The sequence below is a fragment of the Myotis yumanensis genome, unplaced genomic scaffold (assembly GCF_028538775.1).
Source record: "Myotis yumanensis isolate MYYU_CA2020_CCGP unplaced genomic scaffold, mMyoYum1.0.hap1 SCAF_3, whole genome shotgun sequence".
NCBI classification, from domain to species: Eukaryota; Metazoa; Chordata; class Mammalia; order Chiroptera; family Vespertilionidae; genus Myotis; species Myotis yumanensis.
Window position 1 is genome coordinate 57,743,783 of NW_027223754.1, and position 72,089 is coordinate 57,815,871.

At 39.1% G+C, this 72,089-nt stretch overlaps 1 protein-coding gene across 1 annotated transcript; it reads left to right on the forward strand.

Moving 5' to 3' along the window:
• The first annotated feature begins 2,196 nt into the window (after positions 1 to 2,196).
• EDNRB (endothelin receptor type B) lies at positions 2,197 to 28,191 on the forward strand. Its single transcript, XM_070408891.1, has 7 exons — positions 2,197 to 2,924; positions 19,427 to 19,539; positions 19,673 to 19,877; positions 21,459 to 21,608; positions 21,992 to 22,125; positions 22,673 to 22,781; positions 25,687 to 28,191. Exons 1-7 carry the CDS (start codon positions 2,439 to 2,441, stop codon positions 25,819 to 25,821), a joined length of 1,332 nt encoding a protein of 443 aa, XP_070264992.1. The 5' UTR covers positions 2,197 to 2,438; the 3' UTR covers positions 25,822 to 28,191.
• The last annotated feature ends 43,898 nt before the right edge of the window (positions 28,192 to 72,089 follow it).

Below are 72,089 nucleotides of genomic sequence, written 5' to 3' on the forward strand. Positions count from 1 at the left end.
CATATTTATCATTGCTCACGCCTTACTTTTTAATCATGTTCTTTAGACCATTTTCACACTTAAAGTTTACATAGAAATTGATCTTCTACTTCTTTCCCTGAAAGCATTGTATAGAAGTCAAAAATTCAAGATTCTTGCCCCCCCTATGCCATGAATTAGCTGTGAAGCCAAGAACCAGCCACCTAGTCTCTAGGTGAGTTGCTACATGAAATGCTTCCTTCTGGGTCTGAAGTTTCACAGATGGAGCCAGTGGACTGGAGCACAGCAAGGTAATGTCCAATGTGTGTCACACAGCCTAAATTTCTGACTCCTGTTTATACAATCTTTGGGCAAAACTGTCAGTCTCTATTATTTCTTGCTGGGGCTGACCAGCAGCCCCTGAATGAGGGATGAACAGATTATTCCCACGCAGTGTTACTGTGGGGGAGAGTGCCTGGCTCAAGGATCCAAGCAGTCTCGATTGCCTGCCTCCTTAGGCTTTTATTGGAATTTTTAGCTTTGGATGCAATCAGTAGGGTGAGTAATCTTGGGAGGACACACATGTGTTTACATTGTCCTCTAGGCAAGGGCATCCAGGGATTAAGCATAAGGATTCCAGTAAACACGCCGGGGTCTGCATATGCACAGACTTGCTTGGAAAGGTCAAGGAATGATTAGGGGCACCACCTTCGACACTCCCCTAAGTCTCCCCTAAGTCGGAATTCGGATGAAGAGGGCAGATGGCCTTCCACACACTTCCCTTTTCTCAGAATGCCCTCCAAACAAACTTTCCAACCAAGTTTAGTGTGCTCCCCAACAATTTCTATCCCATATAAAATCGAGTTCAGGGAGGGATAGGGGAGTTTATTTTATGGCTCTGCCTGATAAATACCCTGAATTTGAATGGCAGTTTGCTGATTTTCATGCTCCCTGTAAGTATCAGGTCCCTGAGACGGCCAGACAATAACATTTCGGGAGACAGCAGGAAGAGATAGTAGTCGCTGCCAGAGACACTAAGAACACAACAAAAACAGCAAAGAGCAGCGCCGCCAAGCCAACCAGGTCTTAGCTATCACTCGGGGTATTTAATGGAAAGAAAAGTCACAGTAGGCATCACAATCCAGGCTAACACGTTAGTCCAGAGCCCTGCTCTAGTGTGGAGCCCAAGCGCGTCACGGAGTGCGTAGAAACGCGCCCTTGGTTTAGGCTCCAGGTTTGGAAAACTGAAGGGTGACAAATAAACTGCCTCTCGGGGACCGTCTGGGCAGAGACTTGACTTCCCTCTGCAGCGGGCAGCTCCCGCTGATGCTGTCCAGGCTTTGCCCAAGGGGAAAGGTTGCGGCGCGGTCGGAAGGCGGGACTGGGGCGGGGGGGGAGGGGGGAGCCCGGCGGTGATTGATGATGAGGGGATGAATCAAAGTACTTGTCGAGGGACAGCAAAGACCCCGAGTCAACTGGGAAGGCAACACGGTCTGGCATTCCCTCGGCCAGAGTTTCCGCTTGCAGCTGCAGGGCGGCGCGCTCTGCTCCCGGGGCAGGGGACCGAGCTGCAAACCCGGGGAGGAGGTCCCGGCTGGTCTCTCTGAGCTTGGTGCGCCCCATCGCAAGGTAAACAATCTGGCTTGGTGTTGAATTAAAATCAGTGATTAAATCTTGTCCCGGGCTGCAGCTGGGATTGCTAGTTTGAGGATATATATATTTTAAAAACACCCGTATAGACACACGAATTGAGGTTGGAGTAAAGGAGGGAGCGTGTTTGAAACTACTCGGAGGGGACAGAAGCTTTCGAGTTAATGTTGCTGATAGTCCTCCCAAGCCCGACGGAGCTGAGAAGCCTCCGAGAGTTCCGCGCCGGCCCGCGCACTCCTGCGGGAGCCCGGGAGCCTGAGCGCAGGCAGCCCAGGGGAGAGCGGCTTTCACCCACCAGGAGGAGAGTACCGGGGTTCCCTGCGGAGCAAGATGCCAAGCTTGGCACATCCCCTTGGTCTCTAGGTGCCTTGATTCCCCAGTCGCCACGCATCCTTAGCCAGACGTCTGGGCTTCCTCCCGGCCCACCGTGGAACTCAGCGATTTGCCTGGGACATCCTCCCCCCTCCCACCCCCACCCCCACCCCCACCCCCTCCCCCAGGCACACCCCTTCCAGAACGCCCCGCCCCACTGCGAGTCATTCACCCTGAGGGGTGGGGAGTGGGTGACGCAGGGGAGAAAAACCACCGGGGAAAGCTGGTTCTGGAAGGACAGTGGACGGATGCAGGCGGGTCACGCCGGCCAGCTTTCCACCGCCGCGCAAACTTGAGTTACTTTTGCGCGCGGAGGGGCACGGCTCGGGAGCGATCCGAGCTAGCGGTTGGCAGGGGCGTGGTGGAGGTAGCTGACCCGTGTCCCGTCTTCCTGACTGACCTCCAGACCCCGAACGCTGCGGAGCGGCCACCCAACGCCCACAGGAGCCGGCAGCAGCATGCAGCCGCTGCCCAGCCTGTGCGGACACGCCCTGGTGGCCCTGATCCTGGCCAGCGGCGTGGCGGGAGTCCAGGGACAAGAGAAGGGATTCCCAGCGACCGGGGCCACTCCGCCACCTCTGGGGGCCCGAGAGATAATGACGCCCCCTACAAAGACCTCCAGGACAGCAGGGTCCAACGCCAGCTGGCCGTGGTCGTCCACACCTCCGCAGACGCCTAAAGCAGGGAAGCCGGCCGGAGCTCCGCCTCACGCACGCCCCCCGCCCCCGTGCGAAGGATTCATTGAAATCAAAGAGACTTTCAAGTACATCAACACGGTGGTGTCCTGCCTAGTGTTCGTGCTGGGCATCATCGGAAACTCCACGCTGCTGAGAATCATTTACAAGAACAAGTGCATGCGAAATGGCCCTAATATCTTGATAGCCAGCCTGGCTCTGGGAGATCTGCTGCACATCATCATTGACATCCCCATCAGTGTCTACAAGGTAAAAGGCGCCAACTACTATCTTGAGGGGAGGGTGACTGGTTAGAGAGCGGGAAATGGGAAAGTCTTTGGCAGGAGCTTACTCAGGATGATTCATCCCCCTCCTGAAACTCAGTGATCACTGGGCCAAACTTCCTTCTGGTCTTCAGTACACCCTGCTAAGCATAGAACCATTGTAGTCCCAGAGGGGCAGCATCGACATTACTTGGGAACCTGTTAGAAACGACTTTGTATGACCCCACCTCAGACCTGCTCTGGGTGGGACACAATATGTTTTATTTTATTTCAAAAGCCGTCCATGTAATTCTGATGAACTGTGAAGACTGAGAAGCACTGTTCCTGAAAAATCTTGTCCCTAAGTCCAGCTCACAGGACACATTCTCCCTGCTCAAAATGTGGTCCAAAAGCAGGACTGATATCACCTAAGTGTCTGTTAGAACTTCAGATCCACCCCAAACTTATTAAATCAAACCTGCGTCTTAAGATTCTTAAGTGACTCATGAACACTATTAACCTTGGGAAGCATTTTCTTGGGGGACCCTGGTTTTAGGAAACAAATGGCCTAGAAGAAAGAAACCTAGACTGGTGAGTAGGAGAATACAGTTCCCCTGCTGTGAATGACTATACTGTTCCTACTTCATATATATAGATATATAGATCTATAGATCTATATATAGAGATATGTAGATATATATAGATATATATAGATATAGGTATAGATATAGATATATATAGAGAGAGGAGGGGGATAGAAGGGGAGGGGGAATAGAGAGATAGAAACATCAATGAGAGAGAAACATCATCAATTGGCTGCTTCCTGCACACCCCCCTACTGGGGATAGAGCCTGCAACCCAGGCATGTGCCCTGACCAGGAATCAAACCAGTGACCTCTTGGTTCATGGGTCAACCCTCAACCACTGAGCCACACCAGCCCAGTTATTGTTCCTACTTTTTATTGGATGCCTACAGTGGGCCAAGCACTGGAATAAGTGTGTCACTTTCCTTTAATCCTTCTGACAGTTCACAAGTGAATATTATTCCGTTTTACAGATGATTAATAGTATGTTCACATGCTCACAATGAGTTAGAGTTGGAGGCAGAAATCAGGCTAATCTATCAGGTTCCAAAGTGATAGCTGTACCCTACAGATTAGTTCATGGATCAGACCAGGGGCACTCAACTTAAAGTCTGCAAAGAATGGTTTCAGTAGCTAACATTGTTAAGTGATCACCATGGGCATCAGAGGAATCAGGCATGGAGAGTAAGGTCAGGACATAAACTCCCACATGGCCTAATTCTAGGTGGCTTTGGAACTCGACACATCCCAATATCTCTAGGTCTCAGTTTCCTCAATTCTACAATAAGGTTCTTGGTGCCCACTTCTTGGGGGGTTTTGGTGTTAAGAAAAATAGCCTCAGTGAAAGAGCTGGAAATTTTCAAAGGACAGTGTCAACATGTAAAACTGTTTTCCCATCATGATCAGCAACAGAAAGTCACACAGAAAAACAGAACCAAAGTGTAAAGAATGGGAATCTGTTTTGCAGATTTGCCTAAAGCTAGTCCTGGATTCAGTACAGGAGAAAAGAAAAAAAAAAAAAGATGTAGTGTTGGGAAAGATTTGTAAGGGATGCTTTGATCTTGTGGCAGGAGAAATTATCACAAGGCATGCCTTTAAATTGCCTTTCATGAGTCTCTGAAAATCCAAATAGCCATATTATAAGGGCATTCTAGAAACTTCTGAGGTATAGAGATAAAAATCAGATTACAATCCAAGCCCTAGAAGGAAATACTTGCAGAAATAAGTAGGGATAATAGAAGAAATTCTAAAATTCTGCATGGCAACTAGTGCTTATGAACTCTGAGAGTTTTCTGGGAGAAGCACAGGCTGAAATGGGCCCCTTAAATTCGGTCACAGCTCCATTTGGGCCAGAAGTGACCCGTTTGTTTCTTAAGGAGTCCCACTGACCAAATCTTACCATTCCAACTTGGCAGAGGAATTTGAATTCAACTCATCAAAATGACTTGAGAAACTGTAGAGTACAAGGTTTTGTGAGAAATTTTTAAATATGTGAAATAGAATCCCTCTAAAAGGGAGATTATATCTAGTTTTGCTAGGCTTGCACAGAATTTTGTAAAAAGCCAGCTTAGAGAGGTCCCAGTAAACCCCACATGTTAGACACCTTCCTAAGTCAGCCAGCAGCTGAAGAACTTACGGAAGCCTGGGCTGAGAGCATTTTCCTTCCGTGTGCTGCTTTCAGACAAGATGTAAGTCAGCTCTGCCAGGATCAGACTACTTTCTCCATCTGGTCATATGATTGCATTCAATAAGCCAGAGAATATTCAACCCCCAGGGTGGCACACAGGTTTTACTTTCATTTCACATTTCTTTATGATTTGCCTAGGGAATACCATTTAGTCTGCTAAAGCTGTCACTGTACTTCTGAAATAAACTAATGAGTCATTACAAATCTGGTCTTCTATAGTGGTCCTAAACAAATCCATCCCAAAGAATTCGGTCCCATCACTATGCTTGCCATCATTGAATTCTACATAGTAGTCTTTGGTTCATTTTTATAGTATGCATAAATAGGTGTCATTTGAGGTGTCATATAACAATAATGGCTACCATGCACTAGGCTACCATGTACCTTATTATGCACTAGGTACTTGGTTTACTTCATTAAATCACTACAACAAAACATGTGGTCACCACCACCCCCCACCCCCCCACCCCCCCCATTTTATGGAGAAATCACCTGTTGGAGAGGTGAAGTCACTTGCCCGGTCACACCAATAGAAAATGATAAAGGTAGGCTTGAACCCGGGCCATCTAGCCCAGGACCCGGTGGTCCTCCTCGTTCCCCTGCAGTGAGTGAGCTCAGACACGTACACCTTTCTCCAACCTGGTGTGTTGTTATGGCTGCACTGGAGAGCACTGGTGGAATTGTGAGACACTCCCACACAGTAGGATACTCGACAAGCATTTTCTGTTTTAATTTGAGTCATGCGAGAATTTCTATCTACTGAAATCCCCTTCTAATGGAGTGTATAATACTGATAATAGCTATTTACCAAAGGCTTTATTTACCAAAACACTGAATCCAGGAGTAACTAAAAGCCATTTAATGTGCTGATTGTGACACCATATAAGTAAGTTTTTTTAAATGCATTGAGAATTTCAGAGTAGCCAGGTATTCTACTTCACAGAAAGTAATTTAAGTGAATTATGCATGCCATTTAAATGTATCCTTAAATGGAGACTTGAGTCTCTAAACCAGTGATTTCTGATTTTCTGGGGTTTTTTTTTGTAGGATGTTACAATTGTCTTCAAGACAATTTATATTACATATAAATAATATGTTATATAAAATTTATATATACATTATAATTAATATATAATACACATATATATGCACACACAATTTCTGGGGGTTCATAGAATCCCCAAACCCATTTGTTGGCACACCAAATGGAATGAATCTATTCCATTAATCTGGAGTTCAGCAAAGTAGACAAACCACAAAATGTCATAGATCTTGCTGAAGCCCTAGTCCTTGAGACCGCTATGGATGGGACAGGACATCACAGGGAGGTGCTGCTGTGAGGGGCTGGCAAACCTTAGGAAATAGGTCTGCTCTGCCTTGACTTCCTCGAGGAACTAGGACTCTGGAAACTTGTAGGGACAGCCAGTCTTCTTACCAGGTCTCCTGTGTCAGGGAGGAAATCCTGTGTTAAAGGCCAGAGAGGTTCTGTAGGACAACCAGTAAACTGAAGCTGTCCAAGTGCTTCCAATATGCATGTAAACATGCTGACAATAAAAGCCTTGTTTACCTTCTCAGCAACACACAGCAGGGCTGTTACCCACTATATTGCATAAGACCATACAGATGAAAAATGCAAAATGCAGTCATTCAAAGAGAATATCATATATATATATATATATATATATATATATATATATATGCCTGGCACATAGTAAGCAAATAAATTGGTGTGTGTGTGCATGAATAAGACTGGAGATTTGTTTAGAATTTTCTTTCAGCTTTTGTCATTATAAACATGCCTATAAATAACATCTTTGTACATATGGCTTTACAAACATGTATGACTCTATCTGAAAGGTAAATTTCTAGAATTAGAATTACTGCATCAAAGGGTTGTACATTTGTAGTTCTGACAGATATTACAATATTGCTTCCAAAGTTGTTATAATCTTAGTTTGAATCAAGATTTTATATAACATCTCCATAGAGATATACAAGTATTGATGTCTATCTCTAATATTTATATAGATTGTCCAAAAAATGTATACACACTTTACAGCTGATAGCTCAATTGATGTTTCTTTTTTTTCAGATTTTCAGATTTAACCCATTGGAATTAATAATTATTCAGAGTGTGTATACATGTAATATTTACATGTATCTGACCCAAAATCCAGGGTGTAAGTCTTTGATGTGAGGATGCATCTCTCTTTATTCACAAGCTACTTATTTGTGTCCTTCCTGTACAGACTAAAATGAATGGGATAATCTAGATGTTTGTTTCCTGTGAGAGTCTATCTGACTACTAGGTTAACACTAATGTCAAAGCTGTGTGGGAAGCAAAAGAGCTGAGTGCTCTTGTGGATGCTGTGAAGGTTTTTATATTGGTTGGTTGGTTGGTTGGTTGGTTTGTCTTAGTTTGGTTTAACAGTGATATTCAACAAGCCTTGGTAGCATCTTAAAGTTAAAATTTCTTTAACTTTTTTTAAACTTCTCAAGAAGTTAAAATTTGTTGAGCAAATGATGAGGTTTTTTTAATTATTTATGGATTTTATTTAACAATGTCACTCTGTGCTCTATTTACATGCATAACTGAGTTAATGTAGTTAATTCTCAAATATAGCTTCCTTTGCCTGCAAATTGCTTTTGAAAACAAATCTGCTTGTAAACTGATAAGGTAAATATTCATATGGACATTAGTTTGATAAGGATCTGAGTTAATCAGTTGTTCAGTGGAGTTGGAGAGTTTTTTTAAAAGCAGACTGGTGACCTGCTGGAGTGCATTTAGATGGCTGTGCTGTTAACATTGTAGGTTACTATTAGAAGCAAGAGACTGCCTTCATAGCTCTGAGAGGCAAAACTGCCGATGTTTAACGTTTAACTAGTTTAGGAAGGGATACGCCTAACATTAAAATGCTGGCATGTCAAAATGTGGAATTGCTTCACTGAACCCACAAATGAGTTTTGAATCAAGTGACCTTGTCAGGTAATCAGATATTTTCCTCTTGGGACACGATCCAAACTATCTTTCTGAGCAAAGTCACCTTTCTCACTATCTGATCTTAGACTACTTGTAGTACTTAACAAGTTTGTGTGTATTGACTAGTTTCATATCTTAGAAGTAAAAGTTAATGGAACTACATAAAATTTAATTTTTGAAGTTATAATTTTCTGGTCAGTAAGCAGAAGTAATGGTATCATTGGTTAGGGGAGTCTAATTTCTTCCAGGATAATAACAGTTTCTATTTCCAGTTAAGTAAGTGAGATCTTTAACTAATATTTGAATATTCTGAAATGCTTTAGTAGAATTTTGAACCCAAAATGGAACCTAGATATGAGGAGTAAACTGGTCTTGCAAGGCGTGTCACTGCCCGGGGTTGGAGGGGGAGGGGAGGGAGGGCGTTATCAAACACCTGGGGGCCTTCCAGTAAGCCCACAAAAGGGGGCAGAACCATATCTGCAAGACAAAGAACCCAGAAAATTATAAAAAGCGAAGCCTCAGCATGTTACTTCCCTCTGATTTGGAAATTATTCCCAGAGTCCACTAGTGTTAATAAGTGGGTTCCTCCCTTTCTCTAGGAAGCGTGCTTGGTATTTCTTTGCTCTTCTGCAACAGATACTTTTGAGATTCATTTATTTAAAGCAAAAGAAATTTTAAGGAGAACCAATTAAGCACATTTAATGCATTAGCTTTTAAAAAGTATTAATAAAGAGGAAGAGTATTACTTTGAATGACCTCAATTCAATTGTCAAATAAAACTAACATTCCTACCCACCTAGCACAGTGCCTGCACTCGTCAATACAAGTCAAGGACTGGTTGACAAAAGATATTATACATTAGACATAATGACAGTGGGATTTCTCTAACTTATATTTTTATAACTGTTCAGATGAAAAAGAAGGGGGAAGCTTGCTCCCCTTTCTGTATGAGGATATTGGTCATAAGTGATTAACAGGTCTATAATAGAATTCAAATAATTCAGAAACTCAAAACTTCATCTTCCCAATTTACTGCTTCACACATGGATTCCCATGACAAATCGGTTGGCAAACACTTGGCCTTGGGCAATGAGAGGTTCTTTAGGTTAACTCCATAGTGCTTCTTGTGTTTGCCTTTGATCTACAGCTTGGTCACTTCATAAATCCAAGCCTTTTAAAATGTTAAGGAAATGTTTCTTTCAACGTGGTAAGGCTTCATATCAAAGGCTTTACACTTTTTTTGTAAACGTCATTCAAGATTGAAGATATTTCCACTGCTGTACAAGAGGAAGACATAGCCAAGACTCTGTTGTTTCAGGGCCAAGACACCATGTTCTTCATTTCACAAAGAAAACCATATAAGGTTATCTCCGTGTGGCTAATATGCTATAGTTGACTGTTTTTAAAGAAACATGCCAAATGCTAATAAGTGATTAAGTGCTTTAAAGGGTGTTGACAGATAAAGCCTGAGCTGAAATAAGATTCAAGATGTAATTTATGATGTGAAACATTCTCTTTCAGTCCTTGACAAAGTTAAAAAGAGGTTGGTTATGTTTGGAAGATAGCTGAGTATGGTGTATGGGTATATAGTTGCCAACAACTTCTCTAATTTTAGACTTCTTTTCTTTCCAGTGCTTTTATTTTAGAGATTTTTTTCTTTCTCTTTCTCTATAGATCCACTGGTAAAAATGTAAACAAATAAGAAAATGGCCAAAATGTGGTGGTAAAAGAAAGAAAGAGGATCATTCTTGAGTCAGAAGTTTATTAGCAAAGTTGACTTTACTCAAGCAAATTCTCTGTCCCTGAAACTCACAGCCATAGTCCTGTGTTCTGTCCGGTGTCCCTTCTCTACTTCTCTCTTCTTTAGCCCGTCGTAGTTTCCAGAAGGGAGGAAAACCTACTCTGGATGTTTAGATTGCACAGTGTCTTCTTTCTTCTCACTCAATGCTTTCAAGTCATTTTAAAGGGATTTTTGGATGCTCTAGCAATCAAATGTTTTATCTTAGTAACTTACCAGTGACCCATAAAGAAATCTCTGAATAGAATAAAGTTTAAGATGTACAATTCCTTAATAAGTTTTGTTGAATTCATTAAGTTTGAGTCTCTTTTTGAACTATGAGGCCATCAGATTATAATTCTTCAGTTTCTTCAACTGTCACAGTGATCTTCTCAGAAGAACTGGCACAAATAAGTGACTCTAATAATAAGCTAGATTTGTAAACAGCATTTCTTAATACTCTTTTGATATACTTAATGTGTCAATGAAAGTTTTTAAGCACAAACTGTAGATGTATATTTTAATTCAGATGATAAGAGAGTAGAAATCCATCTATTTAGTTACCTGTTACAGACATGAGAATAAATTTTATTATAACACTGGTGGGGAAATGTATTTAAAGTGAATTTGAATTTCTCCTATGACAAATTTAATTTTTATCTTTTTTCTATCTGTTTGCTACTTTTAGAGATTTTGTTTTAAGTGCCGGGGTATTTCCCAACATCTAGAAGGGTTCAGGAATTTGGAGAAGATGCTGAAGCATAAATTAATAAAGAGACTAGAAATATAATATCAATTTGTAATCCATGGGGGAACCAGAGGAAGCTTAGCTATAGGAACCAAGTTCTCCTGAATCTTCATACCCCTTGCTCTTTATTAACACAAATTGTCCTAAGACAAGGCAAATATACATATCAAAGGTTAAGGTTTGGTATAAGGTAGGCATTGTTACTTTTGGGGGAACTGCCTTCAGCTGTTCAGGTGTTTGGCCAGTAGGAGGCAATAACATGTAGATTCAAATGCCCTCAGCTGTCTGGCAACAGGCAATAATATTTGCAAATCTTTAGGTGTGGGGAAATGCCCTTAGCTATTCCAGCAGCAGGTAATATGTATTCAGCCCTGCTGAATCCCCAAGTTCCATCCACCTTTTGATGAAACTTGTATCTATGACATGCTGGAATTAGCTTCTGGCATTAAGGACCTTAGTTCATATACATGGAGTCATCACTTAATTTCAGCAAGCCGTAGATTCTTTTCAGAGTTGTGGAAAGCCCGGTTTTGTGGGCGTACATGCAAGAGATTCCTAGGGAGAGAGCCTCTGTTTTGCACAACTCCGGGAGGCACTGCTCATATTCTGGTCTATTAAGTGGCACTCCTGGGGGACAAGCTGACATTATCTCTGACCCACATATTTCTAACCCACATGGCCCAATCTGTAAGAGATTAAATGCATTTTAATGGATGCAGGGCGGAACTTATAATTGATATTTGTCCTCTAGGGTACTGGTAAAATGTATGTCAAGAAACTATTTTCTATGCACTTGACCGGCAGCTTCCCTTAATTCTCTCTGTAGGTATGAATACAAAAAGAAAAGGAGCTCTGACAAGGAAATCCTTGAATGAGAGTGCCCTACATTATTAAAATGCTAATTCACATGCAGAAAAACTCTTATCTGCTTCAGGAAGCAGAGATTTAAACACAGAAGAATACACCCTATTCCAAAGTTGTGGAACACAACTACTCCATTATTTCTCTCTTTTGACTCTTACTGTAAAAACATAATACAGTCATTTGAAACAATTGTTCACAGTTCATCATGAGATGGAACGAATAGCAATCTGGCAAAGTAATCCTGGTTTGTCTTCGTTAATACACCGCTCACCCGCCCTCTTAAATGATCATCTCTTGTAGGGTCCCTATACTTTCTGCATCCATCTCCACCAAATGTGCAACTAAAGCTTCTCATAGAATCCCATTAGATAGTGAGAAACACTGGGTTCTGTTTTGCATCACTCATTTCCTTGACAGGTTTGAGTAGGAGAGAGAGGGTAGAAGAGGAATTTTTACTTTTGACCTTTTCCAGCCTGCTTGGAAGGCAGAACTCCAACAATAGAACAGCCAACCTTCACACCTCCAGGCCCTGGCTGTCTGTGTCAAGAAAATCTGATCATCTCAAAGAGGGGAAGACATGGATTAGACAAGACAAAAAAATGCAAAGTTATCTCAATTCTCTAAAGAACTTGTTTCAAATATGAGAACTGAAAAGCTCATGATACGAGTTTCATAAGATTTGCTTTCAAATGAAATTCATTCATTCATCCATTCACTCAATCGTTCACCTACTATTCAACAAGCATTTAAATGAGTAACCACTGTATGCCAGACACTGTGCTAGGCATTAAAAATGTAGTAGAATATTCTGAAACAAGCAGTTAAAACTCAGTGTTAGCTCTTAATTAAAAAAAAAGAAAAGAAAAAAAATGGTATATATGGTTAATGAGGCAAATGAACATTTGTTAGTGTAAGATGGTTAACTTTGGAATTTCCAAACTTTATGGGGCTTGATTCCTTTGGGCATTAAGAGTGGTGTGTATTACAGGATTTTCTCCACTTAATTTCTCAAGAATGTAATTTTTAATTAAAAAGAGAATTGAAAAATGTAAATCCCTACTTGGAAAGATTTGTAGGACTCACTTAATACCCTTAAAGAAAGGATATTTATTTCCTGGTCATGTTATTTATTCTTTTATAAATAAAAGTAAACAATTTTATTACCTAAAAATAATTTTATAATGTAATATAAAAATAATTTATTTGGATTCTGGGTTTTTTGTTTGTTTATTTTTTCCTTTCTTAAGCAGCTATTCCAACCTAAAGTTATTAAACTATAGCCATCCTTGAATAGAAACCTTATAATCATTACGGTCATGTCTTTTTTCAATCTAGTGATTATTTATGTAATTGTGTTTATTCATACAAAAGAAATGTGCTAGAGAAGCAGTATTAGCCTAGGGCCGTGGTCGGCAAACTCATTAGTCAACAGAGCCAAATATCAACAGTACAACGATTGAAATTTCTTTTGAGAGCCACATTTTTTAAACTTAAACTATATAGGTAGGTACATTGTTATTAACTTAATTAGGGTACTCCTAAGGCTTAGGAAGAGCCACACTCAAGGGGCTAAAGAGCCGCATGCGGTTCGAGAGCCGCAGTTTGCCGACCACTGGCCTAGGGAAAGGAGTTAGCACAAGCATAGGCTATCATTTGTCAGATGGACCTCTTACTGCTTATAGGACCCAAAGTAACCAAAGCTCTCCCTTGGATGAGCCATCACAATGTGAAAACCAGCATCAATTATGGGAGTATATTCTAACCGGTTCACCTATGCTAAATGATAGGTAATAGATATTCAAACTTAATTTTAAACAAGACCTAAAATTTAATTCCTGTAGCAGGGACCTAGAAAAACTTGTTTGATTACATGTTTGATTTGTTTTCAGAATTCAAACCTTGCCCTAAGATAGCTAATTTAATGGGGTGAAGTCCAAAGAAAAAAAGAAGTATAAAGAATAAAAATGCCGTTGTTGGATTTATAGTTACAGTTGATCCCTCTTGCAATAAAGACAATCAATCTCTTCCCCTAAGAGGAAAGCTACTAGTATATTGTTGGACTTCAACTTGTTAAGTGTTGGATGTCATTATTTTTGTCACTAAATAGTGAAATAATTAATTTCCAGGAATTATAAAAATCCATAAGAACATTTTTAAACCAAATTTTAAAGAGGGCATCTTGATTGAGAGTGATATTTTTTAAACTTCACAACTTTTCTTTCACCCAGTGCTTTGCTTATCATTAAACAAGAAGTTGTTGTCTTTGCATTTTAAATAAGCTCCAAGCACTAAATGGCTCAAAGACTTTCTTGATGGAGGCCACTAAGAAAGATATGAGAATCAGTAATGGGAACGGTTTCTGCTATAAGCTATCTGGCTCTTCTCGGTGGATCCACAAAGCTTTTTGATCAGAGAGAGGCGGAGACTGTCAAAGTCATCCTCCTTCTCACTACAAAATAATAGAAGTGACAGTGAGAGCTCATCTTTTGTGGCCCCTAAGGACCAGCAGCATTCAGGCCTGAGAGGCAGAAATCCTGAAAGCTGATAAAGGCTACTGTTCCCTATTTTGTAGTTCCTTTTCTTTTGTAAGCGCAGATTAGAAAATTGTAATCTCTCCGTTATGATTAGCTTTCTGACTATCTCTGTGTTGAACTTGAAGAGAATTGTTATAATTTTCAGTTTGTGTTTCCCTATCCTCTGTGATAACTTGGGTCAGAGGTTGAGCCGCAGGCCTCCCAGTGGTATGAAGGGCAATAATCCAGTTTCAAGGCTGAGCCAAAAACAATAGTAACCACAAAGCGGGGCCCGGACTCAGTGCAAAGCTCATTTTCATTGGCCAGACTTCTTTCCCTTCAGTGGCCTGGGAGCTCATTCATCTTAAACCATCTGATGGCTGTACTTCTGTGATTCTAATATTTGCATACTTGGAAATAGTTTGAGACAATAAAATACTTGAAACTATCAAAAATATTGGACACTATGTGAATAAAATAGGTTCTTAGAAGAAAGTTTTACTCTGTATCTAGATATTTACCATTGTTTGACACATAGCCCTGGGTTTAAAAATACTAATAGTGATGTTAATTCTAAACATTCTTTTTTTCTAAGATCAGCTTCTTCAAAACACTAAGACTCTAGAATAAGACCACATGGGTTCAAATGTGGATTTATTACTTAAGTGAGTGACCAAGGATAACTGTATTAGCTGTGGAATGATGAATAGCAAATTACCCAAAAACTTAATGGCTTGAACAATAAGCATTTATAACTCACTCCAAGTCTGTGGTTCAGGAATTCAGGAGCCACTGACTCAGGTTTCTCATGGGGTGCAATCAACATATTGGCAGGGGTTGAAGTCATCTGAAGGATTGCCTAGGGCTGGAGGATCTTTTCTTTAAAAAAAAATTTTTTTTTATTGACTTGAGAGAGAAAGGAAGAGGGAGAGATAGAAACATCAATGACAAGAGCGAATCATTGTTCAGCTGCCTCCTGCATGCCCCCCACTGGGGACAGAGGCCACAACCGGGCATGTGCCCTAACATGAACCTTGACCTCCTGGTTCATAGGTCGATGCTAACCACTGAGCAACACTGGCTGGGCTGAAGGATCTTTTTCATTCGCACACCAGGCAAACTAGCACTAGCTGTTTTCAGGAGGTCGCAGTTCCTTATCATGTTGGCCTCTCCGTAGAAGTGAGTGTTCCCTGGATGGCAGCTGGCCTCCCCCAGAAAGAGCAATCCAAGAGAGAGCAAGGAGGAAGCCTAATGCCTTTCTTTTATGAACTCAGATGTCACACATCATCACTTTCACCACATTCTGTTCATTAAAAGCAAATCATTAAATTCAACCCACATTCAAGGGGAGGGAAATGGTACTTCATATTTTGAAGGGAGGAGTTTTGTTTTCTTCTTATTGTTATTTTTTCCTGATACATCTAAGGACAATCAGTATAATGAGACAGAATAGTGTCTGGATAATTTATACCAAGCTGGGTCTGACAGAGCCCTTGTAACCGGCTGGAACCTATTTTTTCTTATGTTTCCAAGGGCAATTGGCAGTTCTTTCAAAGCATCTTGAGTTCATTGCTGGTTCAGACCTGTGATACTTTGAGTCCGCCCCATTTTAAGAAAGGGCTCCACTTTTCGCATGATAAACCTCTTTGAGTTTGCTGACTCCTCACATCTGACATCCAACCCATCAGCAAGTCCTGGTGGCTCTACCTTCAAAATATATGCAGTCTCTAACTCATTCTCCTCAGCCCCAGAGCACCACACAGTCCAGCTCACCACGACCTCTCACCAGCGCTTCCTTTCTTGACCCCTTTCAATACTACATTGAGCACCCACAGTGATCTTTTTAAAAACATAAATAAAACCATTCTATTTTCCTTTTTTAAAACCTTGCAATGAATTTCCTCAAAACAAACAAACAAAAACAAAACAAAACACATCAAGCAATTTACTCTACAACTTCATCTTCTGGATCACTCCTCAATAGTTTCTGCCCCTTCCAGCTCACCCAAATTATTTTGACCTCAGGATCTTTCCACTAGCTCTTTCCTCTGCCTCAAATGCTCTTTGCATGGCTTACTCTTTTATTTTAGTCAGGTCCTATTCAAATGTTGCCCCTTCGGATAGACCTTGCTGAGAGGCCTACCAGAGAGTGTGGGGAAGCATGGGTCTTGGTTGGAAAGTCTGTAAGAAGGAATCTCTGAAAGGTCAGTGGCCTCTGCCTTGACTTTTCCAAACAAGTATGAATCCCTGGGTGTTTTACTGGAATCTCTATGTTTAGACTTCAAAACATCCTTACTTAAAGAATACTTTTTCTAAGGATACTTACCCTGCTGATAGTATCTAGAGGTGAATTTTATTTCAAGCTGTGCTATAATAAAAGCCTAAGGAGGCAGGTAAACAGGGCTGTTTGGTTCCTATAGCCAAGCAGCCCTTTACCCCTCTCTTTCACAGAAACATGTGTCAGAGTAATCATTCATCCATCACTCAGGGCAGTGATAGTGAACCTATGATACGTGTGTCAGAGGTGAAATGCGAACTCATTTTTTTGGTTGATTTTCCTTTGTTAAATGGCATTTAAATATATAAAATAAATATCAAAAATATTAAGTCTTTGTTTTACTATGGTTGAAAATATCAAAAAATTTCTATATGTGACATGGCAATAGAGTTAAGTTAGTGTTTTTCAAAATGCTGACATGCCGAGCTCAAAAGGTTCACCATCACTGACTCAGGGTCTGCTGGTCAGCCCCAGTAAGAAAGCATCCCAAATCCTACCATACTTCCTTAATATGATGACACCCCCTGTGTTATCATCTTCAATATTTATGTGTTTTTTGTCTGCCTCCCTTACTAGACTGTAAGCTCCATAAAAACAGGGAGTTTTCCTTGTTCATTGATATGATATGCACCCTGACTTCAGAATGCTGCCTGGCACACAGTTATGAGTCAATTGATTAATCCAGAAATCACTAGTCGGACCTACAGATATATTTTGTTAATACAATGTTACCTGACAGTGTTTTTTAAAAATATTGTTTAGTTGACAACTTTTATAAACTATGGGATTTCATATAAAAACTAGAGGCCCGGTGCACAAATTTGTGCACCAGTGGGATCCCTCAGCCTAGCCTGGGGGATTGGGCCGAAACCACCTCTCCAACATCCCTTGAGGGGTCCTGGATTGCAAGAGGGTGAAGACCAGCCGAGGTACCCCACTGGTGCATGATTGGGGCAAAGGAGGGATGTGAGAGGTTGGCCAGCCAGGGAGGGACCATGGGAGGATTCTAGGGCATGTCCAGCCTGTCTCACTCAGTCCTGATAAGCTGGACCCCAGCAGCAAGCTAACCTACAGGTCAGAGTGTCTGCCCCCTGGTGGTCAGTGCACATCATAGTGAGCGATTGAGCGGCCTTAGCATATCATTAGCATATTACACTTTGATTGGTTGAACAGATGACCAGACACTTAGCATTTTAGGCTTTTATTATATAGGATTCCCTGTTGGGGCTAAAAATTAAGAGGTTATTTTTTTTTGTTTGTTTTTAGAGTCCTTTGGCAAAAATCATGTCATGTTTACTAGCAGCTGCTCCTTTTAGACAGGATTTACCCCAGACCCCACCACCCCCTATTGTATTCCTGACACCAATGACCTTCTTACCTCTGGTTCCCTTCACTACTCTGTATTATCTGCCTGGCCCTGCAGGCTTTTAGGACCCTAGAATAAGCATATTTATGGTAAGTTTTCCAATATTTGTCCTACATATCAATGCAATTTTTCATGTAAAACTTATAAATGAAATTGGTCCCATGTTGGATTTCCAACTCATATTCAGACACACATTTGGTGCCATTCTAGTTATAGAACAATCACCCAGCTTAACAAACTTTACAAAGAACTTTCACTAATAAAAGGAAAGACTCAATTGTGTTTCAAAATAGTTTTTACTTTTAGAAGGTTATTTTTAAAAACATTAAAAAAGAAAACATAGATTTCAAATACTTTTCTTTATTTTCAAAACCTCATGAACATTCGATCCAGATGTTTACCTAAAGTGATTCATTTACCAGTGTGGGGCACACCCAGTTGTCCTAGAAAAGAAAATAACTGAGTTTAACAATAGATGGTTACATAGTCTGAAGTCAGATCGAGAAAATACATATATGTATATACAAGCAATAACTATGTCTTTTTCCTCATTGTATAACCAGTTCCTATGTTTATATTAGGGACTTGAACATATAGTAAGCATCTGCTATTTCTCCGGAACTATATTAAGCAGTTGCAGAACCCATATTCTGTAAAATTTCTAGAAGTGCCAGACAGCAAAAACTAAACAAAACAAACAAGTAAATGTTATAACATAAGCAATAGGAGTTGATAAGTACTATAGATAAAAAAGAAAGTGGAGTAGGGTAAGTAGAAGGGGATGCCTGACTGATTACTGCTCTTAATAGTGTGGTCAGGGTAGGTCATGTTAAAAAGATGATATTTGAACAAGACCAAAGAAGGCAAGGGAGTTTGCCCAGTGTATCTGTGGGGAAAGAGACTTTCAGGATAAGGAAAGGTCTAGAGTAAAGTCCAAAGGCAGCAGCATGCCTACTCAGGCTGAGTTACTATGCAGTCAAGTAATTGACTAAGGTAAAGAATACATTCTTTGTTCTTTACCTTAGTCAATTACTAGGTAAACTGACCAACAGGAGAACTGTGTTCTTCCTAACTAAGGAACATTTATCACCTATTTTTAATTAAATTATTTTAATTTTACCATGACCTAAGCATTGGGGACTCCATAACAGTGTAAGAGACATTCATAGAACTTTAGCTTCACATTTGTAAGGGGAGCTGGCCCCAGTTGGCCCCTCAGTGGAAATCTTGACCCTAAGCTACTATAGATGCATAGCAAACTCTTATGAACTGGCTGCATTTTCTTTTCTTTTTTTCAATATATCTTTATTGATTTTAGAGAGAGAGGAAGTGAGAAAGAAAGATAGATAGAAACATCAATGAGAAAGAAACATTGATTGGCTGCTTCCTGCATGACCCCTGTTGGGGATGCCACCTGGGCATGTATGTGTCCTGACCAGGAAACCAACTGGTGATCTCCTGGTGCATGGGACAATGCCCAACCAACTGAGCCACACTGGCCGGGCTAGCTGCATATTCATTATTCCCAGCACACTCTCCTGTTTCATATATCAAACATTGGTGCTTTTCAAAGGAGTAGTCCATGAGGAAAAGAATAAGAACTGAAATTTGTTATCTTACTCTGCATGTTAAGTACTCTCTGCTACATAATGCAGTTCAGAGGGGGACTCATGAAAATCTCCCTAATAGAGCTTCATGTCTCCTCAATGCAGCTACTCGCAAGCGGCTGGCCCTTCGGAGTTGAGATGTGCAAGCTGGTGCCTTTCATACAGAAGGCCTCTGTGGGGATCACTGTGCTGAGTCTGTGTGCTCTGAGCATTGACAGGTAAGAGCAGATATTTAAGTCAGGTATATCCTGAACACTCTATAGTAACTGCTATGTTACTTAGAAAATAGCTATAAAATTCACTAAAACCAGGCTCTGCCAGATGGACAAACACTTCTATTTCGCTCTTCAGGTATCGAGCCGTTGCATCTTGGAGTCGAATTAAAGGAATTGGGGTTCCAAAATGGACAGCAGTAGAAATTGTTTTGATTTGGGTGGTCTCTGTAGTTCTGGCTATCCCTGAAGCTGTGGGTTTTGATATGATTCCCACTGACTACAAAGGAAGACCTCTGCAAGTCTGCATGCTTCATCCCATTCAGAAAACAGCCTTCATGCAGGTAAATTTTACTCCCCGCCCCCCTCCCCCCGCCCGCCCTTTCTGTTCTCGCCTTAAAAATATTTAGCTATTTTCCCCCTGATTTCTCCTCCTTGGAAGTTATTGATTTATGACTGTCCTTGGCATAAATTAAGAGTGTAGGTCCCAGGACTGAGGGTTAACAATGACTAACGACCCAAGCTGCAAGAAGCTGGGTGCCTATTTCTCCAAGAATCCCCTGGCATTCAGAGATACAGATAAACCAGGTTCACATGAGAAAATCAATCTGAATTTATAGCTTTTCTACTCAAACCCCACAAGGACCAGCAACTACTACATTTTTTTGCATAAGACAGCACAGCAATCATCAGAGGGAGTAGATAGTGCAGTGATTGATCAAGTAGAAGTTGCCCTGGTATAGATGGATTCTGAATGCAAGCCTGTCCCCTCTAAAGGGAAAGCTATCGTTGCAAAGAAGCTTTCATCTTGGCCGTTTATTCAAGAACGTTTAATCAGGTGATAGGAAAAGGATGCAATGCTGGTCACCAGAAGATAGATCCTAAGTGTAAAAAGCTCTTCCCAGCAGAATGAGTGAAGAAGAGTTCATGCAAAGGGGGCTCATCTAAGGGTCACCAATGATTATTTTCCATTTCATATCTAAGAAGACTATATAAAACTTTATGAATTCTATATATTATGATAATCAAAAGATTAAAGAAGGATATTAATGTAAAATTGGGAATGAAATTGCTGTCTTCTTGTTTCTTATTAGTTAAAAGAGGAAAAAGTATTGCATTGATTGTATAAGTTCTGCTCCCACACAGACATGTCTGGAGTAACAATTTTTAAAAAGAACAGAAAAAAAAAAAAGAAGAAAGGGTCGCTTTGATTTTTTTTAATTGATTGGTTAGATTTAGACATTACAGAGCTAAATGATTAACATAAACCTTTTTTTGTATCTGTTTTTCCCATGAAATAAATGTGTTAAGAAGTGAAAATTTCCCATAAACACTATGATATTTTTACATACTCAGATGTAGTATTTCATACAAAGAATAGCATAAGGAAAACTAGTTTGTGTGAAGACAAAAGTATCTGAATTACCAAATATTTTAAATTCTGTCTAGCTGATTAAAGTTTAAATCATATTTATAGCCCATTGCTTTCAAGAACTGAAATGCCTTTTAGGAAAAGTTTGTTTTATTTAATAGCAATACATAATTATTTGTTCATATGTGAACTGAAAGAGTCTATATAGTGTTTATAAAATAGATCTACAGCACTTTAGGAAATAATTATTCCATGATGATTTTTTTAAATTTAACATTTGCTATATAGAATTTTTTTACCGAGAATATTAATCATGAAATTCTCTCTTCCCACAGACTCAGATAGAGAGCAGACAGACAGCTCTTGTGGGAGGGTTATTGGGGTGGAGAGATTGAGGGAAAAAAAAGAAAGAACTGATGGACATGGACAACAATGTGGTATTGGGAAGTAAGGGGGACTAGCGGAGGTAGAAGAGAGTATGGGGGGCGGGGATAAATGGTGATGGGAAAAATAAAATAAAATAAATAAAGATGAAATTCTCTCTTCCCCACAGTTTTACCAGAAAGCTAAAGATTGGTGGCTATTTAGTTTCTATTTCTGCTTGCCATTGGCCATCACTGCACTTTTTTATACCCTGATGACCTGTGAAATGTTGAGAAAGAAGAGTGGCATGCAAATTGCTTTGAACGATCACTTAAAGCAGGTAAGAAAGTAGAACTATTTCTAACTCGTGATTATAATTATGATTATGGTTGTGAATAACAAAAGTATTATGATGATATATTAAAATTATTATATACTAGAGTATATCTCCTTGTTCTTGCTCAGGTATTTTTCTTATATTACCTATCTAGACATAGTCTATATAATCTAAAGAGTCTAGAGAGAGCTATTACTTTTCAAATATGAATCTCTAGTCATTTTAGTTTTAATTCATATTAATTATTCAATTTAAAGCTCAGTGTCCTGAATTTTTGCAAATGCCACTGACCTTTGTATACAATATTAAATATTCGGTTTGGAAAAGGAGAACACTGTGATTACAATGAGCCATCATCTCAGGGTCTGACTACCTTTTTATTTCAGAGACGGGAAGTGGCCAAAACAGTATTTTGCCTGGTCCTTGTCTTTGCCCTGTGTTGGCTTCCCCTTCACCTCAGCAGGATTTTGAAGCTCACTCTCTATGATCCGAGTGATCCCAATAGATGTGAACTTTTAAGGTAAGGAAACTAAAATAGAGACAGTTTTGTAAATAAATGCCACGCAGAAATTTTCATTAATCCTTTTCATAGGCAGAAAGAGAAAGTAGCATTTTTCTGATCCTTAGGGAGCAATTAAGATTCCCACTTTTTACCTTCACTTCTATTTTAAAGGAAAGAGTAAAGGGGGCTTAGGAGAACACTGGGAACAGAGAGCCAGAATTATCCACATAAGTGTGTGGCATGCTTGGAAATATCCAGTCTGATTCTCCTTTGCACATTGTAAAATATCCCTTTTCAGCCAGCCCCAGCACTTCTAAATACAATTTTATTTTAAAGGGGAGAATTGGGCATGGTATGAGGGAGGGTGTGTGGGATGGCAGAGACAGAGAATAAGAAAAAGAGAGACAGAGGGACAGAGAAGTCACTATCAGCAAAGACCAGTAATAAAGTCAAAACCATTGTGTATATGGGTCATTTTTTTCTTCATAAAAACACAACAGTCTGTAAAGAATACATGCTCAGAGCAGCATATTTTGCACTGACAGGTTTTGGGTTATTTTTGCAGCTTTTTCTTGGTATTGGACTACATCGGCATCAACACGGCCTCCCTGAATTCCTGCATTAATCCAATAGCTCTGTATTTGGTGAGCAAAAGATTCAAAAACTGCTTTAAGGTAAGAGAGTATTCCAAAATAAAATGGTCTTTTAAATCTGGTTTCAAATATATCTCTTCTAATCTAATCTAATAAAAGAGAAACATGCAAATTGACCACACCTCCACTACATCCCAAGCCATGCCCACCAGCCAATCAGAGCGACTATATGCAAATTAACCCAACCAAGATGGCGGCCAGCAGCCATGGAGCTGGAGCAAGCAGGAGGCTAGGTTGCCGCAGTGATGGAGGAAGCGAAGCTTCCTGCCTGCCCTGGCTGGCTGTGGCCTCCGCTCAAGGCAACAAAGTTTCAATTATAGAAGATAAATAAATCCCAGATACCTGCTTCCAGCCAGCCTCCACTGGGAGCTTGGGTGGCTGGGGGTTGTGGCCAGCCTGCAAACAGCCATCAGCCCCTCACCCAGAATGGCCAGGCACCCCAGTAGGACCCCCCCCACCCTGAAGGGGTTGTGGCTAGCCTGCAAACAGCCATCAGCCCCTCACCCAGGCTGGCCAGGCACCCCAGCGGGACCCCCACCCTGATCCGGGACACCCTTCAGGGCAAGCCAGCTGGCCCCCACCCATGCACCAGGCCTCTATCCTATATAATGAAGGGGTAATATGCAAATTGACCCTAACAGCAGAACGACTGGAATGACTGGTCACTATGACACACACTGACCACCAGGGGGCAGATGCTTAATGCAGGAGCTGCATCCTGGTGGTCAGTGCATTCCCACAGGGGGAGCTCTGCTCAGCCACAAGCCAGGCTGACGGCTGCCAGTACAGCGGTGGTGGTGGGATCCTCTCCCGCCTCCTCAGCAGCTCTAAGAATGTCCGACTGCAGCTTAGGCCTTCTCCTCGCTGGCTAGTGGACATCCCCTGAGGGCTCCCAAGCTGCCAGAGGGATGTCTGACTGCCAGCTTAGGCCCAATCCCCTGGGGAGCAGGCCTAAGCCAGCAGGTGGACATACCCCGTGGGGTCCCAGACTGCAAGAGGGCACAGGCCGGGCTGAGGGACCTCCACGAGTTCACAAATTTTTGTGCACCGGGCCTTTAGTCTATTAATATTTCTATTCAGAGAGCTCTAGTAAATTTACAGTTTTCCCTTGTTATTAGACCATGGATGATTTTTTAATATATGACTTTTGCCCTAGGTGGTTTGGCTCAGAGCATAGAACATTGACCTGCGGACTGAAGGGTCCCCGGTTTGATTCTAGTCAAGGACATATGCTGGGTTGCGGGCTTGATCCCCAGTGGGGGGGCATGCAGGAGGAAGCCGATCAATGATTCTCATCATTGATGTTTCTACTCTCTCTCCCTCTCCTTTCCTCTCTGAAAATCAATAAAAATATATTAAAAAAATAAATAAAATATGACTTTTGCTCACATATCACTATAGTTGATTTCCACCTAGTCAACCACTCCTTACTGCTTCAACCAATCAGTTGTACTTAGAATTGCTTAGAAAAGTAATAAAAATTACATGCTTTGATGTCTGACAGACATCATGTGATGAATAAGAGCTAAACCTGAATTAAATGCACTCATCTCATTTGGAGTAGATTTTGGACTGACTGTGCAGCACAATTTGAAGTATAACTACATTGGTCTCTTTTTCACATGGACATGAGAAGAGCAAATCAAACAAAGAAATTGAATTCAGGTTCTAGCTCTTCTTTTCCAACTTCTTAACAGGGATGTGCTACTTGATGTGGAATATGTTTAGTTATTTCTCATCTGGCTGCTTGCATTGTTATATTCATATGTCCATCCATTCACTCCTTCGATAATCTAGCATAGAAAAAAGTATTTCCTCCCCTTCAGTGGGAATGATCCATTTGTCCCTGGTAGTTCATTATTGGAAAGTCAAGAACTTAGCTTTCTTGTAAACTCTAAGGCAGTCTATAAAAGTCTTTGCCCACCCATAAGCTCATAGATTTTAGAGCTAGGAGAAAATGTACATTAAGATCAACTCCCTCATTTTATAGAGGAGAAAACAATGGGCCTCTCATTTCCTTATACATATAGATTTTCAGAAAACAAACAGAATAAACAAAGTTTTGAATATTTAAAAATCCAGGGAAAAAATGGATAAATAAAACTGAGACACTTATATACTTTATAGTGTATCATGTAACAGTATTGAATAGGCACACGAGAACAGCATGTGGCTGAAAACACTGGCAATGTAATATTAAGTTCATTGATATGGAAAGATGTCTATGACACTGTCAAGTGAAAGAAAGTCAACTGTGAATAGTACATATAGTACAATTTTATTAAAATTAATTATGCACATAATTACACACACACGCTCATGTACAGTCATGTATATATATGTACATGGTGATATTTCTGCTTACATTGGAAAAAGTCTTGATTTACATATTTATAAAAAATTAAGAGTATTTCTCAAGTAGTCAAGGGTAAATATGAAGAATTAAGAGTGGCTTCCTTTTTTATGTTAATTAAAAGGTGGGAATTTTAATTTTATACATTTTTCCTTCTTTGTATCTTCTGGCTTAAACATAATTATCATAGGCTACTTATGTAATTGTATGTTTTTTTAAAATATCTATTTTTTATTGACATCAGAGAGGAATGGAGAGAGAGATAGAAACATCAATGATGAGAGAGAATCATTGACTGGCTGCCTCCTGCACACTTCTCACTCAGGATGGAGCCCACAAGCAGGGCATGTTCCCTGACCGGGAATGGAACCATGACCTCCTGGCTCATAGGTGATGCTCAACCACTGAACCATGCCAACTGGGCTAATTACATGTTTTTAAGTGAAAAAATAAGAGAGCACAAAAGTGGCCCAAGAATTCCCAATCATGCAAAGAAAGTCAGAACCCTAGGGAGTAGGAGTCGCGACAGTATAACTGATGTAAATATATAATGAGTGCCTTTGTTTTGTGCAGTCATGCTTATGCTGCTGGTGCCAGTCATTTGAAGAAAAACAGTCTCTGGAGGAAAAGCAGTCGTGCTTAAAGTCCAAAGCTAATGATCAAGGATATGACAACTTCCGTTCCAGTAATAAATACAGCTCATCTTGAAAGAAGGAATCATCATTTAATTCCACGTTCCTCATTTTGGACAGAAGTGATTAAGATAATGAGGCATTTGCCAAATCAAAACAAACTGTGTGTTTGCACAACACAATGGAAAAATTTAAGAGTGATTATCTTCTTAACACTCACAGTTACACATGACATTGTATAAGCTGTTTACAGTCTAAAAAGAAAAGCAGTGAGAATTAAGAAAGCTTCATTGTGAAAGCTCTTAATTTTTTACAGTCAGCACTTCAATGTAGCTCTTAATAACTTCTAGTATATTCATACATCACTTACATTTAAATTGAGCTCACTCAGAATTTCTATTAAAGAGATTTATTTTTAAATTAATGTGAATCTGATTTAAAGAAAAAATGTGTCACTGTAAAACAGAATCTTTAAATGAAGTTTAAATCAATTAATTAAAAGTTTTAATAATTCTATTTAAAAAACTCTTTTATTAATAGTGTCACACCATTGGTTGGACTATTATTGGATGCAAAATGTATAAGCAGTTTAGCTGGTGTATGATGTTTTTTTGACATTGGAAACATTTAAATGATCAGAAGGAAGTATCAGAGAGATACAAGTTTTTGAAAGTCATTTAACTTTTTATATTCAGGTGAGATCAAATGTCACAAACAGAAAAAGTCGAGAATACTGTCTCAAAAGGCTACTTTAAAATCTCTCATTTAAGAACTCTGCAAAGAAAATGCTACCTACAATTTGTTCAGGATTCTCAAAACATTCTTCTTTTAATATTACTATTGTAGTTTAAACACTAGTTGTTTAGTTTTCTCTTCAGTAAATACTTTGCTACAATACACAATGTGTAGATGATTAAACTAAGGGCAGGTCCCAGGTTCCTATCCTTACAATGGAGGGATGCCAGTAACCGCACGATGGACAGAATGTGACTTGCCTGGAGCAGTGTTCACATGGCAAAGGAGAAGGCAGCACCCTCTCTCACTCCCGCTGTAGATAAAATGGTTTCTGGCATATGCATAAAAGTTAGAGTAATATTTTTTAAGATCACACAAATTAGGCAATTTAACAGCTTATTACTAATTTTTATATTATCTTTGTAACTAATAGAAAAAAGTTCTTGACGTGGTGCTTTTCTGTCACAGGCAAAACTGTCTTTTTGAGACAATAAGAACGTCCTACTTTGTGCATTCTTGCTTAATTCTTTCATCTCTGTAGCAAAATGCCCTATGTTAACTTGGGATGAGATGTGTGTGAAAGCACAAGAGAAAACGAAAGAGAGAGGAAATGAGGTGGGGGTGGGAAGTAACCCATGGGGACAGAGTCCCATTCTTAGCCTCACTTTCGTCACTGCCCGGTCACATAGATGCAAAAGGTCCTGATTCGGTTCCAGCAAAACACAGTGCAATGTTCTCAGAGTGACTTGAGGAACAAATTGGTCCCAAGAGCTTTAACTCACTCTTAAAATATAACAGAGTTTCCACTTTATTTTCTTTTGGTAATCCAGGGCCACATGTTGGAAATAAACTGGCCACATTGCTTTCTGCCAGCATCTAATTGATGATACAGCCAGCCCAATCCCAACGATATGGCCCCAAAGAAAGGACAATAATTAATTCACATGCCACCTGAATTCTACTTACAAATCCCTCACAGTCTTTTTTTTATTAATTTCTTCCCAATCATTGCCTGTTATCACAAAAGACATTTCAAACTTTGGATTTTAAGCAAAATAAAAAAAAATAGACTAATATTTTCACAGTTTGTTAATAAATTTTTATTTAAGTTTTAGCTAATTTTTATTATCATATACTGAGTTTTGGTTTTTCTCCTCATTTACATCCTTAACAGTCTTTCTTCATGTCAGAATTGTGGTCTGTAAGCATTTTGCCACATCTTAAAATTGCACACAGAGTTTATAAAGACACTATTTTTCATGAAATTGTGTTCAGCAGCTTTTCTAAAAATGTTTGGTGAACATGATTTCTTGGCATAATTAAGATCAAGATAGAAAAAGTTACCACTGTTTAACCTTAAGACACATTTCCTAGTATTAATTGTATAATATAGTAACAGACAAAATGTTAACATGGGCATTAAAATGTAAAATATTTATAAGCAATTTTAGCCTATTTTCTCCTTTATACATTGCTAATAGGGGTGCATGTTCAAACACCTTTGAGTATTGACAGCTTATATATGGCCAAAGGGCTATAGTTTGTAGCAAAGCATGTATATGCTGTGACTAACTTTAGAAAATTGTAATGATCATGTAAAATAATTATATATTTGTTTTTCTGTAGTCACTTAAAGTGGCAACTATTATAACCATGGACTCTTTATTATGAAAACAAAATTAATAAAAATTTTAATTGTTTTTAAAAAATACCAGCTTGTTTTTTATTGTGCAGGCAATAATTTATTAAATGCTAATCGAATACGTGTTTAAAGGGAATACAAATATTATAAGTAGACAATATTTATGTTAAACATACAATTATCAAAGAAATATGAAAGATTTTAAATTAAAATGTCAAATTTCAGGTCTCTAGGCTGTGTTGCTGTTATATTTCATTGTTTCGAGTAACCAGATATACATACAGACATTTAGTTCTCCAAGGCTGATTACCTGGCTGATAGTTTTCAATGGCTTTTTATGTCTGTCTTTTTCTGGTGGCCTGCTTCTGAAGCATGTCACTGGCTAATCAGTATTGTACCACACATCAAAGGTGAAAGGTTGAAATGAGATTTGGGGATTATTCATTTTATTTCACAAGCTTCTTTTGAGTCTTCACTATGTTCAGGGTGGGATGAAGTTAATAAAATGCAAGGTTCCTACTTGAGAAGAGTCAAATGGTACCAAAAGCTAATACAAGCAAAATGAAGTGCGAACTAAGTAACTGAATACTGACTACTCTTGAAGATCACTTCAATGTCTTTCCGCACATATCCCTTTCTTCACCTGCCAAACATAATCAAGAATTAGTATTAACTTTTTTCCAGGTTATTGTGTTAAATTCAGAAGTTTCTGTGATTTATCCCTGACCTTTGCTAGATTTCAGCTGCCAAATCTCAGCCAGCACTTGGAGATAGATACATGTTCTGAATTCCAGAGGCTCTTTGAGAAGTACAGGAAAGGAAAGCATAGGTAGTGTTCTCTTTAAGTAATCACCAAAAGGAGCATACCTTATTTTCAACAGTTAGTTGTCGACTAACAATAATAATGATGCCCATACAATTTATTATAGTAAATTAGGCAGAATAAATGTAATGCCAATTCTTGGAAGAAAACTAAGAAATGTGGCAGCCCTGATATGGAAATGTCCAGAAATCCAAATAATGCAGAGACTAAGCTTTTGAAGAGCAATGACTCTGGACTCCTTGCTCCCAGTCGTTGGTCAGCCTCAGAAATGACAACATTAAATGACAGATCAAATAAATATACCCAGATTGGAAAATCCTGCTGGACACTTCCAAGACTCATGGCTTACTTGAGCACAGGGAATAATCCCATCATACTAGGAAGAGAGTATTTTGAATAGAAAAAGCTTGCTACGTAAAAGACATATGATATCCTTGGTTGTTTTGGCAATGTGGTTGACTTCAAGTCAGTTAATATCTCACAGCCTCAATTTAATTATCTATAAAATATAAATAGTAATATCCACAGCTTCATTCTTATATCAAATCAACAAATGTTGAGTTGAATTACTATATATTTAGTGTACTCTCTAAAATATACAAAAATGCAGAAATAATAGTCTCTGCCCTCCAGAAACTCACAATCTAATAGGAGAGATAAATACATACATACATACATAAGAGCAGTTAATATGTTATAGACACTGGTACATGATAAGAATTGGGGAGTTTAGGAAAACTCACCAGAAGAATTGGTACTTGAGTTGAGCCTTAAAGGAAGTTTACTAAGTAGACAAAAAGTTAATGGCATTGCTAGCAAAATGACTATCTTGTGGAAAACTGAAAGGGGTGCAACAGCATGGCCAGTTCAGGAAAAAAAGTTAAATCCCAGCATGCTTAGGGAGGGCCTTGAGTTCCATTCATGGCAATGCCCTTTCCCATGGCCCATGTTTCTCAAATGTCTAAGGACTACATGCCACGGACTCATCTGGGATGTCTGTTTAGAATACAGATTCATGGACTCTAACTCTGATTGATATCATCAGAACCTCTGAGGTGGGGACCAGAAGTATTTGATTTAACCAAGACTTCACGGGGCTCTTATGTACCTAGATTGGGGAAGCCCTGTAGTGTAGCTATTTGCATATCACTGAGTCTATCAAGCAAGGAATAATATAATATAATAAATGCTTTTTTCATAAGACTGCTTTGGAAGCAGCAGGGGCAGGGATTAGAGGGCTACAACACAAAGAGCAGTGAGACTGTATAAACAGCTACTGCAGCTGACAGATAAAAGAGATGAGGGCCTGAGAGAGGAAAGTGTGTGGGATGGTGGAAACAGGTCAGGTCACGGGGAAAGACACCGTCATCTTAACATATTGACCAATTAAGAATCTTCTGGCTGAAATGACCATTAACCTAGAACAGGGATCAGTCAACTATGGCCCAAGGGCCAAATCCTGGCTTGTAGCCTGATTTTGTAAGTAAAGTTTTATTGGAATACAGTCACACCCATTTGTTTATGACAAGCACAATTGAGTGGTTGTAACAAAAACTGAATAGCCCACAAGGGCTAAAATGTTAACTACCTGGCCTTTATGGAAAAAAATTGCCAACCCCTGAGTTATAAATAATATTAAAGGAAAAGGGACAGCAATTAAATTGGAGGAGAAAAAAAGAGTTCTGGGATGTAATGAATTCTACTTTGGAAATGAGTGTAAGGTGCCATGGGGCATCCACAGAAAAATTTAGATCCATCTAGGCTAAAGACAAAAATTTGTTTATCATGGCTTAGAAATGCTAATTAGAGAATGAACAGAGATCAAGGAGAAGCAGAAAAAAGTAGGAAAAAAAGAAAAGGAGAGATGGAGAATAAAATACAGAGGGCACAAATATAAGAGAAGTGGACAGAGAAGAGAAATTAGGAAGAGAGTGTAAGGAACAAAGAAACTGGCGTCACAGAAGTCAAGGATAAGGTAATGCAAAAACAAAGGAGGAGGCTAAGAATTAAAGTGAAAAGAAAAAATGCCAATTCCAAAAAACATCAGAAATTTCATCTAGAGCAATGTGTATGTGTGTGTGTGTGTGTGTGTGTGTGTGTGTGTGTGTGTGTGTTATGATGACAATACATCTCTATTTTCTCATTTCCTATTCATTCATGAACATATATTTTATAAATCATATATCATATCACTTTAATAATAGAAAAGGATTAAGCTTTGGGTTAAAGATAAGTATATTATACATATAAGCTTTTTTCCTCATCCTCTTTCGAAAACTCCACTAAAAGACAGAAAAAAAAGTAAAATGGTATAGACTGACAAAGATAGAGATGAAGAAGTAGGTGCCAGGGGACTAGAAATGTTAATGAAATTGTGTGAGATGAAAACCAGGTAGATGAGGGACAACTTTTTCAGATTTTTATTTTGTCTAATAAATGTCTGCCAGGGAGGCAGCATGACATGTTTCACAGCCCAGAAGTGACTCAGGAATTGGATGTGGCCTTGAAGGGACTGAAGTGAAGCCAAAATTGAAAGAACTGATGAAAAGTCTAAGAGATCAGATTCTAGCATCCTGATTGTCCTCTGGTCAGCCAAATGACATGTGGCTTATTATCTGGAGAGGTTGTGCCAGATTATCCAGGGGCTTTGTCACAAGAAGGACAACTGAAGGTTCAAATGAGGCCCTTCTCTGGAATCAAAAGGATTAAGCAAAGACCCACCTCATAGAGAGCAAGAGCTTCAGGCCTCATCCCACGCTAGGCACTCAGAAAAGTGACTAGCAGCCTATTTGTACCAGGTAAGAACAAAGCAGCTCAAGAGAAAAAAAAGTACATACACATATCAATATTGGAAGTGAAAAGGGTTCCCACATACATAGAATTAGCCTCTTAGTGCCACACTTTTGAGTTTGAAACAGCAGGCAAAGGCCAGTGGACATTTTAGGAAAGCCTCTAAAGTGAAAGACAGAACCTGAAACAAACCAAAAATAGTGGGGAGATTGAGAAAGCAGAAAATCACAGGAAGCACAATAAAAAAAAATCAATCTATAGTAAAAGCATAATATGCTAATTGGACTGAACATCCTTCCAAACGACCTTCCGGACGGACGAAGCCAGCACTGTGAGAGAAGCCCAGGGTCCCGGGTGCTGGAGGGAAGCTGGTGCCAGCAGCCAAGGGAAGGAAGACCTATTCTTGCACGAATTTCATGCATTGGACCTCTAGTGTAATTATAATTCACTCTCCCAGAGCAAAGAGAAACAAGAAGCAAAAGCAGAATGCTATATAAACAAAAGGAACCTTCAAACATTGAGAAAGTGCTCTTAGAAGTTGAAAATATGTTAGAAGAAATAAAATACAATAAGAGAATTTCAAAGGGAAAGTAGAATGTAAAGCTACCCAACCAACATGTGCTTAAGCAAAACTAAGGAAGGAAATTAAGGAATCTGGGAAATAGGTGAATCCCAAACAGGAAAGAATCGAAATGATGCCCAAGATGACACCAAGAAGAAAAAATACTGTTTTACCTGTCTGCAATGCAATCAATCTGGTTAGGAGCAGAAGAGCAAAGGAAGGATTTCTCTACGGGGGAAAAAAAGAACAGAGATCGTGTGTCATATTTGACCATATTTATAGGAGTCTGTAGCTCCATGAAAGCATCTAAGTATAAATGAATGATAGTTACATAGGAAGTAAGCAAACAAAAAGTAATTTAAGCAATTATTAATCTCCTCCCTCCCAATTTTTTTCTTGTAGAGCAATAAGATATGTGATCATAGCTACATTACTTGGATATAAGCCAATTTACCTTGTGAAAATAAACATGGATGATTATTTGAACCAAAATAGTGATGAAAGTAAATTGGAGAAAAAGGGGAAGGAAAATATACATGATGGTTATGATGCAAGAAAGCTTAAGTCTTAATTTTCTATGGTAAAAACCTAACACCCACTTTAGAAAACAATTGGAAACTACCTAGGAAAGTTGAAGATATGCTTTTCCTATGACCAAAATTTCTACTTATAGAGAAACTGCATATGTGACCAGGATACAGATACCAACATATTCATTGAAGTATTGTTTGTTTCCGCCAAAATTGGAAAAACTCAAACTCCATCAGTGATCATTTAAATAGCTAAAATTTTGTGGCATATTTGTGTAGGGGATTGCTATACAACAGGTTTGTCAATCTCATCACTATTGAAATTTCTGACCAAATTCTTTTTTTATTTTCTTGCTGTTCTTGGAATATACCTTTAACAATCCTTCCCAGGGCACCCCTGCCCAGTTCTCCCTGAACAAATGCATTTTTTTTCACTTCCTTGAGGCATCTATTCACAAGTCAACCTTTCCAGACTACCCTAACTGATATAGCAACCACCCCTTCCCTGGTATTTTCTATCCCCATCTTAGTTTGGGCTTCTATAACAGTACACCATATACTGGATGGCTTATCATCAACAGAAATTTATTTCTCAGTTTTTAGAGAATGGAAAGACCTAGATGAAGGCCCCCAGACTTGATGTCTGCTGAGAGCCGATTTCTTATTCATAGACAACCATCTTCATCCCGTGTCTTCACATGGCACAAGAGGCAAGTGAGCTCTCTGGGTTTATTTTTAAATGGTCATTAATCCCATGCACGAGGGCTCTCCCCTCATGACCCAATCACCTTCAAAGGCCCCACCTTCAAAAACCATCACATTGGGGATTAAGTTTCAACATATGGATTTTAGAGGGACACAGAACTGATTTTGACAAAGATCCTAACAATGTGATAATTAATGTTTTAATTATTAAAAAATCCTGCTCAGCTGGTGTGGCTCAGTGGTTGAGTATTGACCTATGAACCAAAAGATCACTGATTCGATTCCCAATCAAGGCACGTGTCCCAGTTGTGGGCTCGATCCCCAGGAGAGGGCGTGCAAGAAGCAGACGATAAAAGATTCTCTTTCATCGTTAATGTTTCTATCTCTCCCTCTCCCTTCCTCTCTGAAATCAATAAAAATATATTTTTTAAAAATCCTACTTTCCCAGGATTTGTATTATATCCTATGAGATCTTTGATAGAATGAACAAACACTGATATTGTGGCAGCTAGCTTACCTCCTCTCTCATACATCTGGAAAAACAGCATTTTCATGCTTATAAAAATAAAACCTTAGTTATTGACCTAAAAACTGACAAACATCGTTGACTTTCTGACGGGTGCATCTCCTATTTAGAGGGACTTTGGATAATTTAAAATATGCCTCATCTTGCTTCCTTCCTTCTTCCAAAGAACTTTTAAATGTTATGGTTACAGGGAATGGTTGAGTAAGTAACATTTAGTAGTTCCAGATTTCTTTGGTAAACTCTTACATGTGAAAAATCAGCAAAGTGACGTACTTTAATGAAGAGGAATGTGTTGTTTATTCTCTTTTCAAGTTTGCCTAGGAGATAACATCACTGTCCTCATTCAGAAGGTTGGCTCTTCATAGTGTTCCTGATGCAGATTAAACAGACACAGCATATAGGCAGTCAGATGTCTATCAGAACATTGTCTCTTCTTTTACCAATTCTTCCTTCCAGTCCCCACAAGTGGATTTGGAGCTGTTCTTTACTACTTTCAGACCAGCCTTCTGAACAATCACTTTGATTCCAGGAGCAATGGGTGGGGACTGGATATAAAACCCCTCAAACAGCAAAGAAGACAAAGTAGAAGTTAAAGAAAATGTTAAAACTCATTCATAAGGAGATTTACACTTATTGAGATTTATTTTCTGCACCAGACTAAATTCATTTGCATTGCCATAAATAGGAATAATTTACATTGTTGTGAACCCCTGGAGACCCAGTTAAGTCATCAAAGTATCTGAGAGAAAATTACTTTGGCCATGACTTGAGACATAAACAAAGCCCCTGAATCCTAAAATAGCTCCTTCACTAGTCTGCAAGGTATTAAAATGTTTGTGCTGGTATTATACTTTGCAGCATTAGTATTGTCTCCAGAATTTCCTTGGAATAAGGCACCATGTCAGATAGAGAGACTATAATAATTAACATAGATGGGTTTATTGGATTTTCTTGTGACAAGGAGTAGTTCTTTTTAAAAAATATATATTTTATTGATTTTTTACAGAGAGGAAGGGAGAAGTACAGAGTTAGAAACATCGATGAGAATGAGAGAGAAATATCGATCAGCTGCCTCCTGCACACTCCCCACTGGGGATGTGCCTGGGACCCTTGAGTCCGCAGGCCGATGCTCCATCCACTGAGCCAAACCAGTTAGGGCAAGGAGCAGGTCTTGAAAGAATGTGGCCCAGCCAAGCATGGTTATCCTAAAAACTTACCTGAGCACAGTAAACATCAAAAGACTTTATTTCTATATACAGTCATTGTCCTCTTTATTCACGGTTTTGCTTTCTTGATGTGAATCATCCAGTGTTCCCATTTTGTAGACTCCACTGTTAGTTACTCAATAGCCACCTACGTTATGAGATCATTTGTCAAGATGTTTCTGTTCAAGTCACCCTTATTTTACTTAATCCTGGCCCCAAAGCATAAGAGAAACAGTGCTGGTGACTTGAATATGCCAACAAGAAGCCCGAACAAACTTCCTTTATGTGAAAAGGTGAGTTCAGCACAATAAAATATTTGAGAGAGAGGCCATATTCACGTAACTTTTATTATAGCACTAGAAGCTCAGTGCATGAATTTGTGCATGGGTGGGGTCCCTCGGCCTGGCTAGCAATAGGGCCAATCGGGGCCAGCTAGCCCAGGGTCGATGAGGCCAACTGGAACTGGCCAGCCAGTGGGAAAGGAGAGGGATTGTGGGAGGTTGGCCAGCCACAGGGGGTTGTCTGTGGGATTGCACTGACCACCAGGGGGCAGCTCCTGTGTTGAGTGTCTGCCCCCTGATGGGTCAGTGCACATCATAGTCCTCTGATGGTCAGTGCACATCATAGTGACTGGTCGCTTAGAATTTTATGTATATAGATATTGTTATAATTGTTGTAATTTATTATTAATTGTTATTGTTAATCTCTTATTGTGTCTAACTGACAAATTAAACTTTATCATAGGTATGTACGTTTAGGAAAAAACATAGTCTATATAGGGTTCAGTATATCTGTAATTTCAAACACCCACTTGGGATCTAAACACGTATCCCCTACGGGGATACATTTGCACAAACCCGAGAGATTTACTATGACTTGGCCAGCTATCATCAAAAATTTGGTTTAACCCAGCCACGCCTTGGTTTGGACTGTGAGGAAGTCATGGATAGTCTCCTTACATCAATTTTATTTCCATGTGAGATTTGAGGCAGTCCACAACAAAGAATGTAAGTTAAAAAGTTGATAATTTAGAAGTGAGACTATATCAAAAATATTTTTTAAATTAATTCATATCTATATCTCTTCTATTAAAGGTCATAATTGAATATGCACTGGCTAATAATGTCAATATATTATTTTTCAGTATTAGAAAACAAAAATCATAAGATTTTATTAGGGAAGAAAAAGTTTTCATCGGTCCTAAATTACAGGAATTTTTTTATTTGGAACATATTTAGGAGACACTGACTAATGGAGGAGACAAATCCTAAATAGTTTACCAATAAGAGCAAGTGCAGAACAGGGACTCATGATGATTTCATCTTTGGATCCTTGAGATTATGTTTCTCCACTATTCATAAAAGAACAATTCCCACAAAGAACCACCAATGTTTTGAATGAAATAAGACAAAGAGGATAACTACCCATATAGATCTCCCCACACCCAAACAAGGTAAGTGTGGAAACTCACATATTTTTAAATTATAGTTTGAAAAAGAAAGACATTTCACAGTATTTTAACTACAAATTTTGCATGAACCAGCTTTTATGAGATCATGATTTTATGTCCATCCTCTACCCAGTCATTAATGGAAATTTGTCAATTTGTCATATGCAATGATAAATATCAGTGTCATTGGTTTAAAAATTCATATTCCATAGCTTAGCATAATTAAGCTGTCATAGCAGCCTTTATTCAAGGAAATAAAATTGTAACCTTTACAATTTTAAAAAGAGGAATGATATCAGAGGAGACATTTGGCAGGCTGTGCATGCCCACTAGTCAATGAGCAATGTTGCCAAAAATGAGGTAAAACAGAAGTTTCCTTGCAGCATCACCTGCACTGTACAATGAGTTTTTTTTTTTCTATCAAATTTCAGTGTATTCTGATTGAAATTACTAGAGTTACATTTTCATATTAGGAGGCCCGTGCTTTAAGCAGTAGGCTACAGAAGTTCATATTTTTTCTAGCCACCGTAAGTATACTTAAGCCAAAATCATATACCTGTCTCATTCATTACAATCCTCTGTTGTAACAGGATATTATTTGGATTCTTTTGAGCCAAAATAGAAACTCAATGAAAACAAGAATTTGTCTCTGTAGTATTTTGTGGACTTTAATTTCCTTTCCATTCAATTTTAGAAAAATTGTAAAACTTTAATCCAGTTTATGTAACTTGTTATTTTTTTTAATTTAACCTCTTCATTACTAGGTTCTTTACTGCAAATATAAGTGGAAAAACGAAGGCAACTTGAATACTTATATATGTTCATAAAGTAGATACTAGTATAATTCAAACACTGAAGGCCTTATGCAACTAAACATAAACTGGTTAGAATTGCAGGGCTCAAAAAAGTCACATGAGTCCTATGGGCATGCTCCTGCTATGTCAGTGTTTTTAAAAGACTATATTATGGCCCAATCAGCATGGATCAATGGTTGAGCCTCGACCTATGAACTAGGAGGTCACGGTTCCATGCCTGGTCAGAGCACATGCCTGGGTTGCTGGCTCTATCCCCATTGGGGGGTGTGTAGGAGGCAGACAATCAATGATTCTCTCTCATCATGATGTTTCTATCTCTCTCTCCCTTCCTCTCTGAAATCAATAAAAATGTATTTTAAAAAAGACTATATTATGCATGAGTTCAAGTGCTTGAGAAGTGCAAACATCTCATGAAAACTCTGGCTCTACCTGTACGCTCCTCTTCTACCAAAAAAACAACACAAATGAGGGATCCTTCTGTGGGTCTCAACTAAAGAATGAAATTTGTCATACACTTAATGTGGCTAGCCTTTAAATCTATATAGACTATCTACTCTCCAAAAACCAGAAAGAGAATTCAATTCCATCAAGTATCTAATAAACATTCCAAATATCTGGATGTTGAAAGAGAATCTGAGAGACAACTAATTCTTTTTTTTTATCCTATAGATTTTTTTCTTTATTTATTAAGGTATTACAAATGTGTACTTATGCCCCCATTGCCCCCCCCCCCCCATTTCCCACTCATTCCCTCACCCCCATGGTATCTGTGTCCATTGGTTAGGCTTATATTCATGCATATAAGCCATATGGTTGATCTCTCCCCCTTACCCCCACCCACCCCTACCTTCCCTCTGAGGTTTGACGGTCTGATCCATGCTTCTGTGTCTCTGAATCTGTTTTTGTTCATCAGTTTGTGTTGTTCATTATATTCCACAAATGAGTGAGATCATGTGGTATTTATTTTTCTCTGGCTGGCTTATTTTTTTTTTAACATAATGCTCTCCAGTTCCATCCATGCTGTTGCAAATGGGAAGAATTCCTTCTTTTTTACAGCAGTGTACTATTCGATTGTATAGATGTACCACCATTTTTTAATCCACCCATCTGCTAATGGGCACTTAGGCTGTTTCCAAATCTCAGCTATGGTAAATTGTGCTGCTATGAACATAGGGGTGCATATATCTATCGATTGTTTTGGGTAGTATGGACATTTTAATGACATTGATTCTACCAATCCATGAACACGGTATGTGTCCTTCTCCTTGATGATTAAAAAAACAACAACACATCACTTCCCACAAATCCAAATCTAATTTTAACTCTCCCCCAGTTCTCTCCCTTGCATGCACATGCACGCATGCACACGCACACTCTCTTCCTTCAAGTGACTCAGACTGAGGTAATGGAGAGTTGTGGGAATCCTGGAAAGACCATATCTCAGTATTAACCCCATCTGCTGCTCCCTTTAGCAGCTCTGGTCAGCAGGTCAATAGCTGTTGCCCTGACAGTTAGTACCAGGGCTTGGTGGTTTCTCCCTTCTCCCAGCTATTCCTCAAAACACACACACACACACACACACACACACACACACACACACACACACCCCTTCAGCAGCTGTTTCCCTGCAGCAACTATTGCCAACACACAGGGGCCTAGCTTGTTCATTTGTCTCTTAAGTTGACTCATCAACTATCATGTCAACAATGTCAACACCATTATTCCTGAGAATTCAAAGTGCCAATATGTTCTAGTGGGAATTCAAGAGAAGGAAAATATTTAAGATACAATTGATCCGAGAGTTTTGCTACACCATCACACTTCCCAAATTTTCCAGAAAAATTCCACTGATGACAGAGGAGAGAGGATGTGTGACCTTTGAGATTTTGAGGCTTAACATGAAGTTGCATAGCTTTATGAAACTTTGCAGGCACAAATTTCTTTGATGTCTTATGTTTTAGGCCTAAAAATTTGTGGGATTTAAAAAATTTATTTTAGGATACATTTATGTTTGTTTTAATGAGAGATGTCTCTCTTCCCATACCAATTCCAATGTTTTAGTAAAATTGCCACTCCAAAAAATAGATGTTCTATCTCATTTGCTACCTGGGAAACCTTTGCAGTATAGTCCAGGGATGATGATGATGATGATGATGATGATGATGATGATGACAGTGATGATAAAGATGATGCAATCTATGATGACCACAAAAATAGCTAGTTGTTATTGAGTAATTGCTAAGTGCTGATTAGAAATTATTTCACGAATGATTTCTCTTGCTGATAGCTGTAGAGCAGGTATTCTCTATTGCTTACAAGAGCCATATGCTCTGAAGAACATGTTCTCTGGTAAGATTTAGTGTCACACTTTTGGATGGCCACTCAGGTCCCTTTTACTTATGTCCTGAGGCATGACTCAGGTCCATTCAGGTCTTTACCTCATTGCTAACTCTTCTTTCATCAGCCTCCCAGACAACGGATGAACTTTAAATAACTCAGGAACTTGGCTAAAGCTAAGATAGATCTTTATATTACCTCTTCAAGGAACACTGAAGTACCTGTGCAAATCAGGTCTCAGGAATATTCCTGGCCACTCTATGATTTCCCAAGCTGGATATGCAAAATAATTTTAATGAAATAACTGGATTCTATCTAAATTATAATAATAAGAAAAGACCTTCCTCTCTCAGGTCTCCTTGCTTCTTTACCTGGCCAAAACTTTCTTTACAGACCCATTTTAAGAATATGCATATTAGCATAACCAATGGACACAGACACTGGGGAGGTGGGGGCTTACCCAGGTTGGAAATGGCTGGGGGGTGGGGAGGCATCAATTGGGGAAAAAAGAGACATATGTAAAACTTTAGACAATAAAAATATTTTTAAAGAATATGTTCTCTACATCCATAATAGGTTTTTATAAAAAATATTCAAACAGATGCTACCAAGAACCTGAAATAAACTTATTATCTCATTTGGACATTAAATCGAGCTCAAAGTTCCTGGCAACTAATATGAAGGGGAAACATGTTACATAGTTCCTATTTTCTAACTTAAGTATACAAAACTCTTAATTAGAGATGACATATTTCTTAAATGGAATTTAAAATAGAATGTTCCTGGATTGCATCTTGTATAATAAAGTCTTGAATAGTGACTTATGACTTCAACCAAATCCTTACATAAAACATGGGTATGTTGCTATTTCATTCATTTGTTGACTATTTTATCAGTTTTTCACTCAAATTTTCTAATTTTTATAGCTAAATTAAAACAATATTGTTATTTTTAATATGAATTTGATATTTAGCTATAAAAAAATTGAGGCCTGAAAAATCAAGGGTTTATTATAACTTTATGGGCTTTGCTCTTAGTACTCAAAACCAAACTTTTACTACCCAAAAAACCTTGTATTGCCTGGCCAATGTTGCTCAATCGTTGAGTATCGATCCATGAACCCAGGAGGTCACAGTTTGATTCAAGACACATACCTGGGTTGTGTGCTCGATCCCCATAGGAGGAGTGTAAGAGGCAGCTGATAGCGATTCTCTCTCATCATTGATGTTCCTATCTTTCTCTCCCTCTCCCTTTCTTTCTTTGAAATTAATAATAAAATAAAATAAACCTGTGTCTATCAAAAAGCCTAGTTATTGCAAATCAAAAGCCTTGGCATTCACAATTTTCTTTGTTTTTTAGTTTAAAAGAAAGAAAACTTGCTCATTATTTTAAAACTGAAGTGATGAATCCCAACGTTTAAATTACTTTATGTTTAAATTAATTGTATTGAAGTTAGTCGACTTGGCTTTGGTTCCTAATATCACCTAGCAGCTCTAACTCACAATGGTCACTGCTACCATTTACAAAACTTTTCTATTACTTTTTTTTAGTCAACTCTGCCACAATGTTTATGATGCATCCCAAGGCAATGGATACATCTGTTGGAAGACGTTTATATACGGGAAAGTATAAGAACTTATCCTAAGTGCAAGATTGGATTTAAATGATATATTCCACTTGAAAATCTGCAACCAATATTATTTTATAATACATAAAATCTAAGCCAAAATATTTAGAACATTACCACTAAATGTATAAGATATAAAAACAATTACAGAGGTAATAAACACCAAGCTAACAATTTTTTAAAAATTTGAAACAAAGTATGTGTACTTGTTAATTCTCATGATGAGTATAATGTAGATAAATCAGATATGCTAACATAAAAGGAATAATTTATAGATTTAGATAGATGTCAGCTATATTAATCTGCTACATTGCTCTCAAAACAGAAAATCATTTTATTTCTCCCTAAAAAACATAATTTCCAGGCTAGCCTCGTTTTGCTGTTGTTGCTGTTTCTTTTCTTTTTAAAGGGTTTACGTTTAAATTAGTCATATTGATGTTAGTCAACTTGGCTTTGGTTCCTAATATCACCTAGCAGCTCTAACTCACAATGGTCACTGCTACCATTTACAAAAATTTTCAGATTTTTTAATTGCCTTTATATCTAAGGCAGTTTGGGCAAAACTATTAAGGTAAAACAGGAAGAGGGGGTTTACAGTTGGTGGAAAGCAACAGCTGTTGGATATCTGGCAAAGGGAATTAAGGACAAAACACAAACTTTTCTGTTGATCATGCCTGCAAGCAAAAGAGATAAATGACTCAATTAAATGTCTCACTTCATTTTTAAGTAAACTTTGTATCTGTGGCTCCTCTACTACTGTGTTAAATATTTAAACTTTCCTTTAATTATAGCTAAAGACTAGACACTAAAACTTAAATTCTTTCAGCCTGCTGCAGAGAAGACATTAAATACTTTCTTCCAAAAATAACTTTGTAATTGCATTAGTAATACATAGATCTGGCAGCAGATCCCTTGAAAATAAATACTGCATGGATCAAATCGTCTAATTATTTCAGACAAGCCATAAATGAGTTTTAATGGGCCAAAACTCTAAAATTGTTGGAAGCACTGCATAGCTTTTTGGGAGAATTAAGTTATATTGCTACTAGTAGTATTTTTATGTACTCAGGTAAGACTTGGAACTATACACAGTATATGGTCAAAGAACTTTTAATTTTAAATTGAAAAGAAAAATAAAGCGGTTATGATTAAGCACCTTCTAAATATTTTCATTTTTCTATTTTTGTATTCGTTTATTTTATTCTTCATTCAACCTTGAAAGCCTCCAAGCAAGAGAAGGGAGAACATGAGAATTGTGTACTATAGATCTTTTTTGTTCAGAGGCTGAAAGAGGAGGAAATAGGAAGGGCAGCAAAACAGAAAGGGAAGCAAAGTATTGGATCAGTTGGGGATTATTGGTTGTAAGCAACAGTTCTTGGTAATTAAGCAAAAAGTGAAATTAAGGTAAGCACATGAGTAGTTCACAAAATGGTGAGTAAAGCTTAGATCTAAGACTTCGAAAGGACAGGAATGAGGGCAGAAAATAATGGCCACATTCTTTCATATGGGATAAATCAGTTCCAATGATTTTCTGTCCTTCCATCACTGTGCCCTGGATACAAATATCAGAGCTAGAGTCTAACCAACCAAGTTTGAGTTAATGCCTATCCCTTTAATAAGTGGCCTACCTTATCTCTTATTATGGCCTTCACTTTGAGGTCTATTTTGTCCTCTCTCTTGGCTAAAGGAGATCCAGTTGGATGGTCTCCCACCAAGACTGCCCCTGTTGGAGAATGTAGAAAGGGGAGCAGAAGACAATGCAAAAAAGTGAGAATGAGAAGCAACTAAATACCAATAAGCCTAAGCAAAAACAATTAGTGAATCATTTGAACATGTATACATCCATTAAATTAGAGCACTTTTATTAGGCTCCCACAAGTTTTTTGGCGGGATGAGGACAGAAGGGGGTGAATGAGGATGGTCAAGAGATTGAATGTTTCTCAGAAAATTGATCAGTAAACCATTTTCTAGAATTTCTAATAGTAATATGAATAAAAGATATACATTCTAATTGAATGCTCTGTCTTAAAATTGATTTATATATGACTACCAAAGTAATTTGCAAAATCAATATAAATTATAAATTATGTTATAAAGAAAAGCACTGTTTTGTTTATTTAAACACAATATTTTAATTAAATGCCAACAAATTTGGAGTTTCTAGAACTCTATTGTTTCTGGAATGCTGTAATTTTTTTAACAGTTTTAATGAGATTAAGTACCATAAAATTACCTCCTTTTAATTATACAATTCAACAGCTTTTAGTATATTCATAGAATTGTTACCACTATACAACTTTGGAGCATTTTCATTATCCCAAAGAATCCTCACATTCATTAGAAACAACTCCCCATTCCTCTCTCCTTCCAGCCCCCAGCAACTACTTCCTGTCTCTATAGATTTGTCTATTTTTGTTATTTTATGTAAATGCATTCATAAATTTTGTGGCATTTTGTGACTACCTTCTTTCACTTAGCATGTTTTTAAGGCCCATCCATGTTGTGCTACACTTATCAGTACTTCATTCCTTTTTATAGCTAAATATCATCCCTTTGTATGAATATGCCAAATTTTGTTTATCCATTCATGAGTTGATGAAAATTTGGCTTTTTGCTATGTTTTGTTGTTGTTATGAACTTTATTTTTTTCCTTTATTGATTAAGGTATTAGATGTGTGTCCTTATCCCCCCGTTGCCCCCCACCCCCCACTCATGCCCAACCCCCCCTCCCCGGTGTCTGTGTCTGTTGGTTAGGCTTATATGCATGCATACAAGTCCTTTGGTTGATCTCTCCCCATTACCCCCACCCTCCCCTACCATCATTCTAAGGTTTGACAGTCTCTTCGATGCTTCTCTGTCTCTGGATCTGTTTTTGTTCAACAGTTTATTTTGTTCATTATATTCCACAGATGAGTGAGATCATGTGATATTTATCTTTCTCTGACTGACTTATTTCGCTTAGCATAATGCTCTTCAGTTCCATCCATGCTGTTGCAAATGGGAAGAATTCCTTCTTCTTTACAGCAGCATACTATTCCATTGTGTGGATGTACCAGCGTTTTTTAATCCATTCATCTGCTGATGGGCACTTAGGCTGTTTCCAGATCTTAGCAATGGTAAATAAATTGTGCTTCTATGAACATAGGGGTGCATATATCCTTTCTGATTGGTGTTTCTAGTTTCTTTGGATATATTCCTGAAAGTGGGATCGCTGGGTCAAATGGGAGTTCCATTTTTAGTTTTTTGAGGAAACTCCATACTGTTCTCCACAGTGGCTGCACCAGTCTGCATTCCCACCAGTAGTGTGTGAGGATTCCTTTTTCTCCGCATCCTCGCCAGCACTTGTCATTTGTTGATTTGTTGATGATTGCCATTCTGACAGGTGTGGATGGTACCTCATTGTCATTTTGATTTGCATCTCTCAGATGATTAGTGACTTTGAGCATGTTTGCATATGTCTCTTGGCCTTTCTTATGTCCTCTTTCAAAAAGTAACTATTTAGGTTCATTGCCCATATTTTGATTGGGTTGTTTATCTTCCTTTTAGTAAGTTGTATGATTTCCCTGTAAATGTTGGAGATTAAACACTTATCGGAGATAACATTAGCAAATATGATCTCCCATGCAGTGGGCTTTCTTACTGTTTTGTTGATGGTTTCTTTTGCTGTGCAGAAGCTTTTTATTTTGATGTAGTCCCATTTGTTTATTTTCTCTTTAGTTTCCATTGCCCTAGGAACTGTATCTGTGAAGAAATTGCTTTGGCATATGTCTGAGAGTTTGCTGCCAGTGGATTCCTCTAGTATTTTTATGGTTTCCCATCTTACATTTAAATCCTTTATCCATTTTGAGTTTATTTTTGTGTATGGTGTGAGTTGGTGGTCCAGTTTCATTTTTGTCATGTGTCTGTCCAATTTTCCCAACACTAATTATTGAAGAGACTGTCTTGACTCCATTGTATGCTCTTGTCTCCTTTGTCAAATATTAATTGAGCATACTGGTTTGGGTTGATTTCTGGGTTCTCTATTCTATTCCATTGGTCTATATGTCTGTTCTTATGCCAGTACCAGGCAGTTTTGAGAACAGTGGCTTTGTAGTTTAGCTTGATCTCTGGTATTGAGATCCCTCCTACTGTGTTCTTCTTTCTCAGGATTGCTGCAGGTATTTGGGGTCTTTTTTTTATTCCAGATGAATATTTGGAAAGTTCATTCTAGGTCTGTGAAATATGCTGTTGGTATTTTAATGGGGAGTGCATTGAATCTATAGATTGATTAGGGTAGTACGGACAGTTTAATGATGTTGATTCTACCAATCCATGAACACAGTATGTTCTTTCAGTTGTTTATGTCTTCCTCTATCTCTTTTTTAAGTGTCCTGTAGTTTTCTGACTACAGGTCTTTTACCTCCTTAGTTAAGTTTATTCCAAGGTATCTTAATTTTTTTGGTGCAATGGTAAATGGGATTTTTTTAAATCTCTCTTTCTGTAAGTTCACTATTGGTGTATAAAAATGCCATAGCTTTCTTGGTGTTAATTTCGTGTCCTGCTACATTGTCAAATTCATTTATTAAGTCTAATAATTTTTGAGGGAGTCTTTAGGGTTTTCTATGTACAGTATCATGTCATCTGTGAATAATGACAGTTTTATGTCTTCTTTTCCTATTTGAATACCGTTTATTTCTTCTTCTTGTCTAATTGCTATGGCTAGCACTTCCAGTACTATGTTGAACAGGAGTGGTGAGAGGAAGCATCCCTGTCTTGTTCTTGTTCTTAGGTAAAATGGTTTTAGTTTTTGCCATTGAGTATGATGTTGGCTGTAGGTTTGTTATATAAGGCTTTTATTATGTTGAGGTATGATCCCTCTATTCCCATTTTTCTGAGGGTTTTTATCAAGAAAGGGTGTTGAATTTTGTCAAGTGCTTTTTCTGCCTCAATTGATATGATAATGCGATTTTTGTCACTCAATTTGTTTATGTGATGGTTCATGTTTATTGATTTGCAGATGTACCATCCTTGCATCTCCAGGATAATTTCTACTTTGTCATGGTGTATGATCTTTATGATGCAATGATGGATCCAATTTGCTAGAATTTTGTTGAGGCTTTTAGCATCTATGTTCATGAAGGATATTGGCCTGCAATTCTCTTTCATTGTGTTATCTTTATCTGGTTTTGGTATTAGGGTAATGCTGGCTTCATAGAATGAGCTTGGAAGTGTTCCTTCCTCTTGAATTTTTTGGAATAGTCTGAGGAGGATAGGCTTTATTTCTTCTTTGAATGTTTGGTAAAACTCCCCTGTGAAGCCATCTGGCCCCGGGCTTTTGTTTACAGCAAGCTTTTTGGTGACTGCTTCAATTTCTTCCATAGTTATCGGCCTATTGAGATTTTTAGATTCTTCCTGATTGAGTTTTTGAAGGTTTTATTTTTCTAGAAATGTGTCCATATCCTCCAGGTTGTCTAGTTTGTTGGAATAGAGTTTTTCATATTATTTTTTAACAATCCTTTGTATTTCTGTGGTGTTGTTGTTATTTTGCCTCTTTCATTTCTGACTTTGTTTATTTGGGTCCTCTCTCTTTGCTTCTTGGTGAGCCTGGCTAGAGGTTCATCAATCTTTTTTATCCTTTCGAAGTACCAGCTCTTGGTTTTATTGATCTTTTGAATTGTTTTTTGGTCTCTGTTATTTATTTCTGCTCTGATCTTTATTATCTCCTTCCTTCTGCTCACTCTGGGCTTTTCTTGTTGCTCTCCTTTTAATTCTTTAAGTGGTAGAGTTAGATTATTTATTAACCATTTTTTCTTGGTTTTTTGATGTAGGCCTGTAGAGCTATAAACTTCCCTCTCAAGACTACTTTCACTGTATCCCATAGATTTTGGATTGTTGTGTTTTCATTGTCATTTGTTTCCAGGATGTTTTTAATTTCCTCTTTGATCTCTTTGATAACCCAATCATTGTTTAATAGCATGCTATTCAGCTTCCAAGTGTTTGAACTTTTTTGATTGTTTTTATTGTAGTTTATTCCTAATATTATGCCATTGTGGTCTAAGAACACGCTTGATATAATTTCAATCTTCGTGAATTTGGAGAGACTTTGTCTGTGACCCAATATATGGTCTATCTTTGAAAATGTCCCATGTGCACTTGAGAAGAATGTATATTCCATGGCTTTGGGGTGAAATATTCTGAAGATGTCAATTAAGTTCATCTGATCTAGTGAGTCATTTAGGATTGCTGTTTCTTTGCTGATTTTTTGTCTAGATGTTTTATCCAGTGATGTCAGTGGGGTATTAAAGCCCCCTACTATGATCGTATTGTTTTCAATCTCTCCCTTGATAACTTCCAGGAGTTTTTTGTTTGTTTGTTTGTTTTTGTTTGTTTTTTTATGTATTTGGATGCTCCTGCATTGGGTGCTTATATGTTTACCAGGGTTATATCCTCTTGTATTGATCCCTTTAGTATTATGAAGCGGCCTTCCTTATCTCTTATTATGGCCTTCACTTTGAGGTCTATTTTGTCAGCTATAAGTATTGCTACCCAAGCTTTTTTTCATTTCCATTTGCCTGAAAGATATTTTTCCATAGTTTCACTTTCAGTCTGTGTGAGTCCCTTGTTCTGAGGTGGGTCTCTTATAAACAGCATATATATGGGACATGTTTTTTCATCCATTCAGCCACTCAAGGTTTTTTGATTGGAGCATTTAGTCCATTTACGTTTAAAGTTATTAATTGATAGGTACTTGTTTGTAGCCATTTTTATTTTTTGTGCCTGTGTTCTTTCTTCCCTTTTTATTTCTTCTTTTTACAGCAGTCCCTTTAGCATTTCTTGCATGGCTGGCTTGGTCGTAATAAACTCCTCCCTTAGCCTTTTTTTTGTCTGTGAAGCTCCTTATTTCCCCTTCAATTTTTGATGATAGCCTTGCTGGATAGAGTATTCTTGGATTCAGTTCCTTGCTTTGCATCACTTTGTAAATTTCCTTCCATTCCTTTCTGGCCTGACGTGCTTCTGTTGAAAAATCATTTGATAATCTAATAGGAGATCCCTTGTACGTAACTTTCTGTCTCTCTCTTGCAGCCTTTAAGATTCTCTCTTTGTCCTGAACGTTTGCCATCGTAATTACGATGTGTCTTGGTGTGGGTCTTTTCAGGTTCATCTTGTTTGGGACTCTCTGTGCTTGTGTGACTTTTGTTCCCCACATCAGGGTAATTTTCTGACATTTTTTCTTCAAATAGTTTTTCTAACCCTTGTTCCTCTTCCTGTTGTTCTGGCAGCCCTATTATTTATATGTCACTTCATTTCATGTTGTCCTAAAGTTCCCTTAGGCTCGCCTCCTGCCTTTTAATGCTTTTCTTCAATTGCAATTCAGTTTGGGTGTGTTTAGCTTCCCTGTCTTCTAATTCGCTAAATTGGTCCTCTGCTTCTCCTAGTCTACTGTTGAAACTTTCCATGGTGTTTTTTATTGCAGCTATATCACTCTTTATTTCTTCTTGATTCTTACATAAATTGTTGATTTTTTCATCCATCAGGTTTATGAACTCTATGACCCTTATTCTGAATTCTTTTTCTTACATATTGCATGCCTCTGTTTCACTTAGTTGCTTTTCTGGTGATGCTTCCTTTTCTTTCCTTTGGGTCTTTTTTTTTGTCTCCCCATTTTTGCTCAAACCAAAGGATCTAGGTGTCGAGTAGTGCAGGGGCTGCTTCTCGGGCTCTCGCAGCAGCAGCTCCTCCTCAGTTGGCGGCGGCTCCTCTGGTGGGTGCAGCTCACAGCAGTGGTGGCTCCTCTGGCTGGCGGGGGCAGGGTGCTCGTGCAGCTGCTGCTCCTGGGACAGGTGTGGGCTGCTCATGAGGCTGCTGCTCCTCAGATGGGGGCTGGCTGCTCTCGTGGCTGCTGCTCCTTGGACAGGGGTGGGCTACTCATATGGCTGCTGCTCCTTGAAGGAGGCAGGGCTGCACGGGGCTACTGCTCCTCAGACGTGGGCAGGCTACTCACAGAGCTACTGCTACTCAGATGGTGGCGGGCTGCTCACCTGGCTGCTCTTCGCATGGTCGCAGTGCCCTGGGCTAAAGTGTTGGGCTGGCCAGGGGGGAGCATGCTTTGGAACTCACATGAGCCCATGCTGGAGTCTCAGTTACTGTGGGACCAAAGTTGAGGCAGCAGGTCCCTGGGTGGCTGTAGAGTCCGGGTGTTGTCTGAGGGCACCCTGGGTGGAGGTGAGGCTGGGCTCTCAGTCACAGCAGCTCTCCCCTTCAAAAAGGTGCAGCTCTGGGGAAGAGCTGTTTGCTCCAGGACTTTTTGCAATGGTAACAGAGGCTGCCTGGTTAGGCGAGCCTGGTCAGCCTGCTCCCAAAGGTCCTACGGGATCTAACTGTGCCTCACTCACACACACAAATACACACCCCACATGTCCACACACTCCTCTTTCGCTCCCTCACTCACTCATGCTCTCTCCCTCACTGCCACCTTCTTCCTGCCTCTGTAGTTGAGTCTGGAGTGTTATTGACCCATTCGTGGATGGAGCCTCCTCTCCGGGTGTCTGATTATGTGGCTCGCTCTCTACCACATTGGCCCAACAGGACAAAATGCAACTCAACAAGACACGACACAAAGGAAACAAAACACAAATGTACTCTCAACACCGATAACCCCAATATAAGTGACCACCAGAAAAAAGAGAATTAGGGGAGAGAAAAGAGAGCATAAATGATATCGAAAAGAGAAAAAAATGGTATGAGAAAAAATTAAAAAAGAAAAAGGAAAAAAATATATATGGAGAAAACACTAGAGAACAAACAGACAAATCAAAACATAAAACACCAAATACCTAGTAAAGAGGGTTGGGGGCAGAATCTGTAGAGGCTGAGCTTATATACAGAACGTAAGGTTAAGGAATTGAATAAATATGGGGAGGACCTCAGTTCAGTATAGAGGAAATAGAAAGAGGATGAGTGGATAAAGAAGAAGGAGAAGAAAATAATAATAATAATAAATTAATTTAAAAATTAGGATAAAATAAAAAATAGAATGATGAAAAAAGAATGCAAAAAGAAATAGAAAATAAAGAAACAAATGAAAAAAGGAAAATAAAGAGAAAAAGAGATAACAAAATAATAATAAAATAAAGTAAAATAAAAATGAAAAAGTGAAGTGTCATTTCTTTCTGCCAAGTTTTAATTCCCCATGAGGGCTGGTTAAAGATCCCATTCTTCTGTACTGTCTGCCACTTCTCAGTTTCCTGTTGCTGGGACTGAACGGCCTCTCTTTAGGCCAGTTCCTGAGGACTCTCAAGGACTACCAGTTATTCAGATTTTTTTTTTTGTATCCTTTGTACCACTCAGGGTGTAGTCTGGGTTTAGCTGTATTGGTTGCCTGGAGACTGCAGGGATGGGGCTATCTCTTTAGGAGCAAATGGCTGCCCAGGTCTGGCACGTCAGTTATGACTCAGCGCCAGACTCACGACCACCTCTCCCCTCTCCTCTCCTCTCCCCAGCCTCTCCCCAGACTCCACAAGTCCGCACCTTCACCAGCACCTCAGCGACAGGTGAGTGTTTGTATTTGAAAGGTCCTAGGAACTGGGTTTAGCGAATAAAAGCAAAGACCAAAAAGAGGGGAAAGAGATGCGCCACCGCGAGCCCCTCTCCCCCTAGCACGGTGAGGCTTGGGCAGCCATCCAGGCTGCTCCCTCTGGGCTCAGTGTCTCATGGCTGTGGACTGAGATCTAGAATCCCCTGCCGCCAACAGCCCTGCAGACCTCCCTTCCACAGTCATACGCTACGCCTATCCCAAGGGACGTGACCTCGGTGCTGTGCGGCTTCCTTCTGATCCTCTGGACTCGGAAGTCTTGCAGTTCTCTCCAGCCCAGATCCCTGATTTTACCATTCTCCACGTGCCCTCTGCCCTTCCCGGCTGCGAATCGTCTCACCAGCTGTGTCTACTTCGCCAATTCGGGGTGGATGTTACTCGACTTAGTTACTCATTCTATCTGCTCTGGCACAAGGCTCCGGACATGTCTGCCTATTCTGCCACCATTTTGTCTCTTCTAGCCCTATAATTTTATTAATAGATCATTTTATAACATACAAATAAATTATGCTGAACATACCTAAAATAGCTTACTCTCTTAAAAAGTTATCAGCATTTTCATTGCATTATTTATTCATTCATTGTTTTAACTCATTTTTATTTTAAAGAGAAGAGGAAGAAGAAGAAGAAGAAGAAGAAGAAGAAGAAGAAGAAGAAGAAGAAGAAGAAGGAGGAGGAGGAGGAGGAGGAGGAGGAGGAGGAGAAGAAGAAGAAGAAGAAAGATTAGTTGCCCTGACAAGGGAATAAACTCAAGCCTGGGGAATGTGCTCTGACCAGGAATGGAACACCCACCTTTTGGTATAAGGGATGAAGCTCCAACCAACTGAGCAATACAGGCCAGGGCTATTCATTCATCTTTAAGAATCTGGCAGAGCTAAACTACAACTCAACCTGGATGAAATTTCCATGAAATTATAATTAATAGGGTACAGATTTAAAAGGTTTTATGTTATCTTAATGTAATAACAATATACTAAAGTTTTTTTAAACCTGTCTCTTTTAACATAGGTTTTAAATATTTTAGAAGCAATTCCAAATATGTGTTTATTTTCAAAAATTTAGCTTCAAATATTTGAATATTTTAAAAAATAATTTCATGAACACAGGATAGAATAATAAAACAAAAAAGAAAATAATTTTGAAGGAGCTCATGTAACTAATGTCATTTAAATAGTAGCTACTTCAACAAAGGATGTCTGGTTATTATAAACAACTAAATAAATAGGCATCTATGCTTCTATTTCTTAGTTATGTGATGTTATTATGTCACTTAATCTCTCTGAGCCTCAGTTTACTTACCAATGAAATGGGAATAATAACATTGCTTACTTCATAGGTTTGCTGTGATGATTAGATAAGTAAATGTAAAGTGCATGTTGTGATGCCTCACACATAGTAAGTATTGGATAGTTATTAAAATTACTAGTGTGTCACTATATAGACGAAGCTCTTGCAGTGGTTCTCAACCTTCCTAATGCCATTACCCTTTAATACAGTTCCTCATGTTGTGGTGACCTCCAACCATAAAATTATTTTCATTGCTACTTCATAACTGTAATTTTGCTACTGTTATGAATTGTAATGTAAATATCTGATATGCAGGATGTATTTTCATTGTTCACGACCCACAGGTTGAGAACCGCTGCCTATAGTCTGAACAAAAAGAATAGAAAAATGACATTACTCCAGATATGAGGTAAAGATTTTCCAAACTGTGGTACTGCATTTCTTATAACTAGGCAATCAATATTTGTCATATAAAATAAAGTCTAAGCACAGCAAAGCATCAGTGTAAACTTCCCAGCCTGTCTACTAGTCCTGAAAATAGCAGATGATGTTAAGATAAATAATAATGGCAGTGATGTGCTTTACTCTGTATAGCATAACTATTTCATATCCAAATGTGGTTATATAAATTGCTTCCTGATGGGAACTGAAAACCCCCAGACCTCCTTCCTATTCATTCTATCCATGCTCGGCAATTGTGCTGTCCTCTGACAATGAAGTCTGTCTCCATTCTCATCACTAATTGCTATCTCTTTGAAAACTCCCAGCTTCAAAGGCACTGCAGAGAGTAGCCCCAACACCAAATGTTCTACTCAAAAGCAATAACCACACATGAGTGCTCTGCCTTGGTGAGCAGCTAGCTAGCTACTTGGGTGTCAGCTATTTGTTGAGCCCTGCATTGAAGGCCCCTTCTGTCCATTAGGTACCCTGGGCTCAGTGCCTAGGGCCAATGAACTTGCCAAGACCTACAAAAATGTTTGAGGTCTGAAAAAAAAAAAATCATAAACTCCAAGACACAAAAAGAAAAACCAAAATTGAAGTAAAAAAACACACGTTAAGTTAAGGCCTGTTTCTCTCCCATTGTTGTTTCTATTTAATTAAATCAATTGCTTGAGTACATTGATATGCATAAAAATTTCATTATAGTTGCAAAAACTTGCAGATTGGTTTTTCGTACTTCACCTAACTTTCTGACAATTCACAGTGATTACCAAGAAATATCAGCCAACCATAAATTAAATTTTATTATAACCAAGTAACTTTAAACTTAAAAAAACTAACAAAAATAATTATTTCTATGTGGAACATGAATCCATTGAAATGCATATGCAATGATATGACAAGGTGACTCCAAGATAAAGTGCTTATGAACCACTAATGTCTGTTCCTTCTGGCTTGTAGGCTTTAGGAATACAAGAATGAGATATCTCTTTCTCCCAAACTGCTACCAAGTCTAACAAAAGAGACCAACTAGTGAATGATGGGGAGAGAAGGCATCATCCTCAAGTGATACCTTCACTGATCTATCAATCCCAATTTTGAAAAACTAGAATTTCAATCTAGTTCGGGAATATTAAATTGATATTAATATAAATGTGAGTCAAGTATGATTAAGATACATGATAGAACAGGAGTTCTCCATGTTTGATTCTCACCCTAAAACACATGAATGGTGACTCCATTTTATCAGTTAATGTGTATTGAATATCTACTATTTAAAGCAAAACTGTTCTAGGTTCTAGGAATACCTATTTGGCACTTCCCTATGATCTTGAGGACATTCCTGCAAATTTTGGAGAATAAAGCTAATTTTTAAAAATATAATATTCACAAAGCCATGGATTAGTAGCTGGTTCTCAAATGGTTTCAAGCATTGATAAGATCAACTGTGAATTGTGCTCAAGCTCTAGTTCTTGATCCCCATTCAGGAAAACAAGAGAAAGCTAGTGAGTGATATAGTATTAATCATTCAATTGTAAATAATTTTCTAACATCTATACTAAGCTTTTCTTAGCAAGACCCCAAAGCACTTTTTCCTACTGCTCTCAATTACAAGAATAATAACTGCTAGGTCATAAAGGAAAGTTGACAGATTATTTGATTAAGAGGAAGAGAGTAAACAGCTGTCCAATCCTTAGGGTCAGTGGCCATTTGAGTCTTAAGTATTACTAAGGACTAAATAATACTCAGTTCTCATGGGCAACATAGTGGGGGAGGGTGGATTTCATTGGGAAGAAAAGCTGCAGAAGAAGGGAAGACAAGAAATAGGGGAAGGGAAAGAGAGGAGGAAGAGGAAAAAGGAAGGAAGGACACAGAAAAGAAAAGGATGCAGATATTAGGGCATTTCTGGAAACTCTGTGGCTCTGAAGTTTTCTACCCCCACTAGCCCCCACCTCTTTCCTCTTCTGCTAATTTTGCATTTTGAAAACAACAGCAAGAAGTAATAAATGTTACCTTCTCCCTCCAAGTGTTATAATCATACTTAGCTAGTTACTAGTATTAATATTAATAATAGGAAAGGAACAAAGGGCAGGCCAGACATTATAAGCATGGTCATCAGGGCACTTCACCAGGAAGCTGCAACTTTACACTCCCCAGGAAACCACCAGTCCATTCCCTGCAGATCACTGGGGGAAGGGTCCAACAAAAAGGAAGATGGGAGCATGCACAGTGAAGTCGGGGTGCCATAGGGAAGGTGCTTGGCTGTCAGACTAGCCTGGGAAACAAAGGCCATTGGCTATGGGGGGTGGAGGGGCAGAACTACGATAAGTATGTGAAATCTTGAATAATTAATCTGTTAAACTCCCAGTTATAATCCCCAATGAGTTCTCACTCTCTTGTTCCTCTTGCTCCACTCCTGCTTCCTTGCACTCACTTGCACATTGACCCTCATCTGCCTGCCATGTGACCCTAAAAAGCCACATGGCCCTCGGCATGCGGACACCACATGCAGTGGACTGCAACTAGAAATACAAGCTAAGCTAGCCAGACGCTAGAATGGACTGTGCTTTAGATGGAGCAAAGACTTGCCATGGCTTTAATTCTAGCCCTGTTGAAGACAGGAGAAATGAAGAGAGACCAGAACTTGGAGGGGAACTCCCTTAATCTTACATCATCAATAAAGCTTTCCACAATACCTCATCCTCCTGTGGGGGCCTCAGGAAGTTCTTGTTCCCACGGCACCCCAAGAACTTCCTTTCCACCAGTAATAGGTGGAGACACAGAAAGCTTCCCACCGATAACACCAGTTCTGACAGATGATGTGAGAATAACCAAGATAACAGAGACTCGTATATCTAAGTGAACTGAATTCCTGGTCTGAGTTAAATCTAAAGTCTTTGTTTTCTCTCACCTTTCTCTTTCAATTTACTTAAAAGATGGATTAAAAGGTTTATCATCTTTAGTTCTTAGGAGTGAGTGCCATTTGGCATGGCGAGTTGTGTCTTTGAGCCCAGAAATCATCATGGATAGAGTAGTTAGTCTGGTTTCATGAAGAAGCATTTGACAATGATAAAGCTAATGCAGAAGAATAGGTACATTGAAGCCTTGAATAAATTAGTATTAGATTCAGAACTCTAGATGAATATTTACTGCATTTGGCTTGGAAAGACGTAACTGAAAATGAATCTTCCACTGGCAAGAGAAAGGGAGATTCATCCGGTTTTCTTTTTCAATGTTCCAGGGTAGTTTTGAGATTGGAAAAAGACATTATTACTATGACATGACTTTATTAGCCTTCCAAAAGAAGTTTAAGATTAACTAGTGGAGATATTACTTAGGACAAAACATTAATAATATATTCTGCAAGGAAACAGATGCAAAAGAAGCCAATAAGCCCAGTCAAAACTAATTATTTAGCAGGCAAAACATCAAAACCGAGTCGAAAGATATACTCCACACGAGTTTGCCTTTGTGCCTGAGCCACTGGAGCCTGAAGGATCATCGCATTACTCTGTTGGCAGATGCATCCAAAGAACTGGCCATGTTGTGTCTTGTCATCACAATGCTTCTTTCTGTTAAATGGTTTGAAATGTTTGACAAGGGCATTACGAAGCTATCCAAGGAAATGCTTTCCTTCCAGGGATTAGATTCTTGAAACCAACCATTAACACTAGCCTTTGTCAGCTATTCAGAGCGCGGTTCGAGGTTCTTACAGACAGACTGGGATCTTAAGGAGCCTCAGAACACTGAGTGTTTTGTTACTGCTCCTTCACACACTATTAATGGAGGTTTAACTCAGGGAAAGGGGTCTTCCTTGTCTCCAGCAATTTGTCTTTTTTTCCCAACAGTTATTTCCAAACTATATCATATTAAGGCAGTAGTCAAATCAGATTGCAACGAGACTAATGACTTGATTCCTAATTAAAAGGAAGGAAATCATCTAACAAAATGGTCTTTTTCTCCAGTGTATACACCTACCAAAAAGCCAAAGAATGCTCAAACCCATAGAAAATAGGACTGGCTCCAGATGAATATTTCTTTACATAATACGGCAATGATGCCAGAATGGATTCTTAGACTAGTTCTCCTTTTCATTCAGTATTTATTACCATGGGGTAGCTTGACTATCACTTGGTTTTGCAATTTGTTTTCATGGAGACTTGTTTTGAATTAAAAATTGACCCTATCTTTTATCATTTGTTCACACTCTCAGGTCTTTACATCTTCTTATTTTATTTCCTGTCAGAGTTTCCAGAAACTATTGACTGAACAAAGAAACTTCAGTAGCTCATCATAGTCATGAAAAACTCTCCCTCCTACCCTAACCTTAAGAGACACATGGCTACATCTCAGTTGGAAGTTGGTTACTTGTCCTAACATATTTTTCCTTACATTCAAATATAGAAGGAAAATGAAATAACAGAGTTTTTTTTCTCTGAATCACATGCTATAGTATTGCCCCTACTTCCCATATGAAGGCATATTATGGAGCCAGTGACATGATATAATTAAATAATTTCCCCAACCTCCAACCAGGAGGTCTTGTCTGACACAATGACACAATTGGGATTTATAGATCACTATTAATTGAAAATTATTTAACTTAAGAAATATATGTGTGTATACACACACATTGTACTTTAATTTAATATTGTTGTTCACTCATTTTCCGGTTTTCTGTTGTAGAACAAAGGTCTTCTGAATTTTTTAATTTGGGTGTGCTGATTGAACCTGTTCTCTGCATAATTCCATAAAGACTTATCTATGAAGTTCAGGGTTAATTTTTAAATTCTTTTAAGCAAACTAGAACTTACCAGTATTTGCAAAGAGCAAACTTATTGCAGAATCATAAATTTTAATTTTTTCCCAATATTTGACAACTATCTCACCAATGTTTAATTCAATATAATTTTTAAAATCACTCTCCTTTGTGTTGTCTTTCCAATATTCTGTATGGTTTTGCACAGGAAATATCTTTCTTCTCACATTTAATCACTTTAAATATTTAATTAAGTTAGCTAATTAACAGTACATTTAAAATAAACAGCTAAAGGAACAAGCACAACTAATATACAAATTTCCTAGATATGACACAAAAAGCAAGATCCATTAAAAAATTGATAAATTCAACTTTAAATTAAAATCTCATGCTCTTCAAATGACACTATTAAGAAAATAAAAAGAGCCCTGGTCAGGTAGTTCAGTAAGTAGGAGCATTGTCCCATACACCAAAAGGCTGCAGGTTCAATTCCCTGACAGGGCACATACCTAGGTTGGGGGTTCAATTCCCAGTCAAGGTGCACACAGGAGGCAACCAATCAATGTTTCTCTCTCTCCCTCTCCCCCTCCCCCTCTCTCTAAAGTCAATAAACATATCCTCAGGTGCAGATAAAAAAAGAAAAAAGATTAGCCACAGATTGGGAAAAAATATTTACAAGCCATACATCTTATAAATCATTTGTATCCAAAATATATAAAGAACATTTATAATTCAATAGTTAGACAAATAATCCAATTTTAAAATGTGCAAACTTTTTGAATGATATTTCATCAAAAAAGGACATATCAAAGTTTAAAACTCACATGAAAAAATATAATTGATTAATATCCTTATTTTATGGATAAAGAAACTGAATCAGATTCAGGTTACATTATTTGCCAAAAAGCATATGGTTAGAAGTGGAGCCAGGATCCTGGCAACCTGACTCCAGATTCCCATCTATCTCTAAAGTAATGCATGTACACTGTCTCCCAATAAAAAAGCCAGTCTCATTACTTCATCTGAATTGTTAAGTTTAATGAGATTTGAAGCATTCTCAAATTTTTCTATAGCCATGATAATAGAAGGCTCCCAACACCTTATATATTTAACTATATCAAATCGCTGATAGTGGAACATTCATGACCTTAAAAAATGGCAGTTTCATGTGATTCAATCATAACTTTATTTTTTTTTCAAAAGTTACTGAAATAAGAGCTCACAGTCAAGTACATGCTATTTTCTATTCTAAAACATTCTCATACTCATGCACTATCTTCCTACTAGAGGCCCAGTGCACAAAAATTTTGTGCACTCAGGGGGTCGCCCAGCCCGGCCTGTGCCCTCTCGCAGTCTGGGACCCCTCGGGGGATGACCACCTGCTGGCTTAGGCCCACTCCCCAGGGGATTGAGCCTAAGCTGGCAGTCAGACTTACCTCTGGCAGCCCAGGAGCCCTCAGGGGATGTCTACTTGCCAGGGGGGAGCAGGCCTAAGCTGCAGTCGGATATCCTTAGTGCTGCTGAGGAGACGGGAGAGGCTCCCACCACCACCACTGTACTGGCAGCCGTCAGCCTGACTTGTGGCTGATCAGAGCTCCCCCTGTGGGAGCGCACTGACCACCAGGGGGCAGCTCCTGCATTGAGCAGCTGCCCCCTAGTGGTCAGTGTGTGTCATAGTGACCAGTCATTCCCAGTCGTTCTGCTGTTAGGGTCAATTTGCATATTATCCTTTTATTATATAGGAGTGCCTGGCCTGCCTGGGTAAGGGGCTGATGGCTGTTTGCAGGCTGGCCACAGCCCCTTCAGGGTGAGGGTCCACCCTGGGGTGCCTGGCCAGCCTGGGTGAGGGGCTGATGGCTGTTTGCAGGCTGGCCACAGCCCCTTCAGGGTGAGGGTCCCCACTGGGGTGCCTGGCCAGTCTGGGTGAGGGGCTGAGGGCCATTTTCAGGCTGGCCACAGCCCCTTGAGGGTGGGGGGTCCTGCTGGAGTGCCTGGCCAGTCTGGGTGAGGGGCTGATGGCTGCTTGCACTGGCCAAGCCCTAGCAGGGACCCTCACCCCATGAGGGTGTGGCCACCCTGGGTGAGGGGCTGATGGCTGTTTGCAGGCTGGCCATGGACCCCAGCCACCCAAGCTCCCAGTGGAGGCTGGCTGGAAGCAGGTATCTGGGATTTATTTGTCTGTTATAATTAAACTTTTTGCCATGAGCCCAGGCCACAGCCGGCTCAGGGCTGGCGGGAAGCTTGGCTTCCTCCATCGCTGGGTCAACCAAGCCTCCTGCTTGCTCTAGCTCTGTGGCTGCCAACCACCATCTTGGTTGGGTTAATTTGTCCGAAAGACATCCAGAAGATCATCTGGAAGACTTCTGCCCTAATTAGCATATTACCCTTTTATTAGTATAGATTATTTTGGCTAAAAATTGGCCTTGTGGCTTTCACTTTATTTAAGTCACCACCCTTTATTAACTGATGGGTGTTAGGAGCAAAAAGGCAAAGCCAACCATGCCTGATTTTCCTCTTCCTTGTATCTCCACATAGGAGGTGCTCACAGCATACTTACTTAATAAATAAATGAAACTCAACTTAAGTCTTCTCAAACACTAAGAATTTTCAGGAATTCTTTTGTTTTGTTATTGTTCTGGCAATACCAAGATGGATAAGACATAGTTCCTATCTTCTGTTTTAAATTATCATCAGGCACAAATATTTATTGAAATACTGATTTGGCAAATGCAACAACAGAGTGCCATGGGAGCAGAGTTTAGCCACCTAGCCCTGGGCATGAAAAGATCAGAAGAGATTCTTGGAAAAGTTGAAGCATTAGCTGAGTCTTAAAGAAAGGATCAGAGTTAGAAAAGCAATAAAGGGGATGAAGGCAGCAGCATGGGGGCATGTACGTGACCAGCATTAATGTCTCTCAGCATTTCAGGGATAAAAAATGTAATATAAATTCACTTAGGAGTTGGTGCACATTTCACCAGTCAATGCCTGGAGACCATCTCATTCACCCCTCCCTCCATTATCTCCACCTACTACCACTCCACCACAACAATCACAGGGAGTTTTAAATAACCATAAAGAAATTGCTGGTATTGATGAGATTTAGTATGAAAGTTAGGCTCATACAAAACAGGCAAGGCCACTGGCCTGGAAAATGCCTTTCTTCTCTGTGTACTTTTCCTACATGTCTCCTATAGAAAACAGAGTTCCTTTGGATCAAAGAATCAAAGAATCCTGGAGCAACAAAGGAAAGAGTTCCTTTTGTTTTTGTTTAAAACAGTTCCGGTAAGCCAGCCCCAGGCTGCAAATCTCCAAGTCATAAATAATTGCTGTGGTGTGCAGTAAAATGCTAGTGCCTGGGGCAGTCACTAATGTCAGAGGAAGGAGAAGACCAGAGTCTGCAAAAGTGTGATCATAAACTTGTCTAAGGATCCAAAAGTTGGTTGTGGATCCAACTTTTTCCTAATCCTCCTCCCTGCACTGAGGGAGGAAGATTAGGAAAAAGGCAAGGGCTTTGGGGTCAGATACAGGTGGGTTGAATCCTCCCTCTCCTGCAAATAATTATGTGGCCTTGAGCAAATCACCCAATATCCTTGAACTTCAGGGTCCATATCTACAAAATGGAAATAATGAAGCCTTCCTTGGAGGGTTGTTCTGCACTTTAGTGAAAGTATATTTTAATCCTTCAACACAGGGCCCACCACAGAGAAAGTACCTAACAATTGGTGACTGTTAACCATCATTACATCACCATCCTAAATCTAGTTGCTCAATACATGTAGCTTTGGAGAGGAAGGTGGCAGCACCAGAATCTTCCCAATTGCATTAACATACTCAGGTTCACTGTCCAAGGCTAGACTTATCCCCCTTGCTAATTGTAAATTAATAAAACATTCAGGTAGATCTTATAAGGTATTCCCTCATAGTCTTGCAAACCCTAACATAACACTCACCCTGCCTGTTTATTTAGATCTGACATCAGTCTTTAATTGAGAAAGACCTTTCTCCCTGACCAAATTGGCCACATCACAGCTCAAGGCTTTAGCCATAAAAATCTACAAAAAGGGCCTGGCCGGTGTGGCTCAGTGGTTGAGCATAGATCTATGAACCAGGAGGTCACAGTTGGATTCCTGGTCAAGGCACATGCCCAGGTTGTGGGCTGGATCTTCAGTGTGGGGCGTGCAGGAGGCAGCCAATCAATGATTCTCTCTCAATTGATATTTCTATCTCTCTCTCCCTCTCCCTTTCCCTCTGAAATCAATAAAAATATATTTTTAAAAATCTACCAAAAGGGACTGACAGAACTCAATTTTTAGAACAAACAAGTTTTTAAAAATCAATCATTAAATAAATAGAAAAAGACAACTGCAACCAAAGTTGGTTTTTAAATAGTTTGGTTTTGTTTGCTTTTGTTTCACTAAATACAGAATTAATAGTGAAAGCATCTTCAAGGAAAAATTGCACTAACAAGAAGACTAGGCACCTTCTAGATATGCATTAAAATGGAATTCAAGTCCTTTTATGGAAAAGTAGATTCAGTATTTACTTCAGTCCATCTTTTCCCATTAAATGTTTCTGTGTCTCTGCAGTATAATGTGATATATATCTTTGGGTGGTATTTTTTCTGTAACTTGATGCATCACATGTAATCTCTTTCCACATTGAATATTTGTGAATAGTTCCCAAAATTGGAAAATAAATGTTGGAGGGTTTTTTCTGTTCTATTACACATCCAGAAAAAATCAAATTGTTTTCCTTCCACTCAATTTGAAGTTTTTCTTTGGGAAGAAGAAAAAACACATTAATATTATATTTATGCAATATAAAACAACAGAATCAGTTACTTTATTATCTATTTTATATTGTAGTAAACCAAGTTAGATAATTCAGAGTAAAAATCCATGTTAGGTCTATCATAATCAGTTGTCTACCCAGATGAAATTAGGTAGTTAATTGTCAGATCTGGACATTACTTTGTGCATTGAAAGCAATCTAAACATTGTGCTTCATAATTTAAATTTTTGCTGTTAGTATATGATACTTGCCTTGTTCTTAAGCATAAAACAGTACATCAAAGGTTTACTTTGCAAAGCAAAGGATGTATTGATTACATTAACATTTTTCTTATCCTTCCCACATCACACCATGCTGTGGATTATGGCAGGGAGAGGGCTTCACCCTCACTTCTCTTAGTGGAGAGCTGTTGCTTCAAAGTTGCTGCCACACCAGAGACCACATTTCCTAACCCTCTCCTTTCATGTACATATGGGCATGTGCCTGACATGTTCCTGTGGAATGGGAGTAGCAGTAATGTATGTCACTGCCCTGCTGGGATGGTTAAAAATTGGGTGTTCCCTTTCTGACCACTCGCTTTCCTTGGTAGATGTCAATACACAAAGAGACCTGGATGTTGATGATGGCTGCCATCCACTTGGACCTTGTATAGTTGAATGGGTACCTTATCTCCCCACCAAGAACATCTGCACTAGAGTGTGAACAAAAAGAAATAATTTATCTGGTTAAATGACTAGAATGTTGGGATTTGTGTATTATAGCAGCTAGTGCTATCATAACTAATACATGGTATATATATTATAATTATTTAAACAAAGAAACTGAACTACACAACAAATTAATTACACAATATACTTACTATAGAAGTCAATGTGGATAGAAAATTAAGATTACTGCCAAAATTAAATAACAATGTATAAAATGCCAGCTCAGACAAAGCTTGTTGTATAGTATCTTAGGGTGCAAAGTTAACTTTGTTTAGATGACCTATCTCACATTAGCTAAACTCATGAGATGAATTTATAATCCTGAGTACCAATATATTTATTTACTATGGTACCTATACCTATTACATCTTCTTGAGAACCTAGGATAAATACTCCTAGAGACACATTCACCAATCCTAGTTTTTTCCTCCAGATTCTGTTACATAATTATTTTAAACTAGTGGCCCGGTGCATGAAATTTGTGCACATTAAAAGGGAATTAATTAGAGGAAATATTTTAATATTGCTATTTGCCCTTTCTCTATAATAAAAGTGTCAGAGATTAAAGAAAATTAGTAAAATGTATATGAAAATCTTCCTGTTAGAGTCTGGGGTGTGCCACAGGACCTAGAATCAAGTCCCTACCCACTTGCATGTGCCTCGAAATTGTGCGAGACTAAGACCCAGCCGGCCCCACCCCAGTCAAGCCTCCGCTGGGCAGGGATTGCAACCTCGGGTCCCCTGTCAAGCCCTGCCTGGTGGGGAGGCACAGCCTCAGGGCCCCTGTCAAGCCCTGCAGCTTCAGGGCCCCCGTCAAGCCCTGCCAGGTGGGGGGTGCAGCCTGTGGTCCCTTGGCCCAGTGCCAGGGTGGGGGGCGTGGCCTGAGGTCCCCTGGGCCAGTGCTGGGGCAGGGGGTGTGGCCTGAGGTCCCCCATCACACCCCATGCAGCCTTAGGTCCCTGCTGATCACTCATTAAGGGAACCCGCCTCCGCTGTGGGCTCAGCCATCTTGTGATGGTGTGACAGAGTGAGGGTCAATTTGCATATTACCTAGGATCATTAAGTTATAGCAGAAATGAGTAGATAAATGTTACATCATTATCTCTGCAAATATATCTGACTCACCTAGTAGAGACTTGGAAGTAATTTACTTTTAAAGTATTTCTTGAGGTGGATTGCTACACTAATGACTACAGGAACCTTCTTTATGTGATATTTATTAGTTTTACTCTAAATGATTGACCATTTTCTTCACTGTAAGGGCTACACTGTGCTGAAAAGAGATACATATTACCTAAGGTCATAGAAAGACAAGAAATGGGAATAAAGAAAGGTTGAATAATTATGTAGTGAGAGATGAATGGCCCTGAAGAAAGATGCATATATCAAATTAAAAGGATATTTCTCATGACATCATTACTTGCATTGATGGCCAAAAAAATTGAGGTAACTGGATTATTTACATAATTACTGTGCTTACGGTTGTGATCCATATTTTGCTACATCATCCAGCATGCCTGAGTAAATGAACTTCTAGAATGTATTTGTAGAATATCTGTCACATGTGCTACTTTCCTGAGGGCCAAAATTCATGTAAAAACATGTAAGATTTACTGGGCCAGAGAACTAGAAGGCTATTTTTTAAGTGGACAGATTTTTCAGGATAGAAGAAAAATGGAAATCTTAAAGTTTAAAAAAATGCTTTTAAGAAGAAAAAATGGCGGAGGCTTAGACAGACGTGTTGGTGCTTTGTTCCAGAGCAGATAAGGGCGAGCAGCTGAAACAGGTTAACATACAGCCCGAACAAGCAGAGGAGATTCAGCTGAGAGACAGTCTGCAGCCAGGAAAGACAGAGAACTCCTAGAAAATGGGGATGGTTACAGATTGAGGCTGAAACCTCCCCCTGGGCGCCAGCTCAGCAGCGAGACCGCGCCATCTTGAGTAGCTGTTATCCGCATCCAGAGATCGGCTACTAACCCAGAGGCAACGGCTCTCAAGCAGCGCGACTACATGAACTCAGAGGAGACCTGCTTCCCTCCACGGAAAGGTTAGACATCCCCCAAAGGTGCGGTTTGCAATTCAGGTTGGAGTGAGGAACGCACGCGCGTGCGCGGGAGGAAATCTGCGCCCCCCAAAATCCGCGCCCATAGAGGCCAGCGTGACCCGCAAGTGGGGAGGGCTCCCGCAGGGCTGCTGGCAGAAGGTAACACTATAAATAAGCTCATAGTTGGACTGGATGCAAAGAGGCAACCTCAGATTCTCCTAGGTGGCCGGCTACTTGGTGCCAGGGGCCAGAGGGCGCATAGAGACTCCACGCAGTTCTGGAAGGTGGAGCCCTGCGAGTTCACACAGCTTCCCAGGCTCTTGTTTACACACTTCCTCTTAAATCTGTGAGTTTGATTGTTGATCCCAGTGCATGTGATTGCCCAGTTGGGGTTGCTAGCGGAGCTTGTAGGGGAAGATTGTTTTTGGGGAGCCTGGGAAACAGAGATGGGAGTGGCGCCTGGGGAGCCAGCTCTGGGCGGAGCTGGTTCAGGTACAATAGAGAACTCCTGGTCAGAGAGAACTTATAGCCTCAGAGGTCAATCCAGACACACTGCCACCCAGAGGCAGAGCCACGAACTGACTCTTCTGTAAATACAGGTAAGGCAGTAAGGGGAACCAATACGGCCTGCCTTAAAATCAGGACTGTGGCTTACAACACGGAGGAACAGTGTATTAGAGGGAAATTCAACATTCTCCTGAATTCCGGGCATGCCAGAAAGAAGAGTAGAAGATCTGAAGCACCTGCATTACTGCACATTTTTATTTTTATTTTTTTAAATTACTTTTTCACCTTTTAACTAAGAAAACATTTTTTTTTCTTTTCTTCTTTTTTATTCTTTCTTTCTTTCTTTTTTTTCTCCATCACCTGATTTTACCCTTTCAACTACTACATTTTTATTTTTAACTAGTATTATTACCGCTACCATTTTACCATTTTAAAAGTGTCATTTTATTTTGTCTTTATTTTATTTTGGGACTAATGTTCTCCATTCTATTTTCATCGTTCCTTTAGCAACATTTTTCTCTACCTCAATTTGCCTCTGTGCTAAACCCTCTTCCCCACTTTCTCCCTTTTGTTGTCCTGTTTCTCTTACCCTACTCCAGCTTTAGATTTTCCCTATTCTTTTTACCCCCAGTCAAAATTTCACCCTACTTATATATCCTATGTCCAATCTCCTGCTCTAAATCCTTATACACCTTTCCCTTATCTTCCTTCACTATCCAAATTTTTTTCTTCTTCTTCTTTTCTCTCTCTATTGTTTTATTGTTGTTTGCTTGATTGACGAGTATATTGGGGGTTTTTTTAGGATTGTTTGTGAGGTTAGTCTGCTTATTCTTTTTATTTTCCTGCCCCTCCCCCCCAGGGTATTTCTGTGCTTCTGTTTTCCCTTGCGTCGCTTGATATTATTGGTTGTTTGTAGTTTGTATTCATCTCCAGGAATCTGTTGCTATAATTTGTTGGTATTAGTGGCGGATCTATAGGAGTTTTCTCCTCATATAAATAGTCTCTTCCCCTTTTATATTTCATTCTCTTTTCTCTCTTACTTTTTTTTCCCCCCTCATCTTTTTTCCCCTCCCTTTTTCCAATTTCATTTTTGCACTCCTTTTTTTTTCTTTTTTCTCTTCTACCTTTTTCTCTTCTTCCCTCCTTATCTCCTAACTCTCTTAGCTCAGGTGGCCACCTTTATTTGGGGTTAGTAATATCGTAAATACATTCGTGTTCAGTGCCTGGTACGTTGTGCCTTGTTGTGTTGTATTTTGTGCCTTTAAATCAACGCAGCAGATTCAAGCAACAGCGGCCTCCTGATCACCACACGCTCTGTCTGGGGAACAGTTGCTGTGTGTGAAGCCTCCCTCCACTAGCCAGAAGAGCCACCACAGCTGTGAACAGCACCCACCAGAGGCCCTGCTATCAACGAAGGAGCCACTGCTACCACAACCGCCCAAGGAGCAACCACAGCACGAGGAACCACTGCCACCCAGGGAGCAGCCACTGAACGACTCAACAACTAGATATGTCAGTGAGATCAAACATGGGTAGACAAAGAAACCCCCAAAGGAAAGAAAAGGAGGACTTGCCAGAAAAGCAGCTAAGTGAGACAGAGATATGCAACATGACGGAAAAAGAATTCAGAATAAGGGTCCTAGAGTACATGCACCGGATGTGCAAGAAGCAAGAAGAAACAGATGAAAAACTCAACTACTTATGCAAGAAGCAAGAAGAAACAGATGAAAAAATCAACAACTTAAGTAAGTCCCAAGAAGAAATGAAGAGCGACATAGCTGCAATAAAAAACACCATTGAAAGTATCAACAGTAGACTGGGTGAAGCAGAGGACCGAATTAGTGAATTAGAAGACAAGGAAGCAAAACACATTCAAACTGTACTGCAAATGGAGAAAAAAATTAAAAGACAGGAGGAGAGCCTAAGGGAGCTTTGGGACAACATGAAACGAAACAACATAGGAATAATAGGGGTGCCAGAACAACAGAAAGATGAACATGGATTAGAAAACCTATTCGAAGAAATAATATCAGAAAACTTCCCCGAGGTGGGGAAGAAAAAAGTCACACAAGTCCAGAGAGTCCCAAACAAGGTGAACCCGAAAAGACCCACACCAAGACACATCATAATTACCATGGCAAATGTTCAGGACAAAGAGAGAATCTTACAGGCTGCAAGAGAGAGACGGAAAGTTACATACAAGGGATCTCCCATTAGATTATCAAATGATTTCTCAACAGAAACACATCAGGCCAGAAAAGAATGGACAGAAATCTACAAAGTGATGCAAAGCAAAGGACTGAATCCAAGAATACTCTATCCAGCAAGGCTATCATTCAAAATTGAAGGGGAAATAAGAAGTTTCACAGACAAAAAAAGGCTAAGGGAGTTTATCACCACCAAGCCAGCCATGCAAGAAATGCTAAAGGGACTGGTGCAAAAAGAAGAAATAACAAGCGCAGAAAGAAAACAGCCACACACAAAAAAAGAAATGGCTACAAACAAGTACCTTTCAATAATAACTTTAAATGTAAATGGTCTAAATGCTCCAACCAAAAGACATTGAGTGGCTGAATGGATAAAAAAACATGACCCATACATCTGCTGTCTACAAGAGACCCACCTCATTAGAAGGGACTCACACAGACTGAAAGTGAAGGGATGGAAAAATATCTTTCACGCAAATGGAAAGGAAAAGAAAGCTGGGGTAGCAATACTTATATCAGACAAAATACATCTCAAAGTGAAGGCCATAACCAGAGATAAGGAAGGCCATTTCATAATACTAAAGGGATCAATACAACAAGAAGATATAACCCTGGTAAACATATATGCACCCAATGCAGGAGCACCCAAATTCATAAAAAAAATCCTGGAAGATATCAAAGGAGAGATCGACAACAATATAATCATAGTAGGGGACTTTAATACACTACTGACATCACTGGATAAGTCCGCTAGACAAACAATCAGCAAAGAAACAGCAATCCTAAATGACTCACTAGATCAGATGGACTTAATTGACATCTTCAGAACACTCACCCCAAAGCCGTGGGATATACATTCCTCTCAGGTGCTCATGGGATATATTCAAAAATAGACCACAAATTGGGTCACAAGCAAAGTCCCACAAATTCAAGAAGATTGAAATCATAAAAAGCTTCTTCTCAGATCACGATGGCATAATGTTAGAAATAAACTACAATAAAAACAACCCAAAATACTCAAACACATGGAAGCTGAATAGCATGTTATTAAATATTGATTGGGTTACCAATGACATCAAAGAAGAAATTAAAAACATCCTGGACACTAATGACAATGAAAACACAACAATCCAAAACCTGTGGGACACAATGAAAGCAGTCCTGAGAGGGAAGTTTATAGCTCTGCAGGCCTATCTCAAAAAACAAGAAAAAATGGTAGTAAATCATCTAACTCTTCAACTCAAAGAATTAGAAAGAGAGCAACAAGAAAACCCCAGAGTGAGCAGAAGGAAGGAGATAATAAAGATTAGAGCAGAAATAAATGACATAGAGACCAAAAAAACAATACAGAAAATCAATGAAACCAAGAGCTAGTTCTTTGAAAGGATAAACAAGATTGACAAACCTCTAGCCAGGCTCACCAAGAAGGAAAGAGAGAGGTCCCAAATAAACCAAATCAGAAACGATAGAGGCAAAATAACAACAGACCCCACAGAAATACAAATGATTGTTAAACAATACTACGGACAACTCTACTCCAACAAACTAGACAACCTGGAGGAAATGGAAAAATTCCTAGAAAAATACAACATTCCAAAACTCAATCAGGAAGAATCTAAAAATCTCAATAGGCCAATAACTATGGAAGAAATTGAAGCAGTCATCAAAAAGCTCCCAGCAAACAAAAGCCCAGGACCAGATGGCTTCTCAGGGGAGTTTTACCAAACTTTCAAGGAAGAAATAAAACCTATCCTCCTCAGACTACTACGAAAAATTCAAGAGGAAGGAACACTTCCAAGCTCATTCTATGAAGCCAGCATCACCCTAATACCAAAACCAGGTAAAGACAACACAATGAAAGAGAATTACAGGCCAATATCCCTCATGAACATAGATGCCAAAATCCTCAACAAAACCTTAGCAAATCGGATCCAGCAGTACATCAGAAGGATCATACACCATGACCAAGTAGGATTTATCCCAGGAATGCAAGGATGGTACAACATCTGTAAATCAATAAACGTAATACATCACATAAACAAATTGAAAGAAAAAAAACACATGATCATATCAATTGATGCAGAAAAAGCATTCGACAAAATCCAACACCCATTTTTGATAAAAACTCTCAGCAAGGTGGGAATAGAAGGATCATACCTCAACATAATAAAAGCCATATATGACAGGCCCACAGCCAACATCATACTCAATGGACAAAAACTAACACCATTTCCCCTAAGAACAGGAACAAGACAGGGATGCCCACTCTCACCACTCCTGTTCAACATAGTCCTGGAAGTATTAGCCATTGCAATTAGACAAGAAGAAGAAATAAAAGGCATCCAAATTGGAAAAGAAGAAGTAAAACTGTCCTTATTTGCAGACGACATGATATTATACATACAAAACCCTAGAGACTCCATCAAAAAACTACTAGACTTAATACATGAATTTGGCAATGTAGCAGGATACAAAATTAACCCCAAGAAATCTCTGGCATTTCTATACACCAATAGTGAACTTTCAGAAAGAGAGATTAGAAAAACAATCCCATTTACCATTGCACCAAAAAAATTAATATACCTAGGAATAAACTTAACTAAAGAGGTAAAAGACCTCTACTCAGAAAACTACAGGACGTTGAAAAAAGAGATAGAGGAAGACATAAAGAGATGGAAGAACATACCATGTTCTTGGATTGGTAGAATCAACATCATTAAAATGTCCATACTACCCAAAGCAATCTATAAATTCAACGCACTTCCCATTAAAATACCAATGGCCTACTTCAAAGATCTAGAACGAACTCTCCAAAAATTCATCTGGAATAAAAAAAGACCCCGAATAGCTGCGGCGATCCTGAGAAAGAACAAAGTAGGTGGGATCTCAATGCCAGATATCAAGCTGTATTACAAAGCCACTGTTCTCAAAACTGCCTGGTACTGGCACAAGAACAGACATATAGATCAGTGGAATAGAATAGAGAGTCCAGAAATTAGCCCGAACCAATATGCTCAATTAATATTTGACAAAGGAGGCAAGAACATGCAATGGAGCCAAGATAGTCTCGTCAATAAATGGTGTTGGGAAAATTGGACAGATATATGCAAGAAAATTAAACTAGACCACCAACTTACACCATACACAAGAATAAACTCAAAATGGATAAAGGACTTAAATGTATGACAGGAAACCATAAAAATTCTAGAAGAATCCAAAGGCAACAAAATCTCAGACATATGCCAAAGCAATTTCTTCACTGATACAGCTCCTAGGGCAGTTGAAACTAAAGAGAAAATGAACAAATGGGACTACATAAAAATAAAAAGCTTCTACACAGCAAAAGAAACCATCAACAAAACAACAAGAAAACCCACTACGTGGGAAAACATATTTGCCAACGTCATATCTGATAAGGGCCTAATCTCCAAAATTTATAGGGAACTCATACAACTTAACAAAAAGAAGATAAACAATCCAATCAAAAAATGGGCAAAGGATCTAAATAGACACCTTTCAAAAGAGGACATTCAGAAAGCCAAGAGACATATGAAAACATGCTCAAAGTCACTAATCATCCGAGAGTTGCAAATCAAAACAACAATGAGGTACCATCTCACACCTGTCAGAATGGCTATCATCAACAAATCAACAAACGACAAGTGATGGAGAGGATGTGGAGAAAAAGGAACACTTGTGCACTGCTGGTGGGAATGCAGACTGGTGCACCCACTATGGAAGACAGTATGGAGTTTCCTCAAAAAGCTGGAAATGGAACTCCCATTTGACCCTGTGATCCCACTTCTAGGAACATATCCCAGGAAACCAGAAACACCAATCAGATAGGATATGTGCACCCATATGTTCATAGCAGCACAATTCACCATAGCTAAGATCTGGAAACAGCCTAAGTGCCCATCAGTAGATGAATGGATTAGAAAACGGTGGTACATCTACACGATGGAATACTATGCTGCTGTAAAAAAGAAGGAACTCTTACCATTTGCAACAGCATGGATGGAACTGGAGAGCATTATACTAAGTGAAACAAGCCAGTCAATGAAGGAAAAATACCACAAGAGCTCACTCATTCATGGATAATAAAGACCATTACAAACTTTTGAACAATAATAAATACAGAGGCAGAGCTGCCTCAAACTGATTGTCAAACTGCAGTGGGAAGGCCAGAGAGGGTTGGGGGGCAGAAGGGAGGGGAGTAAGAGATCAACCGAAGGACTTGTATGCATGCATATAAGCATAACTAATGGACATAAGACACTGGG

Bases quoted from the DNA above. Each gene is read 5' to 3' on its own strand.
- EDNRB (XM_070408891.1), top strand. From the start codon at position 2,439: ATGCAGCCGCTGCCCAGCCTGTGCGGACACGCCCTGGTGGCCCTGATC. The intron at 19,540-19,672 runs GTAAGAGCAGAT...TTCGCTCTTCAG, and splicing joins TGTGCTCTGAGCATTGACAG to GTATCGAGCCGTTGCATCTT. The intron at 22,782-25,686 runs GTAAGAGAGTAT...TGTTTTGTGCAG, and splicing joins GATTCAAAAACTGCTTTAAG to TCATGCTTATGCTGCTGGTG.